General features: G+C 33.8%; 1 protein-coding gene and 1 long non-coding RNA gene across 2 annotated transcripts; one reads left to right on the top strand and one right to left on the bottom strand.

The window, feature by feature from the left end:
* The first annotated feature begins 19,221 nt into the window (after nt 1-19,221).
* LOC134727924 (uncharacterized) lies at nt 19,222-32,377 on the top strand. The gene is made up of 4 exons (XM_063592320.1): nt 19,222-19,435; nt 22,628-22,857; nt 25,448-25,721; nt 30,570-32,377. The coding sequence occupies exons 1-4, from the start codon at nt 19,222-19,224 to the stop codon at nt 32,375-32,377; spliced, it is 2,526 nt and encodes an 841-aa protein (XP_063448390.1).
* A 17,485-nt stretch (nt 32,378-49,862) lies between these two features.
* On the bottom strand, nt 49,863-51,498 carry LOC134681331 (uncharacterized). The gene is made up of 3 exons (XR_010100609.1): nt 51,391-51,498; nt 50,582-50,668; nt 49,863-49,960 (listed from the first exon to the last, which is right to left on the bottom strand). It is a non-coding gene; the product is annotated as an uncharacterized LOC134681331 (long non-coding RNA).
* Nucleotides 51,499-62,995: the final 11,497 nt, after the last annotated feature.

Raw genomic sequence — 62,995 nt, 5'->3', positions numbered from 1 at the left:
ATTGGTATTTATAGTTTGAGTAAGAATAGTTGTTACTATTGAGTTAACCCTCTTTAGAGGAAAAATATTTATTTATACCATTATGTGATATTTCAAGAGTCGACAAGAATATATTTTTACAGATATGAGATGATTATAAATTATAATTTGTCAGTAAATGAGACCACTAAATTAAATTTGATCTCAAGCAAATGAAGCTAAGCTTGTTTACTTACATTACATACATTCTTTTATTTTATGTCATCATGTAGTTTGCAGCTACACAACCTTGAGCTAATGTCAAATATATTTTCTTAAAGATGGTTGCTCCTCTTGTTTTTTTAAATTTTTGCCAGATATTCAGACAAATGTCAAATATGTTTTCTTTACTTAAGGAATGACTATAATATTTTTTTCTGTCTATGAAGAAATAACATAAAAAATTTGGTGCACACTGAATAACGCATGTATTGGGTTTTTTAACAGTGTGCACCAAATTTGTATGCCCCACCTACGATAGTAGAGGGGCATTATGTTTTCTGGTCTGTGCCTCTGTTCGTTCTTTTGTCTGTGCGTCCGTTTGCGTCAGGTTAAAGTTTTTGGTCAAGGTAGTTTATGAAGAAGTTGAAGTCCAATCAACTTGAAACTTAGTACACATGTTCCCCATGATATGATCTTTCTGATTGTAATGCCCAATTATAGTTTCGACCCCAATTTCATGGTCCACTGAACATGAAAATGAAAGTGCGAAGTTCAGGTTAAAGTTTTTGGTCAAGATAGTTTTTGATGAATTAAGTTAAAGTTACATCAACTTGAAACTTAGTACACATGTTCCCTATGATATGATTTTTCTAATTTTAATTCCAAATTAAAGTTTTGACCCCAATTTTCACGATCCACTTAACAAAGAAAATGATAGTGGGAGTGGGGCATCCGTGTACTATGGACACATTCTTGTTAATGTTATTTCAAATAGACAGAAAATTTACAGTCATTTCTTAAAATTTAATTCTAAATGCCTTTTTAAACCGTAGAAAACCATAAAAAAACATTGATGACTTCATGGTCATGCACATGACTAAATTATGTCTATGGGCTCATAACAAAATAATGTCAGCTAATCAGAAGACGTTACATCCAAAATTAAATTATTTTCTGTTAATAAGATTAAAACAAAAAATAGCTGATGGGTCCAAGGTTTAAAAACTACAATTTTAAGTTTCTTTAACTTACATATAGGGTTATGTAAAAATCTTCGGATAATCAATCAACTGTAGTCCAACACATCTTGCCTCTATATTACAATATGTATTGTGTTTAACTTGCTGTTATTCCATTAGACCTGCTTTTGTAAGTATTAAAACATAAACCTGAAATTGGAATCTGGCTAAAAATGCATGTAGCGATAAGTAACATGGGTCCTTCGGTTTTATTTAAGGAAAACATACACACTTATTTACATATTTGGATTTGAACACCAGTTGAGGTCTTATGTTACAAGGGAACAATTGTCTGGACAACCAGATTATAAAACCTTTTGGTGTTTCGGTGTTTATAAACTGTACCCATTGTTTTTTCAAATTTAAAACATCTGTAAGGCTATCTGACATGTATTAATATATGTTTTTATATATGATTAATGAATGTTTGAAAACATTAATAGAAATTAATATTAATCCAGACTTCCCAGTTTTGTAAAAGGTAATTAAACACCCCAAAAAGTCATATTCACATCATTAGACTAAGTATCATTCAAGTATCATATTGCAAAGATTGATTGTTTTAATGAAATTTAAAAGGTTCTTGCCTGAATTCCTTTATTTTTAAATTGGATGTTTACAAAGTGTTCAAGACAGAAAGTGCAATAATGATAATAAAGTAAATTGAGTTTATGAAGCAATGTGGTTTTTAAATAGTTTAGCATGTCATCAGAGCAGCTAACATTTTGACCTTGTTATTTTTCTGTAAATTGATCTCTGCGTTGTTTTCACTATCAGGCTTTTGGAAACCACTGATACAGGATACTGCTAAATACACATTGTCAGGGGCAGATCCAGCCATTTTAAAAAGGGGGAGGTGTTCCTAACCTAGGACAAAGGGGGTGGTTACAACCAAAATGTCCCAATTCAAATGTTTTGATTGTCAAAAAAAAAGAGTGCATTCCAGACCGCAGACCCCCTCCATGGACCTATGCACTTTTTATCATGTTAGAGTAGATTGTTTTTGTTTTTAATTTCGACTCATGGTTTAATATACATCCTTGTATGCTGCCTATTTTTATATAGTTGCATATTATTATAACTGTGTGAGTCATTTTAAATTTACTCATTGCTAGAAATGGATTGCACAGGTTGAAATATGAATTAAGCAGTCAAACTGGCCAAATATTTCATATATTATATATTTTTGTTTTGTTTTTAATTACATAATCCTTACTGAAATGTACTGTTATGTAATCCATGCAAACTTGCAATCTATCAATGAGTGGTAGTTATTTTACTTGAAGTCAATATTCTTAAAAAGGAAAAATGTGTTAGTACAGACACAAGTATTATACATAATATAAAGGAACATAAATGCTAATGGACATTTAGGCATATTTTAACTTAATTTAAAGCACTTAATAAGGCAGATAATTTACTAAACTGATAAAATCCTAACATCATGCTCATTGTGATTAACAAATTCACCGCAAACATTGCATATGAGTCTTGCCAATTGGTAATTATGAGCTATACATTCACATGAACATTGATGGGGCTGCAAGTTAGAGAGTTTATCACCTATTTTATAAGTCATAATTTTAAATTTGAAAATTTGAAAATTTACAAAATAAACAACATAGAAAAAAAAAGCACATGCTTCACAAAAATAAAAATAAAAGTAAGATATTTAGAATAATATAACAAAAATGTTAACACGACTTTTTTGTTGACATACGACATCTATATTCTAGTCCAAAACTTCAATGGAAGTTGTGATAAATTATCAAAATGTCTACCACATGTGACATCATGAAAAGACACTAATATTGAAGTTTTTAGCAAAAAAACTGTTTTCTATCTAGTCATTGTTTTATCTATGATTCATTGCCATATTAATATATTCCTTTTGAAATTTAAGATGGAAAAATGGTTCCTAATAAGACATAATCAAACCTTTTCATTTTACATTTACAATTTCAGAACCCCCTTTCCCCCTTAAAAAGGATAAGACATGTAAGATACATGTTATAAACCTGATAATGATTAATTGTTCTATTCTTGAAATCACTTTAATCAATATTATCAATATGACATTGCAAATCTTGACCCCCTTTCTTTCTTTAAAACCACATTACTTCTTTTTTGCGAGTTTATAACACATATAATTTTAGTTGAATCTGTATCTATGAATTTGTTATTGATATTGATTTCAGTGATATTATATTTCAAGAGTTTATTGTCAAGGTCGGATCTTTAGCATACATTTCTTCCTTCAAATTTAAAGTCAATTTACAATTTAAGGGCATTACAAAAAATAGATAATTATATGATATCGAGACTAGTGTCATGTTGAATAACTTAGAATGTCTAGTATATTTTTATGTTTTGATTCATATCATCTTTTACAAACAAACATTCCGTAAGCTGGTAATGCTTTAAAATTATTCAATTTAAGTTTGCTGTACATATTTTAGTTCTTTTTTTTTTTAGGTCAGTTGTATTTCATTTTCTGTGATAACATTTTTTTAGAGGATATTTCATATTTATGAAAACTATTTATAAGTTTTTTATTTTTCTGTTGATGCTTGTAAAATTGTTTAAAATCAAGATGAAAGTGATTCATCTCATCATTTGAAAATAAACATTTTTTGAATATTGCTTTGCAATTATATTAATTACAAAAAAATACATACATGGTTTCACAATCACTATAAACAGCATTTCAAATATAATGTTCTGACCCCAGCAATAAGAATCAGTCATTACATTTAGATCAAAATACTATCTAAATTTGATAACTGTTTTATTACAACAAGGTACTCATGCTGTATAAAATTGAAAGAAAGCAAGGATATCGGATACGTATTAGCAAGGTTTACTCAAGACAATTGATCAAAATTGGTTCTGCAGTGTTTCATAAAAAAAAATTGGATCGACACAGTAGATACAAATATATTGTTTGAGAGAGGGGAACATCGTTATTTATAAACAAACATAATGATTTTGATTGAAAGTAAAAAAGCAAGACACAAGAATGCTGTTTCCTGCGTCGGCGGCGGCGACGGCGTCAACCATGTATTAGTTTGTGATTAGGTCTAGTTTACAAGTGGTAGGTAAATCATATTTGGTATGATTAAAGTTTCGTGCGAATGTGATGAATACCTAACAGCTTTTGTTAAAATGGAAAAAGAAATTTATAGAGACAGCATGCAGAGTAGGTGATGTATAATGACGATGACCATGACTGCGTCTACATCAGGGAGTAGAGTTGATAATGTTCATCACATTCACCTAGCTACAGGAAGTACTTGTACTAAATTAGGAATAAATCAGCAATCAGGTAATTTCACATACACAAATTAATTATTTGATTAGGATGATATTTTGGCAAAATAGAAATTAAGTCCATCATGGCTTAAATGAACATAAGAAGGTTTGGGCCCATTAAAACGTTTAATCCCGCTGCAAATGTTTGCACCTGCCCTAAGTCAGGAATCTGATGTACAGTAGTTGTCGTTTGTTTATGTAATATATACGTGTTTCTCGTTTCTCGTTTTGTTTATATAGATTAGACCGTTGGTTTTCCCGTTTGAATGGTTTTACACTAGTTATTTTGGGGCCCTTTATAGCTTGTTGTTCGGTGTGAGCCAAGGCTCCGTGTTGTATTTGTTTGGCTTTTTAACTATTTTGATCTGAGCGTCACTGATGAGTCTTATGAAGACGAAACGCGCGTCTGGCGTATAAAATTATAATCCTGGTACTTTTGATAACTATTGAAGGCCGTACTTTAACCTATAATGGTTTAATTTTTGAATTGTTGTTTGGATGGAGAGTTGTCTCATTGGCACTCACACCACATCTTCCTATATCTATTATATTGAAAATTAAACTTGAGGACTTCAGTGTATTTGATACCGAAGCTTCACAAAATTGCGGTACAAATAACGATTCATTGTCGGCTCATCTTCATGTCCTACAAAGCAATATATTGTTGAATAAAAAAAAAAAAAGAAATTGTCCATTAGATTACTTTCGTAACTGGTATCAAAACATTATTTGACAAGTTTGACCATTAAGTAGCTATACTGATCGAATATTTTACACAAGGAACCAAGAGTAACCAACATAAGGATTTTTATATGTTTGTATTGGGAATCCTTCATTATTCAGAGCACTCCTAAGAGCATAAACAATAACCTTCTTCTTTGAGCTTTGTTGTTACACTTGTATAATATAATATATTGACCAGTCGATGTTTTTCACGTGGCAAAACATAGATAGATTAGCTACAATTTAATTTGTTGACATTTATAACCTCAGCACTATTTCGTTTGTAATGATTGACAATGTAATTTTCATAAAACCATGTGGTCACAATGGGAATTTCAGAGGAAAGCAAGATTAGATGTAATCGAATTTCTACTAATGGCAAACTGAGCCCGGATCAAACGAAGCAAACGTCGATTAAAGAAAAACTGTATTAATTAATGGACTTCTGACTTTTGAAAATAGCAGTTGTTTACTTATAGTTCGTTTCTATGTGTGTTAAATTGTTGTTTTGTCTTTTGTTGCACTTTAGTCACGTAGTGGAATGAACCATTTGTGGATTCTTATAAATTCTATAGAACTTTTGGAAAATTTCAAATCTTGGTCTATTTCTGAAATTACTTCTTACATACTTTTGATTTTTTAACCCCTGTATGCTAACATTGCCCATGTGAAATTTTAAAATTGTTTGTATAAACATTAAACGACAAAAAAATGTGACGTTTACATTTTCTGACGTCAGACACGCGAAACAATTATTTCTTTTAAAATTGTAACACGATGATGACTGTTGCACACATATTTTGACTATGTTATTTATTATGTCAGTTTAGTTCATGCATAACTGTAAATATAATGGAATTTGATGAGACTGTCATACAAAGTGAGAGGTTTAGCGCCATAAACCAGGTTTAATCCACAATTTTCTACATTTAAAAATGCCTGTACCAAGTCAGGAATATGACAGTTGTTGTCTATTCGTTTTTGATGTGTTTTGTCATTTAACTTTTGCCATGATAAGGGACTTTCCGATTTGATTTTCCTCTGAGTTCAGTATTTTTGTGATTTTACTTTTTAGTGTTTCTGTTGTTTCGTTGTTTTCCTCTTTTCATGGATGTGTTCCCCTCGGTTTCAGTTTTCTACCCAGATTTGTTATCTCTCAATCGATTGATGACTTTCGAACAGCGGTATGTATTTATCAGTATGGACTTCTGATAAAAATAATCAATGCAACCTTCATTATCAATCGAGTAAGAATTAGAGCAATGATTTTATTCCACCCTTATTTCGAAATTCTCAATCTCGTTAGAACGTGTTTACGGGAAAGGACTCGGTTTTCACAAGCATAGATTGCATGCTCTTATTTTCCCTCAGCTGGTACATCATGCATGCCTACACAAGTGATACTGAAAATTTATACAAATTGTTAAAATTCACCACCTGGTATCACATGTATCAATCGTAACTGTTCAGTACAAAACAGTATAAAGGAAAGTGTAGCGATGGATCGTTATGCATGCACATTTTGTTTTTGACGGGGGATATCAATTTAATTTTCAAATAGGTATTTCGATAATAAAGAAACATGGCAAATTTCCCCTGAATTAGTTTCACTAACTTGGACAAAATTAGAAAGTTTAAAAACCTAGCTACTCGATGGAATTTGAAATATAAATCACATATATGCATGATACTTAAACGGTATTCAATTACATATTTCCTTATATTATACAATTAACGAAAACATTGCAAATAATGTTGCACAGAAAGAAGACTTAAACAAAAGACAATTTTCAAAACATTATGGCTCTGTATTGAAACACAAATTTTCTTGTCTAGGTTTCTAAAAAATGGTGGTAGTTAATTTGATATTGTAATGTACACTAGTGTGGTTCTTTTTTTATTAACAAAGGCAATTTTTGTAATTTGGAAGCTTTTCACCCTTTAAAATATCTAGTAATACGTCAATAAACCTGATGCTGCACTACATTTATATAATATAAAACAACATGTCGTCCACCAGTAAATACACTTCACGAAAAACAAAAACTTTAAGTGAGGAGTTGCCAAATTCGGAAATTTTCAACTTAGAACACTTTTTATCTTGACTAGATATTTCAGACAGCATAATGTAATAGGCATAAACCAAACAAAAAGAGTTTTAAGATTGAGCTTCAAGCATTAAATTATATAGAATGATGTACGTCATATAAAACGCAACGAACCCAATATTCGGGAAATATTGTTAATTCTTCACCACCAGACTTTATATTGAACAAATTGAAAATGAACAATTCAGATGATGAATCTTAATAAGGGTTCTAAATTTTTTATGCCACTTTTCTCTTTTCTTTAAATTTTAACACCTCAATATTTTCATTCTCTATCCTTTTTCATTTGGCCCATTTTCCAAATTCATCATTTATTGGCACTTCGTTCTCTATTATGTAAATCCCCATTCACACCCTCTTGAATCTTATAAGTGCACCGACGATATTTGACAATGTTTACTACAAGAAACGTGTTTCTTGGGCACCCAATTGTGGAAATCAAAATTTATTATGCATGCTTTTGAAAAAAAACATGTGTTTTACCGTTACAAAATAAAGGTTTATTACAATGAACAAGATACACGAAGGCTCAACTGTGAATTTAAAGTAAAATATTTGTATATTAATAGATACAATTAACGGATCTGTAGTAAAACAGTGAAAATTTTTAAATGGAAAGGATTAATTACGGAGGATCTCAACAAAAGGTTGCGGGTATAGTTGTGCAGCTGGGATTTAACCACCTTCATATATTGAATAATTATGAAATCCCTAACTATACATATATATAGACTGCTGTAACCATGTTCTGACAGTTTTACCTATTAAGTCTGTTTTGTTCACGCATCGTTGTTAATAATGGGATTTGATGCTACATTATACTGTCATAGAAGTGAGAAGGTAAGCGCTATAAAACCAGATTCAATCCATCAATTGCTACATAAGAAAATGCCTGTACCAACTCAGGAATATGACAGTCGTTTGGTGTGTTTTATCTATTGATTTTGCCATTTGATTAGAGACTTTCCGTTTTGGATTGTCCTCGGAGTTCAGTATTTTTGTGATTCTACTTTTTTTCACAGCCCATTTATGTATATATATAAATTGATCATTAGTAAGATGTATCAAATATTGTGGAACAGATTCATTTTGAAAGACTACGTTGAATGTCCCTGTGAACCTTTTTGTCGAGCCTTCGACTTTAGTCGAAAAAGCGAGACTAAGCGATCCTATATTCCGTCGGCGTCGTCCACAAATATTCACTCTGCGGTTAAAGTTTTTGAAATTTTAATAACTTTCTTAAACTATACTTGATTTCTACCAAACTTGGACAGAAGCTTGTTTATGATCATAAGATAGTATCCAGAAGTAAATTTTGTAAAAATAAAATTCCATTTTTTCCGTATTTTACTTATAAATGGACTTAGTTTTTTTCTGCAAGGAAACATAACATTCACTCTGTGGTTAAAGTTTTTAAAATTTTAATAACTTTTTTAACATATCCTCGGTTTGTACCAAACTTGAACAGAAGCTTGTTTATGTTCATAAGATAGTATCCAGAAGTAAATTTTGTAAAAAAATAAATCTATTTTTCTGTATTTTACTTTTAAATGGTCTAGATTTTCTGCCAGGAAACAATACATTCACCATGTGGTTAAACTTTTTTAAATTTTAATAACTTTTTTATACTATTTTGGATATGTACCAAACTTGGACAGAAGCCTGTTTATGATCAAAAGCTAGTATCTAGAAAGGAAATTATGTAAAAAAAAAAAATCTATTTTTTTTGTATTTTACTTTTAAATTGACTTAGATTTGCTGCGAAAGAACACATTCACTCGGTGGTTTAATTTAAAAAAAAATAATAACTGTCTCATTCTATTTTGGATTTGTACCAAATATGGAAAGAAGCTTGTTTATGATCAAAAGCTAGTATCTAGAAGGACATTTTGTTTTCTTCTAGTTAACATTACATTCAGTGTGCAGTTAAATTTTTTAAACATTTATTACATAAAATATCCTGCATTTTTACCAAACTTGGACAGAAGATTCTTATTATCAAAAGATAGTATCAACAGGAATATTTTATTGATTTATTTCCTCATTTTTGTTGAACTTGCAATTAACAGAAAGAGAAGGCAAGACACTGGGTTCCGCGGAACCCTTGCAAATTTTTTATAGTGCAAGCCTAACTCTTCAAACTATTCTAAGTACTTTGACTATGAAGAGGCCTTCATCATCACGACTAATAGACATGACCTGTTTCAGAACTTCCCCAAATATTCGTTGAGAATCCGGAGAAAGACGCTACCTTGCATATGTACTAGAATATCATCTACGGCAGCTATTATTAATTTTTTTCAGAAGTGTTCCTTCCATGACAACTCATATTTACTAAGAACGTTCACTAAGCAATTTACCGATATCACCTTTTTCAAATATTAAAACAATATCTGTTCCAGACTGTGAGCCGTCGCTGTTTTCTATTAGTTTGGCAAACCACATTCCATGGATAACACATTCTTGACTTTCTTTCTGTTTCTCGAATTCTGTCTAATTGCCTTGTTGGGCAGTGTTAACAAACATTTAGCATGCTATATTCTCATGAAATATTAATCTCCAACTGGCTAAAAGAACAATGGTTAGTAGTTCATGTGACACTCACGTTCTATACTGTCGATCATAATTGTCGATGTTTCATGATGATAGTCAGACACCTCATCACAAACAAAGAAAAAAATCCCTGCAATCATTGTTCTTGATGAATCATCACAACTGTGGCTGGTTATTTTGCTGGTATTTTCAATCTAAGACTTTTTCGTTTTTCCTGACAAAATATATTTTGATCTTAAAATTTGCTTTGACCGGACAAGTACCCTTTGCCTTGTGATTCTCCCATCACATTGCCTTCATCAACTTGGAACAGTTGTATGCTTACAAAAAACGACTGATTACCAGCTCAAATGTCTATGTCTGCTCTTTTTGTATTTGCTTGGCATTGTAACTCCTCACGTGTCCTGTCTTGGCGTTACGGAATTCTTTTCAGTCTATTTATTTATTAGTTTTTTCAGCTCCAATAATTTCAATACCTACGTATTTTTCCTTGTTAACATACAGTGGTCATAACGCATATTGTATATACGCCTTTTTTTGGTGGTAAAAAAGTAACTAAGCCCTACATGCTAAACTGCAATTAAAATAATTTACGTATTTCTTTAAATACATTTATTTGTTAACATATGCATGCCTTATATGAGCACTTTGTGAATATATCCTATATGAATAGCAACTTACAGTCATAAATAAATGATTAGCAAAACTAGTTGTAATAGCATATAAAAATTAGTATTCATTCAAATAACAATTTAGGATAGCGAATAATGATATATTGGAAATTTACGTTTCCAAAATGGCTACCATTCAAGATGGTCACTAAATATTTCAATAGTCCTCAGTTGATATTCTCATGTCATAAGAAGTACGAAAGTTTATTAAAATTGGTAAAGTAATATATTTTAAATTTTTTTTTGATAATTTATATTAATTTTTTGGGCAAGATTTTAAAATGGCCGCACAGAGCCGCCATTTTGATTTTCCGAATTTGGTCCATAGCTATAAATGTTAGTTATGATCTCAACTAACACTCTGCACAGTTTTATGCTTTTACCACAATCTGAACAATTGTTTCACAAATCGACTAAACTATCTGAGGACTGAAAAGTTCCAATTTTGTTAGATGCGTTGTATCATTTCTTCCTTTTTGATAACTCGAAGTTGTTCCTGGCGTTTACTGTACAATTTAGCGTGATCTGCAAGCTTGGAGATTGGTACAATACCTCTTTCAGACCGTGTTGCCGTCAATGTATTGAATTATTTTGGAAAGCACATCACCAAGGATAAAAGATTCCTGGCTTTCTTTCTGTGTCTTTTATTTTTTTGCCATGTTGTCAAGTTTTATCAATCATCAAGCCGGATACTAGTGATTTGACATCTTCAGCTCTGAATTTGGCTAAGAGAATATGTCTTGTAGTACAGGTGCACAGTGATGCCCTATTTTTGTCGATATGAAAATGTCGATGTATCATGGAGATCTTCAGATGCAGTCATTGTTTTTGTTGATTCATTTCCACTTTACAGTGTTTGGGTGTTTATTGTTTTCTTTCAATTTGCAACTTATCTTTAACATCATGAGTATGTTTTCCCTTTAACTGATGAAATATTTTGAGGTCTGAAAATTTGTTTGACAGGATTTGTGCCATTTTGCCTTGTTATTTCTGAGTGCGTCTGTAGTTCAATATCCCTCATTCAACTGTTTCAAATTGAGCGAAAGGAAAACCAATTCAAGACCCGACATCGTCGTATGCTTGCATTAAAAGAGTGATTTCCAGCCCAAATGTCTATGTCTGTTCTGTTTGTATCTACTTGGCATTGCAAACCCTCACATGTCCTCTCTTGCCATTTCACTCATTCCTTCCAGTCTAATCGCCCATTGTGTTCTTCTGATATCTAGCTCCAGTGTTTCTGTAATCTACAATTTTGATCTTTTCCAACAACAACTTTCGGTCATAATTTATATCATATATACGTAATTTCTGTTTTAAAAAGTTTCTTAGGCAAACGTGTAAGTAACAGAAATTCTGGTACTGATATCTTTATTTTGTAAACATGTGCATGTCTTAACTGACCACTTTGTGAATATCCAATATACATTAGTTAAAAAAAAAGTATGAATGCAAACTGTGATTTAATAAGATTAGCTAATAATGATTTGTTGAAAAATCATGTTTTCAAAATGGCCATTATTCAAGATGGGTTTCAAGAAATAAATATATATAAATTCCTTAGATGACAGTCCTTATCATCTGTGATAAATATAGCATATGACTATATAATAACTTCATGCAACAAGCGTTTAACTTGTGAGTCAAAGTGAACACGGTTACCATGGTTACTAAGGAAATGCAAATATGTAAAGGCAGTATTGAGTTGTACTACTCTATATAAATGTGGAGGACAATGGGATAGAACATGATAGACAGAGTGTGGTTTGACAAAACATGTACCTTTCATTTATTGTTAGATATTTTTAACGTCAATTGAGAACATTTGAGCAATTGATGTTTCCTATAACATTACTTGTATGACATGAAATTCATTATGTCTGCAATCAAGGTTTTTGAATGTTGTTTAATATGAACAATATCAACAAAAACGAATTGCCTTGTAATCAGCCAACTATCATAAATGACAGGTATAGAAATATTTTTTTGCTTTATTTGTTTATTAAAATTCTCCTGTTATTTTATGTTGATCGAGCGGTGGCCCGAATATTGCTTTTAGAGTAATGCTAGTAGTTCATTTTAAGATCCACTTCGTGGTCCGCGTTTTAACTTTCAATTGCTTTTGAACATAAGAGACAATGATTCAGATTTAAACAACTAAAGTTTCAAGTGTGGGTGTGAACTTTTGGATAATAACCAGATAATAACTGTTACAATAAATGTACATTGTCGGAAAATATAAAGTTATTTGTACCCGCTACGAAACAGAAGAATAAATCAGAGAGGGGGATAGGCTCGCTTTTTGTCCTGTTTATATAGCTCAAACAAATACATTTGTATATCTTCGACAATGCGTTTTGTTTTATTTTTATCGAATAATGACTACCTATTGTGGTTTAAAAACAAAATCACGATTTTTCAAGATGGCCGCCATTCAATATGGGTAATGTTTCCAAAAAGTTTGTTCAACAAGACAATTGGAATCAGCACTTTTATTTTATGAACCAGGATTCATGCCAATATCTTTTTTAATATCATTTTCATGGTTTTTTTTATCAATCTAAAGAGATCAAACGGCCGCCATTTTAAAATGGCCGCCTTTCCATCAATTTCGACTTTTAGAGTGGGTCCATAGCTTAAAATGTTGTCCATGACATAAACTACTACTATGCCAAATTTCATGCTCTTGTATTTGATGCGTTTCCCTCGGTTTTGGTTTGTTGCCCCGATTTTGTTTTTTGTCCATGGATTTATGAGTTTTGAACAGCGGTATACTACTGTTGCCTTTATTTACCACAATCTCAGCAATTTTGTCAAACATCTGCACAAATCGACTGGACTATAACAAACGTTTGTCAATAAGTTTCTGTAGATGTAGAAATTTAAAGGACATACATTGTAGAAGTTGGGAAATTCAGTGAAGATCGTTGCACATAAACAGAAAAATTATGACCCATTGATATCACAATTAGTCAATTACTACATATTCATATATTTCCTCGGTAAAATTGCACCCCAACGCTATATTTGACGTATTAAAAAAGGGACCCATTTCTGCGGCAGATATGTATATACCTTTATATAGAAATAAACCCCCTGTGGGATTAATCTGTGCACAATCACATACTCAAGAGTTGCATAATAACAATAATGATTAAAAACAAAATTAAAATATGAATAGTAATAACTTCATTTTGATTGATGAAAACTATTTTTCCTTTTTGATTAATTCAATTTTGTTTTTAATTTAGTTTTAAAGAAGAATAACTGAATAATATCCGATACTGTGAAAGTGGTCCCAGTTATTAGATAGTGATTTATGTCGTCTGCTTCGGTTGAATACGAAACTACGTTAAATTAACGTTGCTAACTTTTCCACTTACTCACTTATTACGATAAATTTTAATATCTGTGTTGTAATAGTCTCAGGCTCCTTCCTATCAGCTGTTCAAGAACATCAACACGTTATAGTTCCACAAATCACAAGAAAAGAACGCCCGTAAGTGCTATTAGTATTACTAAATAACTATCTATCTGAAGATAAGATCCTATAATTGATTTTGGCGTATTATTCATGATTCTCAAGAGTTTATATTAACTTACGCTTCGTTATTATTAAAACACTGTTTAATCATTGTTAATATCGTGAAACGATTTAGGTTCATTTAGTTTCGTTACTAAAAAATAAGTGAAATTGAAACTGTAATTTACAGTGGCTTGTATAGATTTATATAATATAAACACTTTTTTACACTTTCTGTTTTTTTATAATACAATTGGTTATAAATAATAAATTGCATCTTTATTAAAACACACGTTACACAACGTGTGAAAAGGTGTATGACCTGAAGTGTTATTTATAAATAGATTGTTTTGTTGCTCTGCAACGTGGCCGACAGACAATACTTACTAATCATGTTATTTATAGATTTGTTTATACATGATAAGATATGACAACCTTTTATGTGTTAAATGCTTTCTAGAAGGATATCAATCCGGTCAAATCATCAAGTAAATGTATTGATTTATTAAACTGTGGGGTTGGTCCATCCACATTTTTTTTTACCAAATTAATGTGGTAGACCAAGGTTGTACCAAACCAACATGTCTTCATAGTTTCATATATTAAATGAAGAGTAAGGGATTCAGATTTAAACATTATTTGGATGGTTCATAATTGTTACATCTGGATCTAAGCTTTTCAAGAGATTTGACCATGATTTAGGGTCCTAATATACCAAAATCAAAAGTTCTTGAATCAAAGTCATGTCCTATATCATGTATATAAAATGAAAGGTCTAAGACCAAGAATACCATATTGTACATTTTGTTTACCAAACTAAAATTATAGTTCCATCTGTATCCAGTCAAAAAGAGGATTTAGACCAGGTCAATATATTTTAGTTTTGTAAGTACATTGTTAGTATACCATGTATACTGTTCTGTACAATCAACGTTTTTAATCAATTCTTCTTAAGTAGATATTAGCACATAGTTAGTATCTTGATCAGTTGAGATCGTCTAGTCATATCTTAGTTATTTGTACATTATCAACATTTTGTAGATACTTATTTTTGTATAAGTTTGTTTTTTCAGTCATTATGTTTTATAATTTTAGTACATACTAGAACACACCCGTGACTGAATTTAAAGTATATAACTATGCGTAAGCCTTATTACCGATACCATAGCTATTTTTTATTCTTTAGTTTTCTATGGTGTGTCATGTGTACTATTGTTTGTCTGTTTGTCTTTTTCATTTTTAGCCATGGCGTTGTCAGTTTATTTTCGATTTATGAGTTTGACTGTCCCCTTGGTATCTTTTGTCTCTCTTTTATTATAGTATTGGTATTGTCATCTAATAAAATCATGCCAATTATAAGATGCACAGTTTTCACTGCTTTCAAAATCATTCTGTTTGAACCCGTCGACCTGGAACTTATCAATTATTGGTAATATTATTTTTTTGGAAAAACAAAAGGGCCTGGAATGGAGTATTTTTTAATCAACAGCATTGTACTATATTAGTTATAAATAAAGTTGAATTCTTTGATTCGCTGATTTTCGTCATGCCGGCTAACACGTTGAAAACTTTTACACCGTATGGTGGTGCGCCCGTCAGATGTGGAACGTACAGATAAGGTAATAGGTAACAGGTGAATACACTGTTGGTATCGGTATCGGATTCGACCCGGAACTTGTTAATTTTTGGCAATATTAATTATGTGGAAAACAAAAGGTCTGGAGTGGTGTAATTTTTAATCAACACCATTGTCCTATATTAGCTTTGTATAAAATCGAATTCTTTGATTTGTCGTTTTTACCCCATGACGGCTGACAAATTGGACCTCGTTATTTTAGTATTATAGATTAGTACATTGTGCAATTAGGATATTTTTTAGTCAATAAATCCAGTAGATTTCAGTACTTCATCATTCTTCATTAGAATTTTGAACAATCAATATATTTTAGTTTTGTTAGTACATTTTTATATACTGTACAATCAGTATTTTTAGTAAATTTATCTTAAAAAGATATTAGTACATACTATGGATGTCAACTCGGTGAATATTTACTAATCTATTACTCGTAAGATTTACCGAGCGATACTCGAGTTCTTGCTCTGTAAAACATTTGCAAAATAGAACACACAATTGTACCTTTATACATACATGTATGTATTGTACGTGTATGTCGTTGAATTATAATCGTAAAATCTCAGACTAAATTCGTCAAACCTTTAGACTGGATTGAACGCAGAACATGGTAAATGCACATCTTCTAATTATGATGGCAGTGACCTGCAACATTTGATGCACCGATGTGCATGTACTTAAATATGTATACGCATGTCCAGTTTCAACCTTATTGTTATTATAAAAACTGTACAAGTTCAGTATATCCTTCCTGACAAGCAACGTACAGAGGTGATGTTCCAGTATCTCTACACTTATCATTATTAACCTTATTGTTCATTAGCATCTGAACAATTGCATTATGTTTTTTTCTTACTGAACTCAGTGGAAAATTAAATTAAAACGGAAAGTCCATTATCAAATGGCAAAATCAAAAGCTAAATAACCTAAAACGAATGGATAACAACTTAATATTCCTGACTTGGTACAGGCATTTTCTCACGTAGAAAAAGGTGCATTGAACCTGGTTTTATAGCGCTAAACCTCTCACTTGTATGCTAGCTAGTCGCATCAAATTCCATTATATTTGCATCGATGCATGAACAAAAAGGACAGAAAATGTGAAAAAATTGTGAAAATAGGGGTACAGCAGTCATTACTGTTTCACAATCCCAAATAGAAATAAAAACAAATAAATATTTAACAAAGAAGCACAAAAAATAACCAATCAAATTTAACAAACACACTAATTGCTTACTTATATTTTTGATGTTTAAAACAGGAACGAAAGATACCAAAGGGACATAAACTCATAAACTAAAACAAACTGACAATGCCATGGCTAAAAATGAAAAAGACAAACAGACAAAACAAAAGTACACATGACACAACATAGAAAACCAAAGAATAAACAACACGAACCCCACCAAAAAACAAGGGGTGATCTCAGGTGCTCCGGAAGGGTAAGCAGATCCTGCTCCACATGTGCCACCCGTCGTGTTGCTTATGTGATATCAAATCCGGTAAATAGTCTAATTCGGTAGGTCACAGTCATGAAAGGGAAGGGGATTGTAGTTACGACGTAAGGAACATATTCGATATCATTTGCGAAACGGATATTCCATAACGGTTAACCAACTCGTGATGGCGTCCGTAAAATATATGAAGGGATGATTTCAACTTCACCATTTGAAACTCTTGGTGTAATAGCTTCCTTGTAAGCAGCAACCATCTATCAAGAAAATCATGATAGGAAATGCAAACACGGGAATATCGTATCAATTGGGAGATATATACCCCGTATGCAGGTGCTGCTGGAATGTTGCTATTTAGAAATGGAAAGTTCACAATTGGAAAGCTGAAATCATCTCTTTTTTCGTAAAGTTTGTTTTCAACCGACCCTCATTGTCATTTTCTAAATGTAAGTCAAAATATGAAGCCGACGTAACTGTATCTGTAGTATCCTTTATCTCTAGTTCAATGGGATAGTTGCGTTCCACATAGTCACCAAAGTTTAAATATTTAGTGAAAGAACATCATCTATATAGCGGAAAGTAGAGTTAAAGGATATTGATAACTTCTTATCTTTCTTCCTAAGAAGTTCCTGCATGAAGTTAGCCTCATAATAATAAATAAATAATATTTGATGTATTTTGAATCAACCCTTAAAGGATTAAATAGTGGAAGTCCTGTGACTGCATTCACATGAACTCTAGTGTAGCGCGTGTTTGACGTCAAAATGTAAACGTCACACAGGAAGAAATATAAAATAATTTCGTTATTCAAAGAATTTTCAAAATCATAATTTTACATGGAGAATGGTGGTATACATGGTTGAAAAATCAAAAGTATCGTTAATACTAATTTTCAGAAAATTACCATGGTTTAAAATTATCCATCATTTCTATATGATTTTTAAGTATCCACAAATGTTTAATACCACCACTACGCGAGGAAAATAATCTTGTCGTTCAAAGTATTTAAAAAAATATAATAAAAAATAGCATAATGGCGGGATCTTTAAAAGTACAGGGCCACTTCATATGTACCAAAGAAACACAAAAAGTCACACGTTATTAACCATGACACAATCATATTTATTGAATACGATCGATACAATTCTGCTATGTTTATAAAGGTTAATATAGAGTTGATTGATTTGATTTAACTGATTAACCGTGGAGCGATTGTATCGATTGAATACGATCGGTACTACAGTGTTTGGTGTATGATATAAATAAAGAGTTGACTTAATTGATTATGGTGATCATTTGTGGCACACTTTTATTGATTGTATACGATGGATACGATCGTGCAAGGTTTTAGATATATATTGAACAACCGTGACACAATTGTATGGATAAAATAGGATCGATACGATGGCGATCCGACTATAATATTAATATATAGTTCACAGAATGATTATGAAAGTAACCCAGTTGACTGACACGAAGGAAGTATGTTAATTGGGTACAAAAATTGATCGTTGTTATTCCATTTGTTTGATGCGTTTAATCTTTTGGTTTTTGCTATTATTTTCGTTTTGAATTTTCCTAAGTATTTTTGTGATTTTACTTTTTTTTATCGACAAAATGATACCATTGAATATTGTTGACAAGATTATTATACTTTAGAAAAAAAATTCAATCGATTGTCGAATACTGTTACATGAACATAATGTGATTGATTGATTGTTGGTTGCTTAACGTCCAGTGGCAAATATTTCATGCATATTCAGGACGATATGAACATAATATATGGTTACAGAAAGATGAGAATCCATGTCATTTGGACTCTGCTCTTGCAGTCAGATAGATTCAAAGGCACAGAGTTACATTAACCTATTAAATCTAAAAATAATTACCCAACAGAAGGGAAAACCGTCTTATCAATATTCTAAATAAGGAAGTGTAGCTTATTGCTCTGCCGATGCTTAAATTTTTTATTTTTTTTTCAGGACCGCATGGACCATTAAGTAAGAATGTTATAGGCTTCAATTGTAAACAGAAAAATATTTAAAATGATGGCACCACTCTTGGAAGAAGAAGAAAATTATGTACGGTTAACATTGTTATTGAAAGGAGTGTCACCTAGAGCAGTCCGTACTTATTTTGACAGAGAATTTCCGCCTACTCATCTACCGTCAACGCTGAATAAAGGTTACAACACTCTTTATGATTTGAAATTAAAGAGAGTTTTGAACCAGGCTCAGTGGAATCTTTTGTTTCCGAGAAATGGTATGTTTATATGGTTGCACCAATCCAAAACATTTTTACCCCAGTTTAAACAGAAAATAATTATTTAGTGGTCTGAAAGTACTGAAAATAAAAAAAAATGTGTTTAAAACTATATATGACTATCTTTATTAAAGCACAACTTACATCCATAAGAGGACCAAAGGCATGCTAATTACATTAAACACAATTATAATGATGACATTTACATTAATATGAATAATAATAATAATAAAAAAATAAACAAATGACCTCAAGTTCCCCCTGTCTGCAGTTCCATAGACTGCTTAATAAAGGAGCCTTAAGATTTCACTGGCTGACTAGTGGTGGGATTTAGTATATAGATATAGGAAGATGTGGTGTGAGTACCAATGAGACTACTCTCCATCGAAATAAAAAAGTAAAAAGTAAACCATTATAGGTTAAAGTACGGCCTTCAACACGGAGCCTTGGCTCACACCGAACAACAAGCTATAAAGGGCCCCACAATTACTAGTGTAAAACCATTTAAACGGGAAAACCAACGGTATAATCTATATAAACAAAACGAGAAACGAGAAACACGTATATATTACATAAACAAACGACAACTACTGTACATCAGATTCCTGACTTAGGACAGGTGCAAACATTTGATCATTTTATTATCAGAAAAATCTTTTTGTTGAGTTTTTATACGACCGCAAAATTTGAAAAAAATTTCGTCGTACATTGCTATCACGTTGGCGTCGTCGTCGTCGTTTTAGTTTTCGCACTCTAACTTTAGTAAAAGTGAATAGAAATCTATGAAATTATAACACAAGGTTTATGACCACAAAAGGAAGGCTTGGATTGGTTTTGGGAGTTTTGGTCCCAATATTTTAGGAATAAGGGGCCAAAAAGGGCCCAAATAAGCATTTTCTTGGTTTTCGCACTATAACTTTAGTTAAAGTAAATAGAAATCTATGAAATTTTACACAAGGTTTATGACCACAAAAGGAAGGTTGTGATTGATTTTGGGAGTTTTTGTTCTAACTGTTTAGGAAAAAGGGGCCAAAAAAGGGCCCAAATAAGCATTATTCTTGTTTTTTGCACAATTTCTTTAGTATAAGTGAATAGAAATCAATGAAATTTAAACACAAGGTTTATGAAAACAAAAGGAAGGTTGGGATTGATTTGGGGAGTTTTGGTCCTAACAGTTTGGGAATAAGGGGCCAAAAGGGTCCAAAACTAAACTTTGTTTGATTTCATCAAAAATTGAATAATTGGGGTTCTTTGATATGATGAATCTAACTGTGTATGTAGATTTTTAATTTTTGGTTCCGTTTTCAAATTGGTTTACATTAAGGTCAAAACGGTCCAGAATTAAACTAAGTTTGATTTTAACAAAAATGAATTCTCGGGGTTCTTTGATATGCTGAATCTAAAAATGTGCTTAGATTTTTTATTATTGGCCCAGTTTTCAAGTTGGTCCAAATCGGGGTCCAAAATTAAACTTTGTTTGATTTCAACATGTATGGGGTTCTTCAATATGCTAATTCTAACCATGTATTTAGATTTTTAATATTTGGGCCCGGTTATCAAATTGGTCCACATTGAGGTCTAAAGGGTCTAAAATTGAACATTATTTAATTTAATCAGAAATTTAATTCTCGGGGTTCTATGATATGCTGAATCTAACCTTCATTTAGATTTTAGATATTAGACCAGAACAGGTGAATATCCAATTTAAAATTTTAAAGTTTTCAGGTTTAAGTTCTTTGACCACATTCATTCTGTGTCAGAAACCTATGTTGTGTCAACTATTCAATCACAATCCAAATTCAGAGCTGTATCAAGCTTAAATGATATGTCCATACTTTCCTTAACTGTTCATGGTTCGACCTCTGTGGTCGTATAAAGCTGCGCCCTGCGGAGCATCTGGTTATGTTGTTATGTTACACTACTGTCTGAGGTAAGGGTGAATGTTGGCGCCTGTTAAATCCTTTAAACCATCTGCACAGTTATGCACCTGTCCTAAGTCAGGAATCTGCTGTTCATTGGGTTTGTTTGTTGAAGTGGTACATTTTGAATTATTTTTACACTAACAATTTTAGAGCTTTTTATAGCTTGCTGTCCGGTGTGAGTCAAGGTTCTGTGTTAAATGCTGTTTTTTACCAGTCATTGTTTAATTGTTTGATACATTATGACTTGGATGGAAAGTTGTCTCATTGAAAATCATACCATATCTTCTTATTTATACTGAGTCTATAACTTTTGATGCTATAGCCATACCAGACTCTTATACATTTTATGTTACAAATGTACCTAAATTCAATACTTTTAATGTTACAAGTGTACCTTACTCTAACACTTTTGATGTTAAAGTGTAGCTAACTAATAATTTGTTGTTACATTTGTACCTGATGTCTTTGCTTTCGGTATTTATGTTTTTATTTTAGTTTCTTATGTACAATTTGGAAATAAGTATGGCGTTCATTATCACTGAACTAGTATATATTTGTTTAGGGGCCAGCTGAAGGACGCCTCTGGGTGCGGGAATTTCTCGCAATATTGAAGACCTGTTGGTGACCTTCTGCTGTTGTTTTTTTTATTTGGTCGGGTTGTTTTCTCTTTGACACATTCCCCATTTCCATTCTCAATTTTATTTCCTGATTCTGATAGTAGCACTTGTGATTTAACAAGTGTGTCTGATTCTCATACTTTTGATAATACAGGTGTCCTGATTGTAATATTAATTTTAAGGTGTACCCGGCCCTTTGATAACTATTTTCACCACTGGGTCTATGCCACTGCTGGTGGACGTTTCGTCCCCGAGGGTACCACCAGCCAAGTAGTCAACAATTTGGTGTTGACATGAATATCAATAATGTGGTAATTTTTATAAATTTCCTGTTTACAAAACTTTGAATTTTACGAAAAAATAAGGATTTTCTTATCCCTGGCACAGATAACCTTCATGACCTTAAATGTATTTGGCACAACATTTTGGAATTTTGGATCCTCAATGCTTTTCAACTTTGTACTTGTTTGGCTTGATAGATATTTTCATATGAGTGTCACTGATGAGTCTTATGTAGACGAAATGCGCGTCTGGCGTACTAAATTATAATCCTGGTACCTTTGATAACTATCTAATACTTTTAAAAATATTACAGTTGTATCAGATTCTAATACAGTTGATGTTACTTAATTATGATACTTTTGATATTACAGGTGTACCCGTTTCCTCAGCTTTTGATGTGACATTGATGATTTGCTTGATCAGAAACTTGACACCTGTTACTCAGCCAATCAATGGATTTGACAGACTACCTCCATTAGTGGAAAAAACTGCAGGAGCTGATCTAGCAAGGATTAAATGGTACAGGAATATTTTAGCTCATCATGATAGTAACTCAATGGCCACTGGTGATTTCAATACAGCATGGAGTAATATATCTGATGTAAGTGTTACATAAATATCAGTGATTAATACATAGCACTGACAGGTTATGAGGGACCCAGGGGATCTGCCCAATTTAAAAATATGAATGTGTGCCTTCTTGTAAAATCCTTGATCCAACATGTATTTGTTTTTCCTCACAATTTTCAATGAGCAAGATATAGGAAGAAATTCAGTGAATGCGATTTCCCTATCTCATGCTTAAGTGATTTCAAATGTTAATGTTTCTAATATTATATAAAGGTGGGTGTAAAATTCATTTAGGAAAAAGTCTGTTTGCATTAATTTTGAATGATATGTTGGTTTGATAGAATACTTTTTTTATGCCCCTGCCGTAGCGGAGGGGGCATTAAGTTTAATCCTTGTCTGTCTATCTGTACGTCCGTCCGTCCGTCCGTACGTCCAAAAGTTGGTTTCCGTTCTCTTACTTTAGTTTGCCTCAACTAAATGTTATTAAAAAGTAAAAACACAAAAATACCGAACTCCGAGGAAAATTCAAAAGGAAAATCCAAAATCAAAAGACAAAATCAAAAGTCCAAACACATCGAACGAATGGATAACAACTGTCATATTCCTGACTTGGTACAGGCATTTTCTAATGTAGAAAATGGTGGATTGAACCTGGTTTTATAGCTAGCTAAACCTCTCACTTGTATGACAGTCACATCAAATTCCATTACATTGTCAACGATGTATGAACAAAACAAACATACTCAAAGAGTAAAAATGTCAAAAATAGGGGTACAGCAGTCATAATTGTGTTATCATCTTAATATCACTATAAAAACAACAAATGTTACGAAGAATCACAAAAAGGCATACATCAAAATTAACATACTCATTTTGCTTTTCTTGTACCACTTAATTTATGTATATAAAGTCTACCCGTCAAGGAAAGAAGGTTTTCATTGCTGGTGTAAAAATGCGCGTTTGAAATTCGTACAGGTAGACATAAAAATAATTTTGTCGTTAAAAGTATGAACAAAACAAACATACTTGCATCACTATAAAAACAACAAATGTAACGAAGAATCACAAAAAGGCATACATTAAATTTATGCACAATGCTTATTACTGTTAGATACAGACCAAGTTTGAATTTTGGTGCTGTCACTTTTACTGTTGTAGAGATATGCTCTTTACAAAATGAAAAATTGCTTAACTTTTCATTTTTTTTCTAAAAGTATCAATCGTCGTCGTCAGCGTCGTCCGAAGACGGATTGTTTCCGGATAAAAACTTTTGAATAAGTTAAAAGAAATTATTAAAATTTTAGCACAATTTTTATAACCACAAAAGGAAGCTTGGGATTGATTTTGGGGGTTATGGTGCAAAAGGTTTAGGAATTAGGGGCCCAAAGGGCCCAAAAACAGCATTCATCTAGTTTCAAGACAAAAAGTTGTGTATTAGTATTTCAATTGTTCTGAAATTGTACCACAATGTTTAATACCATAAGTAGAAGGTTGTGATCTATTTAAAGGGGTTATTAGGCAAACTGTTGAGGAATTAAGGGCCAAAAAGGGACCAAAACAAGCATTTTTCTAGTTTACAGACAATAATTTGTGTTTTAAGCGTATGGATCTCTATAATTTTTTACAAGACAGTTCAATGCCACTTAAGAAAGATTGGGATTGATTTTGGGGGTTACAGTGTCAATAGTTTAGGAAATAGGACAATTTAGACAATTTAAAAGCAGTGTAAGGGAGGTAATTCTAAAACATTGAACATACAATGTTTCGTATGTTCGGATTCACCTCCCTTACACAACTTTCGTTGAAATGTCAGGTTTTGGACTTTTTGCTAAAAAAGTGGGGGTGGTAATGGTTTTCAACTTTTTTTCTTCAAATTTCTCGAATTCCAAATTTTTGAAAAGTTAAAAGAAGAAATCTTTAATTGCGCAATATTTTGCAATAGATTTGTAAGATTTTGACATTTGTTTTGTGTCATAAACTCAAAAAATGTGTATTGATTCCTACACTCAAATGCTTTATTTAAATGGATGGAATTCAATTTCTTTTTAGCAATTTAAGTGGAGGTTTAACCAATAGCCCTAAGCCAATAGCTTGTTTAAAAATTAGTTAAGAATTGTAAAAGCATTTTTTTAGGTAAAGATTGCATGCAATGCAATCAAAACCTTATGGGACTGACTTGATATCTAAATGTTCAAAGGCTTATCACTACCTTCTTTGATACACAAAATATAGTGCATTGATAATAACATTCTGTACATCCTATCCATAAACATTTCAAAAAAATTTATCAATGTAATATATGCTCAGATATTCAATGCACAAAATTATGTTAGACTTGTCAAGAAAATTACATAACTTTTGCAAGGTGCAGGAATCTTATATCTAATCTAAAAATATAAAATACGTCATTGTTAAATTGGAGTAATCTTCCTTTGTTTAGAATATCTGTTAAATTAACTACAACCAATGCCATATTTAATATTACTTCCCACTGATAAATTAAAGCAATCTTTACTGTTCAGTGCTTTCAAGCACTTTGATTTAATAATGTTTTATGCAAGCGGGGGCATCTTTTGTGTTCACGGGGACACATTTTCCATTTTTTCCAAATATTTTTCTAGGCAGTAAGTAGACTGGGTGGTCAGCCAATGAATCAAGAGTGCCAAGAGTTAAAGGTTAAAATATTAGATCAGTCAAATCAGGAAATTATGTTGGAAATCAAACAATCACAGGAAAAGATCAAAGAATTAGGACAAACAGTGGATATTTTGGGGTTGGAGCACTCAGAAGTGAAGGACAATCTGAGGAAGTTACAAGTTTCCCACGTTACTTTACAGACTGAACACACGGAAGTCACAGAACTTTTGAAAGACCCAATACCGTGGAATATCAGAGGTACATTATAATCATTCAGACAAAGGTTGTAGAGTTATACATGTTATATAGCTAAGGATGTGCAACAAGGGAATTTACCTTCAATATTTACTATATTTCTTGTATTTTTGGCTTTTTATCTCACCTTACCTTAAGCATCAAAGGAGCTATTGGTGTCACTTGATGTCAGTTGTTATTGTCTGTTATCAGGTAAAGTTTAAAACATTCTACTCTAAAATTAACATCTGGGCAAGTTGTCATAGATGTGTCTAATGATCCTTTCTACAAACCAACATGGCTGACATTAGAAAAAGTAGAACATAGGTGTAAAATGTAATTTTTGTTTTATCTTAAAGTCTGTCGTCTCTAAACTTCTCTGGAAAAATCTTCTTCTGTTAAACTGTTCAATTGTTTGAAACCAAAGTTTGTCTGTTCATGTATCATGTGTAAAGGATGTCAACTATATAGTTTGAAATTTTCCTCCAGTGTGAGCAATCAACATGGCCACTATGGCTAAAAACATATAACATAGGGGAAACATTACAGTTTTGATTAGTATCTGGAAAACTAGAGCCAGTTGTGAAAAACTGAAAAGGGAAATATGGTTAGCATGACAAACTCTATCTACCCTGAATATTTTAGAAAAATCTGTCCTATTTATAATGTACTTCCCCAGTCCTAAATTGATGAGTTTTGTCGAGCCCACGACTTCTGTCGCAGAAAGCTGGACATATGGATAGTGATCCAGTTGCAGCAAGGGTGTTAGCTAACGTCTTAAAAGCTTATAATATTTCAGAAGGAAGAAGATTTGGACACTTCCTACTTTGTATATAGATGCCTTATGAAAGTTTCCGTCTGTCATATGTCCATTGTCCTTGACCTCATTTTCATGGTTCAGTGACTACTTGAACAAAATTAGGATTTTTAGTATTTTTAATTTCTCTCCTAATATGAGTAATAGGATAACTATATGTTCGTACCTTGCAAGGTCCTCATACCCGTCAGACAGTTTTCACTTGACCTGGACCTCATTTCAAGGATCAGGGAACAAGGTTAAGGTTTCGTGGTCAAGTCCATTTCTCAGATACTATAAGCAATAGGTCTAATATATTTGGTGTATGGAATGATTGTCAGGTGTACATGTCAAACTGGTAGGCGTAATCTGACCGTGACCTAATGTTCATGGTTCAGTGGTTATAGTTAAGCTTTTGTGTTATGTACTGTTTTTCTAATATTGTACGCAATAGGTCTACTATATTTGGTGTATGGAATGCTTGTCAGGTGTACATGTCCAACTGGCAGGTGTCGTCTGACCGTGACCTCATTTTCATGGTTTAGTGGTTAAAGTTAGGTTTTTGTGTTTCGGTTTGTTTTTCAAACACCACATGCAACAGGTCAACTATATTTGGTGTATGGAAATATTTTATGATGTGCATGTCAGTCTGCCAGGTTTTATTTGACCTTCATCTCATTTTCGTGGTTCAATGCTCAGTGTTAAGTTTTTATATGACTGCAAAAATTATGTGGTCGTATATTGGTATGATGTTGGCGTCGTTGGCGTCGTCGTCGTCCTCGTCATCATCCGAAGACACATTGGTTTTCGCACTAAAACCTTAGTTAAAGTGATTGTATCTCTATGAAATTTAAACACAAGGTTTATGATCACAAAAAAAAGGTTGGGATTGAGTTTGGGAGTTTTGGTCTCAACAATTTAGGAATGAGGGGCCAAGAAAAAAAGGGCCCAAAGAAGCATTTTATTTGGTTTTCGCAAAATTACTTTAGTATAAGTAAAAAGAAATCTATGAAATTTTAACACAAGGTTTATGACCGCAAAAAGAAGGTTGGGATTGATTTTGGGAGTTTTGGTCCGAACAGTTTAGGAATTAGGGCCAAAAAAGGGCGCAAATAAGCATTTTTCTTGGTTATTGCAAAACAACTTTAGTATAGGAAAACAGAAATCTATGAAATTTAAATACATGGTTTATAACCGCAAAAGGAAGTTTGGGATTGATTTTGGGAATTTTGGTCCCAACAGTTTAGGAATAAGGGGCCAAAAGGGTCAAAAATATATAAAAAAATGAATTACTAGGGTTCTTTGATATGCCAAATCTAACCGTGTATTTAGAATCTTTATTTTTGATCCCGTTTTCAAATTGGTCTTCATTAAGGTCCAAAGGGTCCATATTTAACATTTGTTTGATTTTAACAAAAATTGAACACTTTTGGGTTCTTTGATATGCTGAATCTAAACATGAACTCAGATTTTAATTATGGGCCCAGTTTTCTAGTTGATTCAATTCAAGGTCCAAAATTAAACTTTGTTTGATTTTCAACAAAAATTGAATTTATGGGGTTCTGCGATATGCTGAATCTAAATAGATATAGGAAGATGTGGTGTGAGTGCCAATGAGACAACTCTCCATCCAAATAACAATTTAAAAAGTAAATCATTATAGGTTAAAGTACGGCCTTCAACACGGAGCCTTGGCTCACACCGAACAACAAGTTATAAAGGGACCCAAAATTACTAGTGTAAAACTTTCAAACGGGAAAACCAACGGTCTAATCTATATAAACAAAACGAGAAACGAGAAACACGTATATACTGTGGATTCATTTATTTTCGTGGGTACCAATTTTCGTGGATAGAGGAAAAATTATACGTTCGTTGAAATTTAATTTCGTGGTTTTGGCAAAGTCTGCATACAAACCTATAAAAAATATGTTATTCGTTGAACATTTAATTTCGTGGTTCACCTGTACCCACGAAATCCACGAAAATTGGTATCCAACGAATAATAATGAATCCACAGTATTACATAAACAAACGACAACTACTGTACTGTTCTGCGATATGCTGAATCTAAACCATGAATTTAGATTTTTGATATTTTAGCCTGATTATCAAATTGTTCTACATTGAGTTCAAAAGGGTCCAAAATTAAACTTTGTTTGATTTCATTAAAAATTAATTCTTGGGATTCTTTGATATGCTGAATCTAACCATGCATTTCGATTTTTGATATTGGACCATACTAGGTAAATTTCATATGTATAAGTTTTTACACCACATTCATTCTGTGACAAAAAACTATGCTGTGTCAAATATTTAATCACAATCCAAATTCAGAGCTGTATCAAGCTTGAATGTTGTGTCCATACTTGCCCCAACTGTTCAGGGTTTGACCTCTGTGGTCGTAACAAGCTGCAACCAGCGGAGCATTTTATTGTGATTTGGTCTGTTTTTCTTAAACCATAAGCAATAAATATAGGTTAACTATATTTGTTGTATGGAAGAATTGAAACCTGTACATGTCTGCCTGGCATGGTTCATCTGACCTTGACATTATTTTTATGGTTCATTAGTCAATGTTTAGTTTACTTGGTTATGTCTGTTTCTTAAAAACTATAAGCAATAGGGCAACTATACCTCACCGTGTATCATCAGTACAGCGGATATAGGTACTAACCAAGCGGGCGTGAGCGATTTTGACCTTACACGGTAACGAAAATCTGTATTTTGTTAACATTATAACAATGTGTACTTCAATCTTAACATAATTGTTGTTTTAATAAATAATTTGGTCATATGTTGATGATAAGAGATGTCTCATTATTTTCCCAAAACAAGAATGATTACTAAAAATATGTGCAAATACTTTTTCTGATAGTAGGCCACTGTGTGTGTAATAAGTATAGCTGTTTCCAATAATTGGCATTGAAATCGTTCATACATATGTTATTTTTCGATATTTTTTTCCGAAAAAGAAGCGGTGTTTTTGGCGTTAAGGTGACCACATAAATCCTTCTATACGGTACATAGTTAAGTTGCTTTACACCGTACATAAAAACGTTATTTTCATACTCGTTTCTTACCCAAAAAGTTTCAGGAAATAAGTATTCACATGTAGGTTTATGATTGGTAACTATTAATTTTGCCCTGTAATAGCTTTTTTTCAGATAAAACATGTAAATGTCTGGACAACTGTATCGACATTGAAAGTTAGTGTTGACATTCACAACTATTTGCGTATGTACAAGTTAATTGTTCTAATTAGAATATCAAAGTTGTCTTATAAATAGGATAAAATCGATGCGAAATTATTTGGGTGCAGGAATTTCAGATGTTGTGGAATGTACACTGAATGTTGATAAAACAAAAAAAAAGATTTTCGTTACCGTATCAGTTCAAAATAGATCAAGTCCGCTTGGTTAGTACCTATATCCGCTGTACTTTGTGTATTGAATGATTGTAATGTGTACATGCAATTTTTGTCTGGTTAATATGACCTTGACTTCATTTTATTGGATCAAATTAAGGTCATGTGATAGTTGTAGTAAAGCTTTATATTTAGGACTATCAACATAATAATAATGATTAGAAAAGAAGGCAAGACATTGCAGCGTGTGCACTCTTGTCATGACAAGTTACAGTTCAAATTTGAATGTTGTTCCGGTCTGATGATTTTGTTCAGAGTAATGGTCCTTGGACTGAATTATTCAGTTTTCCGCACGTTCATTTGTCATTCTTGAAGAGATTGACTTGATATTTGTAATATGGTTTACACCATGACAAGTTATAGATCAAGTTAGAATTTTGTTTCAATACAATAAATTTCTAACCGGTAGGGGACTATATCTTGCCATGCAATACTCACAGAATGCTTGTTCTATAAAAAGATATTGTTTGGATCAAAAACACATTATATCTTTTATTAAGGAAAAACTTTGATCATGTAAGCTCAGGTCCTAAAGTTTGATTAATTTTTCAAGGTAGATGAGTACATGCATATCAGTATGGCAAAATAACAGAAGTCAGTCTCAAAATAATTGTAAATTCTAAAGAAATATCAAATTCTTTCTTTTTAGGTCAAATTAAAGAAGAATTAGAAACTTGGACAGAAGATGACAAAATGTTTATAGAAACAAATGGAGCAAAGAGTGTATTAAAATGTATCAAAGAAAATGGTTGTGTTGTTGTCACCGGAAGTTCGGGAACAGGAAAATCATCATTGATGCGTCATGTTGCTCTACGAATGCAGGAAGAAGGCTATGTCATTTTACCGGTAACAAACCCTGAAAAAATTATCAAGTGGTACAATCCAAGTAAGAAAATCCTGTTTGTTGTCGATGACTTTTGTGGAACATATACCATAAATCCTATGAAGTTAGAAAGCTGGAAAAATCTGATGGAAAAAATCAAAACATTAATAGAAAAAAAACCAGTCAAATTAATCATGTCTTGTAGACTTCAGGTTTTTAAGGATGAAAAAATGAAATCTTTATCTTTTAATCAGTCCTGTGAATGTAATCTTTTGTCAGAAGATAAACACTTATCAGAAACAGAAAAACAATCTATCGCTGAACTTTACTTGAAATCAAACGCGTCTAAGATCAAGAAATTTTATGACATGTTTGACTGTTTTCCTCTTTTATGTCACTTGTACAGCCAAAACAAAAATCTTATAATAGAAGATTTCTTTAAGAATCCATTTACAGTTTACAAAGAAGAGATAGATAATTTACAGACGGAAGGAGCACATGTTAAATACTGTGCACTTGCTTTATGTGTTATTTTTAACAATTGTTTTAAAGAAGAATGGCTCACAGAAGATGTCGATAAAGATATCAAAACCATTATAAAGAACACGTATGAAGCTTGTAAAGTGGTGAAAGGAACATCTCGATTGGTAATTCGTGATGAGCTGGATTCACTTACTCATACATTTATCAGAAAGGATGGTGAAGTATACAGAACAATACATGACAAGCTGTTTGACTTTCTTGCTTTTTACTTTGGCAGTGTTATGATTTATTGTTTAATTAATAATGCTTCAAGTAATTTTATTCGTGAAAGGTTTGTTTTTGAAAAAAAAGACAAAACAGATGAATTTTTAATAGATGTATCAGAAAGATATCAGCAAATGTATATAAATAGATTGATAGATGACTGGTTTAGAGGAAAGATAGTAGATGTCTTCTGTAACATCAATATGAATGATCAAATCTTCAGACAAAGAATCCTTGTACATTTAAAAGGTTTAGAAATATCAAAACAGAAACAATTGGCTAGTCTATATGACACACAATATCAAAACACTCCATTAATACAGAGTTGTTATATAGGAGATATTGATCTGGTTACATGGTGTTTATATCATTGTACCAATAATGTAAACCATTGTAGACATACTGGAGCATCACCTATGTTCTTTGCTTGTCAGAATGGACATACTGAAGTAGTACAGATGTTAATAAACAATAAGGCAGACATTAATAAGTGTAAAGATTCTGGAGCATCACCTCTGTACATTGCTTGTCAGGAAGGACATACTGAAGTAGTACAGATGTTAATAAACAATAAGGCTGACATTAATAAATGTGGTAATGATGGAGCATCACCTCTGTTCCTTGCTTGTCAGAATGGACATACTGAAGTAGTACAGATGTTAATAAACAATAAGGCTGACATTAATAAGTGTATAGATGAAAGAGTATCACCTCTGTCCCCCATATGTATAGCTTGTTATAGAGGTCATATAGAGATTGTTGAACTGTTGTTAAAACATGAAGCAGATTGTAACATTAAATGGAGAGGACTAACACCACTAGATATTGCAAGCAGAGAAAATCATACCAATATTGTACATTTGTTACAAAAAATAGAAATAATATAATTAGAAGTTCGGCGAACATGATAAAATAAATCAATAGAACTATTCTGCTTATTATATAATTAAACAAAATAAACCTGCGATCATTAAATATAATTGTTAGCTAGAAGAGAAAATCATACAAATGTTGTTTGTTAAAGAGACTTAATAGATAAAAACTGTGATGTGTATATTAAACATATATCATTTGTGTATATTAAACATATATCATTTCACAGCACATTTAACTTATTGACCATAAACATTGCTAAATGGAAAATAACTCTCAAAATACTTTTGTTATGCATTGTTAAAAATCATTCTATGTAATAAAACCATGTTGTTTAGATTTAAATTTTGATATAAAATTCTGTCTAATAGCTCATTAGACAGTTAGACTTGCATTTTGGTGTAAGTTATTTTTGGTCAGTATGGATATTTCTAATTGAATTTACCAAAGCATGCATAGATTCTTTTGTCTTGCAACAAATGTCATTGGTGTAAACTTTTTTTTTATGAAATTTAATATTTCAAAAGGTGAGAATAATCCATAACCTGGACTGGCAATTGATTATTTGCACCCATTATTTCCTGAATATAACAAGTGTAGTTGAAATGTATTTGTATGTTCCCCGTAGGGGAGGGGCATTAAGTTTTACCATTGTCCGTCAGTACATCCCAAAGTTGGTTTCTGTTCTCTAATGTTAGTTTGCCTCAACCAAATGTTATGAAACTTACAAACAATGCTAACTACCACAAAACACAGATCAAGTTTGAATTTTGGTGGCGTCACTTCAACCGTTCTAGAGTTATTATACTTTATGCCCCTTTACAAATGGAAAAATTGCGGAATTTTTCGTTTTCGTTCTTTAATTTTAGTTTGCCTTAACCAGATGTTATAAAACTTGTACACAAGACTTATTACTACAAAATGCAGATCACTAACAAATTTGGGTAGTGTCACTTTTACCGTTCTTCAGTTATGTCCCTTTATAACTTTATATGATATGCAAACGGGGGCATCATCTGTGTCCCATGGACACATTCCCCATTTATTGTCGAGCCTGTGACTTTTGTCGGAAAAGCTATACAAAGCAATTCTACATTCCGTCGGTGGTGGCAGCTTCCACAAATATTCACCCTGTAGTTAAAGTTTTTGTATGTCCTTGAAATTTTAATAAGTTTGATTTGTCCAAACTTGGACAGAAGCTTATTTATGATCATAAAAAAGTATCAAGAAGAAAAATTTGTAAAAAATAAAAAAAATCTTGTTTATCCGTATTTTACTTATAAATGAACTAAGTCTACCACACTTGGACAGAAGCTTGTTTATGATCATATTAAGATAGTATCCAGAAATAAGAATTTTGTAAAAAAAAAATTCTGTTTATCCGTATTTTACTTTTAAATGCACTTAGATTTTCTGCCAGTTAACATTTCATTCACTCTGGTTAAAGTCTTGAAAATTTTAATAATACCTTTCTTAAATCAGAGACATATATACACATATATGTCTCTGCTTAAATGAAGCTTGCTTATGATGAAAAGCTAGTATCTAGAAGGAAATTTTGTAAAAATTTATTTCCTGTTTTCCCGTCTTTACTTACAAATGGACTTAGTTTTTTATACGTCCGTTTTAACGACTCAGGGCCGTAACCAGCCTCTTCTAACAGTGAGGCAAATGTTTCCCGAAATTTTTTTTGGCGAGGGGTCTGGGGGCCTCTCAAGACCCCCAAAAGCTCTGAGAAAAAATAACGCAAAATCGTGCATTCAGAGCGTTTCCCGGACTATGACATTGAAACGCAATTAATTCAGTTTAGCTATTTTTCCGACAATAATCTGGTCTCAAAGCAAAAATATAGATTCATTGTAATTTAAGACTTACAGGTTTATGGACAACATTAAAAGACCGATATAAAATTGAGAATGGAAATGGGGAATGTGTCAAAGAGACAACAACCCGACCATAGAACAGACAACAGCAGAAGGTCACGAACATGTCTTCAAAGCAGCGAGAAATTCCCGCACCCGTAGGCGTTCTTCAGCTGACCCCTAAACAAATATTTATACTAGTTCAGTGATAATGAACGCCATACTCAACTCCAAATTGTACACACGAAACTAAAATTAAAAATAAAACAAGACTTAAACAAAGGCTAGAGGCTCCGGACTTGGGATAGGCGCAAAAATGCGGCGGGGTTAAACATGTTTATGAGATCACAACCCTCCCCTTATACCTTTAGTCAATGTAGAAAAGTAGGATAAAGTAAAAATCGTAATTCTCATAATCATTTATTCCGGATCTGTCTGTCTGTTCTTGTCTTATATTGCCAATGTGCTTAGAATTTGGTGATTTTTTCATGACTAGATTTAAATATAGTGACAATGCAGTATTATATTTTAAGTACTAGTATACTGCTTAAGTCAACACTAGGGACCATATTGACCCTGGTTTACGGTATTAATGATTCTTTTATTGTTGAAGACCCTCCAGCAACTTTGACCATTGACCTTTAGTATTTCTATGCATTGACTTTGTGTGCGATTAGGTATCGTCCACACTTACTCCATATTCCTTTATTTTCTGAAAGGATCTGAACATGACTTAATGCAAGTTTAACCCTTCAATGTAAAAGGTCATATGGCAATACATTATTGTTTTTTTTTTCTGATACCAGGAAATTGGTGACCTTACTTTAATTTAAACCATGTCAGCTATCTAGTTTTATCTACAAAAAAAGAGCCAGTTTTGTATTCTTCGATATCAAGTTCAATCAGTCTCCTTGCAGAAACGACCATTTGATTCTGTGTCTTGTAGCATCGTCTATTCTTAAAATATTTTCTCGCACAATATCTGGACATCGGGTGGGCATGCAACATTGCAAAACCACACGTTTACAAATGAAACTCAACACTCAGACTATAGTCATGAAATAGGACAATAAATGATCAAAAGACAAACCCGGGACACAGAAGTACAAACAATAGACCATCAACTCTGGAAACTAAAAGTAAAATAGAAACATGGACCACGCGAAAAACATACAGGGACGACACCAGAGAGCGAAGAGAACTTGCTTCCTGCTAGACACTTTCCGTGAAAACAATTTGATATAAAGAAATTCTTTTGTTTCATTTTTTTCTTTTCTTTAAATTTCTAACATGAGGCATTTGTCTCATTTGCCTCAATGTAGTTACGGCCCTGCACGTATTATGGTAAACAGTTGTCCCTCCATCCGTTTGTCTGTACGTCTGTCATCAATATGTCAGATATTAACTTAAAAACGCTTTAACCAATTTGTATGAAACTTTGGTGAAATGTTTATATCTATTGACGTTTTTTTATAAATTTTAGATTTTACGTTTCTGAGTTTTGGGGTTTTATTCATTACAAAAAGGGGATTTTCCAGTTTTCGGACAATATCCTTAAAGTGCTTTGAGCAATTTTCATTAAACTTTATTCCTCGTAAACGTGACGGGCAAATCATGTGCTCATGGCGCAGCTGTTTATTCTTCCAGTGAACATTACATACAGTCTGCAGTTTAAAGTTTTTAAAACATTTATTAGATTCATATACCATCCTTGATTTTTAGCTCACCGTCGTCGTCAGTCGTCGTCCGTCTGATGTAAACTATTTCAAACAACTCCTTCTCTGAAACTACTAAACCAATTCCTACCAAACTTGAGCTAAATGATCCTTAGAGTATCTTGAATAAAGTTTGTGTTTTATTTTCTGTTTCGCCAAAAATCATAGCCGCCATGGCTAAAAATAGAACATAGGGGTAAATGCAGTTTTTGGCAGTTTTATTATACGACCTCTAAAAAATTCGGAGGTCGTATATTGGTATCCCATCGTCGTCGTCCGAAGACGGATGGTTTCCGGATAATAACTTTAGTATAAGTAAACAGAAATCAATAACAATTTTACACAATGTTTATAACCACCAAAGGAAGCTTGTTATTGATTTTGGGAATTAGGGACCCAAAGGGCCCAAAAACAGCATTTATCTAGTGTCAGAACAATAAGTTGTGTATAAGTATTTCAATTGTTCTGAAATTGTACTACCATGTTAAATACCATAAGTAAAAGGTTGAGATATATATTAAGGGTTATGGGACAAACAGTCTTGGAATAAAGGGCAAAAAAGGGACCAAAACAAGCATTTTTGTAATTTCAAGCCAATACATTGGAGTAAACTTTCTTTTTCCAGAATGGTTGTTGAATCACCTTAAACCACTGCTTTTAATAATCTTCTTTGAAAATTGGAGTTATCCCTCTTTGTCCAGAATAGAAGTTGAATCAACTTAAATCAATGCTATATACAATATACAATGCAATATTCACTTTACTACCAACTGATAAATTAAAGCAATCTTTACCATTCAGTGATAACAAGCTCTTTAATAACCAATCTTGGGTTATGCCCCTTTACAAGTGGAAAAATTGAAGATTTTTTTAGTTTCTGTTCTCTTAACTAAAGTTTGTCTTAAGAAAGTGCTTATAACCTCTAAACTAAGCTCAAGTTCAATTTTTGACAGCTTCAATTTTACAGTTCTTGAGTTATGTCCCTTTATAACATTATATGCTAGCGGGGGCATCATCTGTGTCCTTTTGGACACATTCCCCATTTATTTTTTTAGAAGATACTATTAATCAATATTAATTTTAACCATGACTGTATGACATTTTATGTTTCAATATTTTATGATGTATTTAAATGAGTAGTTATTGTTGCAAACTCCATTAGAAATTTGAATTGAGATCATTTTTGGAATAAGGGAAAAGGGGAAGAGAAAAAAAATTGGGGTGGAGGTCAAATTTTTTTTCTCATTTCAGATTTCAGAATTTAAAAAGAAAATTTGTTCATATATTTTTCTTTTAGAGGATTGATATTCAACATCATAGTAAATTGCTCAAAAGCAAAATAAAAATTGTAAGTTCATTAGACCACATTCATTCTGTGTCAGAAACCTATAATGTGTCAACTATTTAATCACAATCCAAATTCAGAGCTGTATCCAGCTTGAATATTGTGTCCATACTTGCCCCAACCGTTCAGGGTTCGACCTGTGCGGTCGTATAACACTGCGCCCTGCGGAGCATCTGGTTTTATCTGGAACACTAAAGCATTTAGAGCAAATCTAATGTGAGGTGAAAGTGTTCATTAGGTCAAGTTCTATCAGCCATGAAATTTTCAGATGAATCTAACAACCCATTGTTAGGTTGCTGCCACTCAATTGGTAATTTTAAGGAAATTTTTAAGTTTTTGGTTATTATGAATATTATTAATGATAAAGATAAACTGTAAACATCAAAAATGTTCAGCAAAGTAAGATCTACAAATAAGTTTGTATGACCAAAATTGTCAATTGACCCCTTAAGCAGTCATTGCCCTTTAAAGACATTTTTTTTCACAATTTGTTCATCTAGTTTTCTTACTTTAAAAAATCTTCTCCTTTGAAACTGCTGAATCATTTTCACCCAAACTTGGGCTGAATGAGTTTCAGAGTATCTCAGTAGTATAAATTTTGTATTTTATTTCCTTGTACTTCAAGGAACAAAGCCACTATGGCTAAATTGCATTTTTTGCTTTTGAAAAAAATATGACAGATACAAAGAACATTTAAATGGAATTTTTAAGCCACTCATTAATATATATTGAAAATCGAAAATAATCCTTGATGAAAGATTTAAGCAAAAAATTACAGGTGAGCGATTAAGGCTTTTGAGAGCCTCTTGTTACCAAACTTGGACAGAAGCTTTTTAAAATCATAAGATAGTATCTAGAGGAAATGTTTTACTAATTTTTCCCCATTTTTGATGAGCCTGCAACTAACAGCAAAAGTAGGCGAGACTATGGGTTCCTCTGAACCCTAATGATTTTTTTTAACAAATAATGCACTTTTCAATAATTATTGTATAATCAGAATCAAGATATGTTGTATATTTGCCATTAAGACAATTATCCACCAGACACCAAAGGATGATAATGAAAACAATAGGTAAAATTCAGAACGCTCAATGAAAAACAACATTACAACATATGTTTTTGTAGCTTTGTAATGCATTAGTATGTTTGTAGATTGCAAAAAAGTTTAAGTGGTGTTTTTGTTTGTCCACAGTGTAACGCCTTGTATGGGATAAGGAAATACCAGGTGTGCGTCCATCCGTCCATCGGTCTGGTCTAATAAGCACTCTCACGAGTACAACTCTTGCCAGATTTTTATGCCCCCACCGTAGCGTAGGGCATTAACTTTTTACCCTTATCCGCCTGTACGTTCCAAAATTGGTTTCCGTTCTCTTACTTTAGTTTGCCTGAACTAAATGTTATAAAACTTATACACAATGCTTAATACCACTAAACCCAGACCAAGTTTGAATTTGGGTGATGTCTCTTTTACCGTTCTAGAGTTATGCTCCTTTACAAATGGAAAAATTGCTTATTTTTTCGTTTCTGTTCTCTAACATTAGTTTGCCTTAACCAAATTTAATGAAACTTATACACAATCCTTATTACCACTACACACAGATCAAGCTTAAATGTTGGTGGCGTCATTTTTAACATTCTAGAGTTATGCCCCTTTACAAATGAAAGAAATGCTGAATTTTTCGTTTTCGTTTATTCCCACCTAAATAGTTATGAAACTTATAAACAATGCTAATTACCACAAAACACATATTTGGGTTGCACTAATGACAAACGATTGCCCGGATAGTGAGAGGACAGTTGACCGCCTAAAACAAGTTCGTTGAAGCTACGAGTATGAGCATACTCCGTATTACAGTAATGTGATTTTGACAATATTTTAAAAAAAAAAACTTTTAAGATATCTATTGACAGAAAATTAGGTGAAAAATTTCCGGATCCTGTACTTGACATGTATATTAACCAACACCAGAGGGTAAGTCATAATGTTTGTACAACTTCCAAGGTGAAAGTTCGAGGTAAAAAAACTTTGCTTTCAGGTGCGTCCGTCCGTCTTTAACAAATTGTGTCCGCTCTATGTTTACAGCACGTTATAATCTCATACTTTATACTTCACATGTATATAAACCAACATCAGATGGTGTGTTATATTGTTTGTACAGCTTCCTAGGTCAAAGGTCAAGGTCAAAAACTTGGTTTCAGTGGACAACCCCATATCTGTCCGTCCGTAAAACATTGAGTCCGCTCTATATCTAGAGAACCGTTATAATTTCATACTTTATACTTGACATGTATATAAACCAATACCAGAGGGTGTGGCATAATGTTTGAACAACTGCCTAGGTCAAAGGTCAAGGTCATACATTTTGTTCAGTAGACAACCCCTTGTCTGTCCGTCCTTAAGAAAATGTATCCTCTATATCAAGATAACCGTTATACTATCATACTTGATACTTGACGTGTATGTTAACCAACACAAGAGGGTGTGTTATATTGTTTTTACAGCTTCCTAGGTCAAAGGTCAAGGTCGAAAACTTGGCTTCAGTTGACAACCGCATGTCAGTCCGTCCGTCCGTAAGAAATTGTTTCCGCTCTATGTCTAGAGAACCGTTTTAATTTCATACTTTATACTTGACATGCATATTTACCAACACCAGAGGTCGTGTCATAAATTTTTTACATCTTCCTAGTTCAAAGTTCAAGGTAGAAACACTTTGGTTTCAGGTCTGCCAGTCCGTCAGTAACAAATTGTGTCCGCTCTATATCTACAGAACCGTTAATATTTTATACTTTATACTTAACATGTATATTAACCAACACCAAAAGATGTGTCATTATGTTGGTACAATTTCGTAAGTCGAAGTCCAACTTTAAAAACTTTCTTTTCAGATATGTCCGTTCGTCGGTAACAAATTGTGGCCACTCTATATCTAGAGAACCGTTATAATTTCATACTTTACTCTTGACATGTATATCAACCAACATCAAAGGGTGTGCTATATTGTTTGTACAGCTTTCTAGGTCAAAGGTCAAGGTCAAAAACTTTGGTTTCCGTTAACAGCGACATGCCGTACTTTATACTTGACATGTATATTAACCAACACCATCGGTTATGTCGTAATGTTTGTACAACTTCCTAGGTCAAAGTTGAAGGAAGAAAAACTTTGCTTTCAGGTCTGTCTGTTACAAATTGTGTCCGCTCTATATCTACAATACCGTTATAATTTCATACTTAATACTTGACATGTATATTAACCAACATCAGAGGGTGTATCATAATGTTTGTACAACTTCCTAGGTCATAGTTCAAGATCAAAAACTTTCGTTTCAGGTCTCTCTGTCCGTTCGTAACAAATTGTGTCCGCTCTATATCTACAATTACGTTATAATTTCATACTTTATACTTGACATGTATATTAACCAACATCAGAGGGTGTGTCATAATGTTTGTACAACATCCTAGGTCAAAGTTCAAGGTAGAAAAACTTTTCTTTCAGGTCTGTCCGTAAGAAATTGTGTCCGCTCTATATCTACACTATCGTTATAATTTCATACTTTATACTTGACGTGTATATTAACCAACATCAGAGGGTGTGCTATATTGTGTTAACAGATTCCTAGGTCAAAGTTCAAGGTCAAAAACTGGTTTCAGTTGCCAACCCCATGTCTGTCCGTACGTCAGAAATTGTGTCCGCTCTATGTCTAGAGAACTGTTTAAATTTCATACTTTATACTTAACAATTATATTAACCAACACAAGAGGTTGTGTAATAACGTTTGTGCAACTTCCACGGTCACAGTGCAAGATCAAAACTTTGGTTTTAGGTCTGTCTGTCCGTTCGCAACAAATTGTGTCCGCTATTTATCTAGAGAACTATTAAAATTTCATACTTTATACTTGACATGTATATTAACCAATACGAAAAGGTGTGGTATAATGTTTGTACAACTTCCTAGGTCAAACTTCAAGGTCAAAAACTGTTGTTTCAGTTGGAAACACCTTGTCTAATCGTAAAGATCGTGTTCGCTGTATATTTTGAGAACCGTTACGATTTCAAAAATAATACTTGATATATATATTAACCAACACCAGAGAGTGTTTCATAATGTATGAACAACTTCCTAGGTCAAAGGTTATGGTAAAAAAAAACGTTGGTTTCAATTGACAACTCCATGTCCCTCCGTCTGTAAGAAATTGTGTCTTCTATATGAAGAGAACCGTTTATAATTCCATACTTTATACTTGACGTGTATATTAACCAACATCAGATGGTGTGTTATATTGTTTGAACAGCTTCCTAGGTGGCAGGTCAAGGTCAAAAACTTTGGTTTCAGTTGACAGCCACATGCCCGTCCCCGTCCGTCCGTAAAACATTGTGTCTGCTTTATATATAGAGAACTATTATAGTTTCATACTTTATACTTGACATGTATATTAACCAACACCATCGGGTGTATCATAATGTTTGTACAAGTTCCTAGGTCAAAGTTCAAGGTAGAAAAACTTTGGTTTCAAATTCGGTCCGTCCGTCTGTAACAAATTGTGTCCGATTATATCTAGAGAACAGTTATAACTTCATACTTTATACTTGACATTTATATTGACCAAACCATTGGGTGTGTCATATTGTTTGTACAAAAACCTAGGTCAAAGTTCAAGGTAGAAAAACTTTGCTTTCAGGTCTGTCCGTAACAAATTGTGTCCGCTCTATATCTACAATACCGTTATAATTTCATACTTTATACTTGACATGTATATTAACCAACATCAGAGGGTGTGTTATTATGTTTGTACAACTTCCTAGGTCAAAGTTCAAGGAAGAAAAACTTTGGTTTCAGGTGACAACCCCATGACTGTCCGTCCGTAAGAAATTGTGTCCGCTATATCTACACTACCGTTATATTTTCATACTTTATACTTGACATGTATATTAACCAACATCAGTAGGTATGTTATAGTGTCCGTAGAGTTTCCTAGGTCAAAGTTCTAAGTAGAAAAACTTTGCTTTCAAGTCTGTCCGTCGGTAACAAATTGTTCCGCTCTATATCTACAGTACCGTTATAATTTCATACTTTATTCTTGACATGTATATTAACCAACACCAGAGGTCAAGGTCAAACACTTTAAATTTCAGTTGACAACCCCATGTACGTCCTTCCGAAAGAAATTGTGTCAGCTCTTTATCCAGAGAACCGTTATAATTTCATACTTTATTCTTGACATAAAATTGAGAATGGAAATGGGGAATGTGTCAAAGAGACAACAACCCTACCATAGAAAAAACAACAGCAGAAGGTCACCAACAGGTCTTCAATGTAGCGAGAAATTCCCGCACCCGGAGGCGTCCTTCAGCTGGCCCCTAAATTAACCAACACGAACGAATGTGTCATAATGTTTGTACAACTTCCTAGGTCACAGTTCAAGGTAGAAAAAACTTTGCTTTCAGGTCTGTCAGTCTGTCCACCGGTAACAAATTGTGTCCGCTCTATATCTAGAGAACCGTTATAATTTCATACCTTATTCTTTACATGTATATTAACCAAGACCAGAGTGTGTGTTATAATGTTTGTACAACTTCCTAGTTGACAGAATAAGGACAGAATCTACCGTTTCAGATCTGTCCTTGCGTTCGTAACAAATTGTGTAAGCTTTATATCTAGAGAACTATTATAATTTCATACTTTATACTTGACATGTGTATTAAACAACACGAGAGGGGTTGCATAATGTTTGTACAACTTCCTAGGTAAAAGTTCAAGGTCAAACACTTGTTTTAGTTGGCAACCCCTTGTCCCTTGGTAAAGATCGTGTCCGCTCTATATCTTGAGAACCATTATGATTTCAAAGTTTATACGTGATATGTATATTAACCAACACAAGAGAGCGTTTCATAATGAATGTACAACTTCCTAGGTCAAAGGTCAAGGTCAAAAACTTTGGTTTCAGTTGATAGCCACGTGCCCGTCCGTCCGTAAGATATTGTGTCCGATCTATATCTAGAGAACCATTATTATTTCATACTTTATACTTGACATGTATATTAACCAACACCAACGGGTGTGTCATAATATTTGTACAACTTCCTAGGTCAAAGTTCAAGGTAGAAATCTTTGCTTTCAGGTCTGTCAATCTGTCAGTATTAACAAATTGTTTCTGCTCTATATCTACAATACCGTTATAATTTCATACTTTATACTTGACATGTACAGCTTCCTAGGTCAAAAGTCAAGGTAAAAAACTTTGGTTTCAGTTGACAACCCCATGTCCGTCCGTCCGTAAGAAATTGTGTCCGCTCTATGTCTAAAAATAGTGTAGAAAACTGATTTGCTGGACTGACTGACTGACTGACAGACAGATGAACAGACAGACAGACAGACGGACAGACGGACGGAGTGCAAACCTGAAGTCGGTAGGGAACTAAAAAGAAATGACAAAATAAGTGAATACACATGTTAAACAGTACGAATTGCACTGCACCAGATGTTCAATTTAATCATTAATGTCTTCATTATTGTTCAAGTGCAAAACATTTGAAAACCAAACCCACTTAAAACGTTGAAAAATTAATAAATGAACGAAAAGAAGATAATTCAATCGTTTTGTTTCAATTTGGAAAATATATTAAAAAGAAGATGTGGCATGATTGTCAGAGACAAATCTCCATCAGAGACCAAATGACTCAGAAATTACCAACTATATGTCACTGCATGGTCTTCAACAGTACGATAATACTCCCCTGGGAGGCCTGTACTATAAAGGAAGAAGAAGAAGAACAATGAGCAAAGCCCATACACGCATAGTCAGCTATACAATATGATAGTTGCTCTGTCGATACGTTATATATTCTTTACCTGAACAATCAGATGATCTTCATAGGATTGATGCACCTTTAATTGTACTAATACTCTTCGTGTACAGATCAATAGAATTCAATAGCCTTTTACTAATGGTGGGTAAAGATTAGTCTAAATGAATCATACAAGTCAAACCAAAATGCATGATGTCTTATTGTGTGTATAGATTTGGGATGTTTTATTGAGTGTATAGATTTGGGATGTTTTATTGTGTGTATAGATTTGGGATGTTTTATTGTGTGTATAGATTTGAGGATCTGGATGCAGTTTACCGCATAGAGAAAAATGAGCAAGAAACATATTGAACATTAGAGAAGTCATTTAAAATAAGGAATACAGGATTATGGGATTCTAATGTCACTTCAATCACATGGCCATCACTACCAATAGAGTTTAGCCATAGAAAAAAAGTATGTAGAATTATTAGAAGGGGAAGATACCCTGAAGAAAACACCACCATTAGACTAGGATTCTATATGAATTGGGAAAAGTAAGTTGATACATTATCGAGTGTCAATACCAGCTGAAGGCCCAAAACAACAGCCCACATGACTAAGTGGCTGTCATAACGTACGAAGTGTTTGTCTATCATATCTTAATAATTTTTCTTTTCTTTTACACACCTTTTAATTATTTCATACAAATAAGATATTCATTCTATACACATTTTGATTGAAAAGAAATTTCAAATGCCTCTAGCAAAGAAGATGACTCTTCAATGTCTATTGATATTATTCTGTTATCATGTATTAATCTTTGGCTATCTAAACTTTTGGTTTTTAGAGTTCTGAAGAATGTTCATCCTGGAAAATTGGTAATAAGGTCTTTCCACTTTTCTGTTAAAAGACCTATTGTATTTGTTCTGATTATTATTCTTTCTTTTTTTTTCTTCCGCCAAACTTTGTTCTTGCGATAAATGTTGCTTAAATATTTTGTATATGATATCGAACAGTTATTGCGCTTTTAAGACTGACCCTGTTTAAGCGAACACTTTTTATTGTAAGAGGTATCTCCCTAAACACTGTTTTTCACGTGAGTGCATCTCCTTCGCAACTGTAAAAGATTACAACAAAATTATTTTACAAATGTGCTTGTTATATCCTCAGAATTTGAAATATAATTTGACTGAAGACATTCGGAGACTCCACATGAGAGTTACTTCCCCTTATGCATTAGATATATGGGATATGCACTTGTAACTGGTAAACCATAAGTGATAGACCTAGGATCTTTTGATTTGAAGTCAATGGTCCAAAAAATTAAAACTAAGGTCAAGGTCAAAGGTCAAAGGTCAAGGTCATGTTCTTAATTTTGATTTTGGCTTATCTTCACTTTTTACAACAACCGTATAAGATATCGACAAATAATTTTAACAAAATTTTTAAATTTGGTTGAAAGGGTGCGTAGACATTAAGTGGAAGTTTTAGCCCCTCATATATGTATAATTTCTCACGTTTCGTAGTATAGGGAGAAATTATTGTATATACGGTACTAGCGTAGTAATTTTATAAGTTTAAGTCACTAGGTATAAGACACGTGACTAATTTTATAGCGGGAAATTTTTTTCCCTGATATTATCACTTTCTAGCCCGCCGCAGACAGGGCAACATTCAAGTTCCAGTAAAATTATGTATATAATTTGATACATGCATTTATATATTTTTCAAAACAATATATTCGTCTGAGTATGTCTCGTGAGATGACTTGTCGCATGAGGTGGGACCCAGGTTTCCAGTTTCCAGTTTTTCATTAACCATATATAATAAAGACCTTTGGTCTTTTGATTTGATGTCCTTGGTTAATGACCTTGAAATTTAGTTCAAAGTCAAATGTAACATTGACATTCTAGATTTTAACATTTGCTGTAGATTCAAATTTATACATGATACAAGCCTTGGGATCTTTTGCATTAGGTAAGTAGACATATAACCTTGAAAATGTCAACCAGATGTGTTGTTTCAAACCGGAAGTAGCAATTTATCTTCCTCATTTAAAGAAAAGTACATAGAAACTATATATGTTGGGAATCAGAGTTGAGTAAGCTATAATTTGACACCGGAAGTAAATTTCATTTAACCGGAAGTGGCTTATTATCATTCTTAATTGATGGAAAAAGTTCTTCAAACATTGTATCTTCAAAATCAGTACTTAATAAGTTATCATTTTAACCCTGGACATATTGTTTTTTATCAAAATTGTCTTATCTTTAGTTAATTTGAGTGGAAAGACCTTCAATTGATCTCTGAACAATTGGTTTTTAATTTCATTTTGATACTAGTTGCTGAGAGACAGCTTTCATTCTTTGAACTTGATTATGACTACTTGTTAAAGGGGAAATAAGTTCCTCAAAGCTCGATGGATGCAATCATGTACCTCTGTAAACTTTGTCAGGAAGTCAGTTTGTATTACATTGCATCCCCACATGCCAAAATATTAAACAACGAACTGTTGACACAGAGATATGTCTTGCCTATCGGCATAAATTTCAGAAAAAAACCCCCAATCTGATAAACAGCAACATTGCATGTATTGTTAATCAGGGCCTGATAATGGTCAACAAACTGATAGTAATAAAACTTTATACAAAATATCTTTGATCTATCATAATTTGATTCTACCAAACTTACTTAGGCAGAATTCTAACATTTAAAATTGCTTATTAATTTAGTCACTGGCCCATGTCCTGTGGGACAAGGTCTTAAAATAGTCTTCAACTGATATGTACTGATAGCAACTTTATATCATATATCAACAATCTATTACAAGTAGTTCCTATCAAACTAACTTAATGGTACAACTCTCCATCCAAGCCATAATTTGTAAAAAAAAACAATAAGTACGGACTTCAACACAGGGCCTTGGCTCACACCGAACAGCAAGCTATAAAGTGCCCCTAAAATGACTAGTGTAAAACCATTCAAACAGGAAAATCAACACTCAAATCTTTATATTGAACGTGAAACACTTATGAACCATATTAACAAATGTCAACCACTGAATCAAAGAGCTGAATAGCTCTGAGGGGTAAGACGGCCCTTGTTTCTATTTAATTTTTTTTTTTTGGGGGGGGGGGTATCTTTTGATAGTCTTCATATAAAGAATTATAAAAAGAACAGCTAGAACATGTGGAAAGTTTGACAATATTGAAATCAATTATTGTTTAATGTAATTTCATTTCCTTAGTTTAGGATTCAATTTGGACCAATGGAAGAGATCTGCATCTTCTAAATCTAATCATTCGATTAAAGTTGATGGTTAATCATCTAAAATTCAACTGAATTCTGTCATTTAACAACAACTACAATATTTTTGGAAATCTTAATTGTGTACCTCTGAACTGCAGGCTAGGGCCATTTTCCATTTTTTGTGACAGTACATGTACTTGAAGATTTTTCTTTTTTTTCTTAAGAAAGTTTGGACTGAAAAATCTATTCAGTTTTTAATTTACATTGATAAAGTTCCCAGTTACAACTCTCATCACAAGGATACAGGTACTAATAAAAAACAATATGATTGATGTAAACTGTGTGAAGCTTGTTTCCAAATCCTACATTTAAATTATTTGTAAATTTCATGAATTAATAGGTTTAAACTACAAAATGCATTTTTTTTACCATTACGATGATTATGCTGGTACACAAAGATTTAATTTAAATGGAAGACTTCTAATCATATAACAAATGAAATGTCACATTTTAAGTGTGCAGGTACATTAATTTTTATTTAAGTGGATAATTACTCATCAATTGAGGTGCTCCTAGATTGGAGGAAGATTCTCAAAACATAATTTAACAGAAAAAATGAAAAAAATCGTTTCTCTCCCCTATCTCATGTATCCCCACGATCTTTGTTTACTTTGGAAGTTGTTGACCTACAAATTAAAGTATTGCATGTTGATGTTTGAATCATCTACAGCAAACATTATTATGTTTAAATTTAACAAATACCAATTTTTAATTAGTGCACGATCTCTGAGAATGATTTAAATAACCAGTGAAGGCTATCCCTGCTTCTGCGTAGTGTGGCATTCCAACAATGACGTCACTATACAATACAATGTAGGTTGGATATATTTAGAATATCTTGTCATACTGACTTTTCCGGATTGTAAAAGAAACGTAAATAGTGTAAAGGAGAGCTCAAGATACGATAATTTGGAGAGAAACAGAAGGGAAATGTGTAAAAAAAGTGTTTAAAGTCAAACTATTCATTTGTGTGTCTCCCTCTCATCAATCTCAGTAAATTTGTTGGGGGGTTTTCCACACTGTAAAAACAAAATGAATGATGTGAGGGAATGCCACTCTGGTCAACCCCATAGGGGATTGACGGCTTAAAGCCGTCTTTCCCCAAAAACAGGTTTCTGACTTAGGACAGATGCAAACAAAAATATGTTGACTTTTATGATTTTTATTGAATGATGTCACGAAAAAATAATGTCTATAATAGCAACTACATACCATCTTAAATTTATAGTATAACATGATTTATCTGGTGTATAGTATAATTCACCGACATTCTCATCAATTTCTATGCTCTTATTTTTACAATTGCGCCTTGTGCTCAAAGTCCAACATAAAGTACAGATTTTACAGATCATCAAAATTTCTAATTTCTCAACCTTCGTCTACTTTTAATAATTTAATCATATTCATCATATTAAGATTTTTAAGTTATTCTTTTAACATGTATTAATTCTTAACCATTTTAGAAAGTAGAACAATTCAAAATCCTTCCTGATATTAAAATGGATGGATGAGATCTCGGAATAGTTTCATGCCTTATTGCTCGGATCTGTATATTGTGTGACATAGACATTACTACTTGTCATATACAGCCACATAATCTTAAGGTGAAATAGTGGACCACATTTATTGCTGTCTATCTATTAAAACAAAATCTAACAGAAATTGGTTTTCTTCATCACAATCTATGGTACTTAAGTCACAAAAGTATGCTGTTAAACACCCCCCCTCCCCCCAAAAAAAAAAATAAATAAAAAAAAAATACCCACTGCATTTTACCATCAGCACCTTTAAACAACATGAGTATACAGCATTTCATAAAGCATAAATATTAATTACTTAAAATATATTATACTTCTTTACAGTGTTTGTCTAAATGATGTCTACATAGCTGAAGAGATGTTTTTGTCTATTTATTGTTGCCAATTTTAATCAGCTGACAAAAATTGATGATTTATTATTCAGATTTCATATAAAGCTCTACAAATGATGCTATTAAAATTTTAAATGCAAATATTTATTTTGGCGAAACATGTCTATTTGCAATTTGAACAATAAAAACATAGCACAACATTTCTTAATTACAGTACTTTTAAGGTTTTCTAACATTATTTATAAAAGCACAAATTGTGTGCAATAGTAGAAATTGGCCCCAAAATGTGAAATAAATACATTATCAGACAAGATTAATTTTTTGAAATCATAACATATTTTCTAATTGCTTTATCTGTATCACACAGGTAATTTCAAACTAGTTAGCTGCTCTAGTAAATTTTTGCAAAAATACATTTTTCTTAATTCAAGAGTAATCTGCAAGAATGTTTTTAGCTAATATAATGGTCACTATCATGCTGAATACTTGATCAATACATTTTATCATATATGGATATCTACATTGTACATTTAAAACTGACATCCTTCTGTCCAGGAATAACTTAATAGTTATATAAGAGCAGCCTAAAGCAGGACATATATTTCATGACGCCTGTAACTTCTCAATTTCTTCTATCAATCGCCTGCTTTGTTCTGTCCAGTCTACAGGTGTAGCGTTAACACATATTGTCTTTAGTCTGCTTTCATCCTGCAAGTAAGATATATCTATTGAAGCAAAAAAAATTTGACACACAATCTTATACTGTGGTTTTATTTATTTTTGTGGATTGAGGAAAATTTGTATTTTCAAGGATACTTGATTTCGTGGTTTTGCCAAAGTCTGCATTCAATCGTATAGAAAAGTTGTAATTGTTCAACATTTAAATTCTTGGTTAACCTGTATCCAAGAAATCCATGAAAATTGGTATCTTTTAAGAATAATAATGATTCCACAGTACTAAATTAAGTATTTTCTTTCATCTCTTTATCTGTGTATTGGAAAACATTTTATTACTGCTACTAACAGGTACAAATATGGACAATTAGATTTTCTTCCTACATTTGATTTGATAACCCCTATACAATTTGCAGAATAATTTCTTTCAAACATGGTTTATTAATCTATAGTTGAAATTGGGCAATATTGAAATGAATTTTTTTCCCACAGATTCCCATTTTTTATATGAAAGACATGTGTTAAGATATATATGGGACACTGCTTCATTAATTTTATCTAAAGGATTCAACTTTAAAAAAAAAAAAAACGTAAATTTTAAAGGTGTAAAAGCATTTTCATAAGAATATAAAATATCTATATTTAAACACTTACATTATATGTTTCAATCTTTGCTCGCAATCGGAAGATATACGATTTGAACATTGCATCTTGAAATGCCTGGTCATATGCAGCCTCATTCTGAAAAAATAAGCTCAATTAGTCCCAATAATAAAGTGATCATCATTAATTCCTACTATTCTAATGATAATACTGGACTGACAAAATGAATAAGAGTTTATTCTGTTAAACATAACACATCCCTGCAAGCAAACAGTCAACTTACATATTTGTCTGTTTGAAATTCAACTACAAAACATATACCCTCAAGACTGGTAATTTGTTTGTCCATTTAGGTATTATTTTCCTTAGAATAAATTTAAAGAAACTGGCTTACAGAACAAACTAACATAACAGCCAGAATATCTTTTCACAAAAATTCACACAATGAAGATTGTTTGGAAGTTATACTGAATTGTGTATGACTTGTCAGTATTTTTATAAATATAAAGTTTTATAGATTGTTTGTGAAACGCTGCAGCATCATAGCTGAAAATATGTTGTTTTATAACTTGATATTTCAGTAGGTTTCCATCTTCCATGGGTAATTAGTAATTAAATGTAGTTTAACACTCTCTTGTACATTTTTCTAGATGTTGTTTTTTTTTTAGAATATTGTTGAATAGTTGTCTCATTGGCAATCATACCACATCTCCTTATTTTTACATTGATACCATTGCAGTGTAAATCTTCTACAGAATAAAGATACAGAGCAAACAGATTGTAACAGTTTTTTTAAGTTAACTTGAATTTTTCTCTGAATCATATATTTTCGTCCTTTGTTTTATAAATTGCAGACATACTGTATCTTTGAGATCCCCTAACTCATCAGCTGATTTTCCTAGTATAAGTTCTGCTGATTCCTGGAAACAAGTCACCCATTGGTTGTCAGAGAAGTCTGCCAGATTTGCCTACAATATTTAAGAAAATATGCACCAGATAAGACAAAAAGTATGAGAAAATTTCACTTTAGAATAAATGTTTTATATAATGGTGAAAATCAAAACTGATATAAATGTATATACCACTTGTTCCTTCAAACCATGGTTAATTTTGCTATGTAGTAAAACAATCTACTTCATATTACTTCTTTTGGAAGTTATGTCATGTTGTTGCTGGTTGGCATTATATCTATTTTTGGTCTATCTGCTCAGAAGGTAAATAAACAGCTGCGCAATGAGCGCATGATATGCCCGACGTCTTGTGTGGAAGTTTTATGCAATAATCATAAATAGTTTCTGAGAAAGTATTAAGCAAATACCATATATTGTTTTTGAGACACGGCGGGACATGTGAAACCCCACACCCTGTTTTTTTTTACAAAAAACTAAATGTCACTATAATAAAATTTTGAATCAAAACCAAAAAGTATACAGATCTTTAGATTAATATAACAAAGAAGTGTGTAAAGTTTTAAGCACTAATCATAAATTATTTTTGAGATACGGCGCGACATGTAAAAAAAAACCTTCCCTGTTTTACAAAATACTCAATAACTCAAAAATAAAATTTTGAATCATCACTAAAAAGTATACAGATCTTGAGATTAATATAACAAAAAAGTATGTCAAGTTTTAAGCAATAATCATAAATTGTTTTTGAGATACGGCACGACATGTAAAAAAAAACTACCCTTTATAAAAAGAAACTACTCAATAACTCAAAAATAAAATTTTGGGTCATCACCAAAAAGTATACAGATCTTTAGATTAATGTAACAAAGAAGTGTGTAAAGTTTTAAGCAATAGTCATAAATCGTTTTTGAGATACAGCACGACATGTAAAAAAAAAAAACTCCCCCTTTTTTACAAAATACTCAAGAACCCAAAAGTGAAATTTTGAATCATCACCAAAAAGTATACAGATATTAATATTAATATTACTAAGAAGTGTGTAAAATGTTAAGCAATAATCATAAATCGTTTTTGAGATATGGCGCGACATGTAAAAAAAACCTCCCCCTTTTTTACAAAATACTCAATAACTCAAAAATGAAATTTTGAATCATCACCAAAAAGTATACAGATATTAAGATTAATATAACTAAGAAGTGTTTAAAGTTTTAAGCCACAATCAAGAATCGTTTTTGAGATACGGTGCGACATGTGAAAAAAACACACCCCTGTTTTAGTTACAAAGTGCCGTAACTCAAAAAGTTTAAATCTTATTTTCACCAAAAAGTATACAGATCATTTGACCATCATAAGAAACAACTATGTTAAGTTTCATGAAATTTGGATAAGTCTTCCTCAAGTTACGGTGCGACATGTTTATGCCGGACAGACAGACGGACATTTGTATACCATAATACGTCCCGTCAAAATTTTGACGGGCGTAAAAAAAAAACATGAAATGATTTCTTCACATTTTATTATGTATGTGAAGTTAGCAGCCGGTTCGTTATTCGTTATTCGATATTCAATATCCAATCGGCTGCTAGCAGCCGGTTTGATATTCAAAATTTAGTGAAAAAAATTATAAGAAAATTAAATACTTGATAACATAAAAAGCATGATTTTCATATTTAAAAAGACTGTTAAAATACGTAGGAAATCGTTAAATGACCTTTTCAAGCTGTCGTAATTTCTCGTCGTAATTTCTCGTTGTCCTCGAATATAAACCCTTTTTCATGTTACATATTTGTCTATATGTAATATAGAGTTTTGTCAATAAAACGACTTCAAAGATGTACTTTTGTGTATTATATTTCTTAAGACAAAAAGAAAAACCCATAACTCTAGAAATATTTATAACTATAAATAGAAATATATATGGAAAGCCAAAAAAAACCAAAAACAAATCATTCGAAAAATGTCAAAATTTTAGGACAAAGGGCACAGGGTAATGGTGAGAGCCCCCTGATCTCTCAATCTTTCTAATATTTGACAGACATTTAGTCAATAGGTAGATACAAACGTGACTAAAAGGAATGTGGGTACACTTCCTGTCTTCTATGTTTACGGAGCGCCCAAAGTGCCAGTTGGATATTCAAAATATATAGCGAAAACCTACCCGAGACCGCTTAAATGAGGTTGAGACCCCCCGGGTCTTACAATGTCCATAAAATTCAACCAAATCATTGACTCTGTATATATAAAGGTTGTATTAGATGGATTAACCAGAATAACGTCATCTTCCATATCTACGGAGGGCTAAGATTGTCACTTTTCAGTCGAAAAATGTCAAAATTTTAGGACAAAGGGCACAGGGTAATGGTGAGAGCCCCCTGATCTCTCAATCTTTCTAATATTTGACAGACATTTAGTCAATAGGTAGATACAAACGTGACTAAAAGGAATGTGGGTACACTTCCTGTCTTCTATGTTTACGGAGCGCCCAAAGTGCCAGTTGGATATTCAAAATATATAGCGAAAACCTACCCGAGACCGCTTAAATGAGGTTGAGACCCCCCGGGTCTTACAATGTCCATAAAATTCAACCAAATCATTGACTCTGTATATATAAAGGTTGTATTAGATGGATTAACCAGAATAACGTCATCTTCCATATCTACGGAGGGCTAAGATTGTCACTTTTCAGTCGAAAAATGTCAAAATTTTAGGACAAAGGGCACAGGGTAATGGTGAGAGCCCCCTGATCTCTCAATCTTTCTAATATTTGACAGACATTTAGTCAATAGGTAGATACAAACGTGACTAAAAGGAATGTGGGTACACTTCCTGTCTTCTATGTTTACGGAGCGCCCAAAGTGCCAGTTGGATATTCAAAATATATAGCGAAAACCTACCCGAGACCGCTTAAATGAGGTTGAGACCCCCCGGGTCTTACAATGTCCATAAAATTCAACCAAATCATTGACTCTGTATATATAAAGGTTGTATTAGATGGATTAACCAGAATAACGTCATCTTCCATATCTACGGAGGGCTAAGATTGTCACTTTTCAGTCGAAAAATGTCAAAATTTTAGGACAAAGGGCACAGGGTAATGGTGAGAGCCCCCTGATCTCTCAATCTTTCTAATATTTGACAGACATTTAGTCAATAGGTAGATACAAACGTGACTAAAAGGAATGTGGGTACACTTCCTGTCTTCTATGTTTACGGAGCGCCCAAAGTGCCAGTTGGATATTCAAAATATATAGCGAAAACCTACCCGAGACCGCTTAAATGAGGTTGAGACCCCCCGGGTCTTACAATGTCCATAAAATTCAACCAAATCATTGACTCTGTATATATAAAGGTTGTATTAGATGGATTAACCAGAATAACGTCATCTTCCATATCTACGGAGGGCTAAGATTGTCACTTTTCAGTCGAAAAATGTCAAAATTTTAGGACAAAGGGCACAGGGTAATGGTGAGAGCCCCCTGATCTCTCAATCTTTCTAATATTTGACAGACATTTAGTCAATAGGTAGATACAAACGTGACTAAAAGGAATGTGGGTACACTTCCTGTCTTCTATGTTTACGGAGCGCCCAAAGTGCCAGTTGGATATTCAAAATATATAGCGAAAACCTACCCGAGACCGCTTAAATGAGGTTGAGACCCCCCGGGTCTTACAATGTCCATAAAATTCAACCAAATCATTGACTCTGTATATATAAAGGTTGTATTAGATGGATTAACCAGAATAACGTCATCTTCCATATCTACGGAGGGCTAAGATTGTCACTTTTCAGTCGAAAAATGTCAAAATTTTAGGACAAAGGGCACAGGGTAATGGTGAGAGCCCCCTGATCTCTCAATCTTTCTAATATTTGACAGACATTTAGTCAATAGGTAGATACAAACGTGACTAAAAGGAATGTGGGTACACTTCCTGTCTTCTATGTTTACGGAGCGCCCAAAGTGCCAGTTGGATATTCAAAATATATAGCGAAAACCTACCCGAGACCGCTTAAATGAGGTTGAGACCCCCCGGGTCTTACAATGTCCATAAAATTCAACCAAATCATTGACTCTGTATATATAAAGGTTGTATTAGATGGATTAACCAGAATAACGTCATCTTCCATATCTACGGAGGGCTAAGATTGTCACTTTTCAGTCGAAAAATGTCAAAATTTTAGGACAAAGGGCACAGGGTAATGGTGAGAGCCCCCTGATCTCTCAATCTTTCTAATATTTGACAGACATTTAGTCAATAGGTAGATACAAACGTGACTAAAAGGAATGTGGGTACACTTCCTGTCTTCTATGTTTACGGAGCGCCCAAAGTGCCAGTTGGATATTCAAAATATATAGCGAAAACCTACCCGAGACCGCTTAAATGAGGTTGAGACCCCCCGGGTCTTACAATGTCCATAAAATTCAACCAAATCATTGACTCTGTATATATAAAGGTTGTATTAGATGGATTAACCAGAATAACGTCATCTTCCATATCTACGGAGGGCTAAGATTGTCACTTTTCAGTCGAAAAATGTCAAAATTTTAGGACAAAGGGCACAGGGTAATGGTGAGAGCCCCCTGATCTCTCAATCTTTCTAATATTTGACAGACATTTAGTCAATAGGTAGATACAAACGTGACTAAAAGGAATGTGGGTACACTTCCTGTCTTCTATGTTTACGGAGCGCCCAAAGTGCCAGTTGGATATTCAAAATATATAGCGAAAACCTACCCGAGACCGCTTAAATGAGGTTGAGACCCCCCGGGTCTTACAATGTCCATAAAATTCAACCAAATCATTGACTCTGTATATATAAAGGTTGTATTAGATGGATTAACCAGAATAACGTCATCTTCCATATCTACGGAGGGCTAAGATTGTCACTTTTCAGTCGAAAAATGTCAAAATTTTAGGACAAAGGGCACAGGGTAATGGTGAGAGCCCCCTGATCTCTCAATCTTTCTAATATTTGACAGACATTTAGTCAATAGGTAGATACAAACGTGACTAAAAGGAATGTGGGTACACTTCCTGTCTTCTATGTTTACGGAGCGCCCAAAGTGCCAGTTGGATATTCAAAATATATAGCGAAAACCTACCCGAGACCGCTTAAATGAGGTTGAGACCCCCCGGGTCTTACAATGTCCATAAAATTCAACCAAATCATTGACTCTGTATATATAAAGGTTGTATTAGATGGATTAACCAGAATAACGTCATCTTCCATATCTACGGAGGGCTAAGATTGTCACTTTTCAGTCGAAAAATGTCAAAATTTTAGGACAAAGGGCACAGGGTAATGGTGAGAGCCCCCTGATCTCTCAATCTTTCTAATATTTGACAGACATTTAGTCAATAGGTAGATACAAACGTGACTAAAAGGAATGTGGGTACACTTCCTGTCTTCTATGTTTACGGAGCGCCCAAAGTGCCAGTTGGATATTCAAAATATATAGCGAAAACCTACCCGAGACCGCTTAAATGAGGTTGAGACCCCCCGGGTCTTACAATGTCCATAAAATTCAACCAAATCATTGACTCTGTATATATAAAGGTTGTATTAGATGGATTAACCAGAATAACGTCATCTTCCATATCTACGGAGGGCTAAGATTGTCACTTTTCAGTCGAAAAATGTCAAAATTTTAGGACAAAGGGCACAGGGTAATGGTGAGAGCCCCCTGATCTCTCAATCTTTCTAATATTTGACAGACATTTAGTCAATAGGTAGATACAAACGTGACTAAAAGGAATGTGGGTACACTTCCTGTCTTCTATGTTTACGGAGCGCCCAAAGTGCCAGTTGGATATTCAAAATATATAGCGAAAACCTACCCGAGACCGCTTAAATGAGGTTGAGACCCCCCGGGTCTTACAATGTCCATAAAATTCAACCAAATCATTGACTCTGTATATATAAAGGTTGTATTAGATGGATTAACCAGAATAACGTCATCTTCCATATCTACGGAGGGCTAAGATTGTCACTTTTCAGTCGAAAAATGTCAAAATTTTAGGACAAAGGGCACAGGGTAATGGTGAGAGCCCCCTGATCTCTCAATCTTTCTAATATTTGACAGACATTTAGTCAATAGGTAGATACAAACGTGACTAAAAGGAATGTGGGTACACTTCCTGTCTTCTATGTTTACGGAGCGCCCAAAGTGCCAGTTGGATATTCAAAATATATAGCGAAAACCTACCCGAGACCGCTTAAATGAGGTTGAGACCCCCCGGGTCTTACAATGTCCATAAAATTCAACCAAATCATTGACTCTGTATATATAAAGGTTGTATTAAAAGGGGGATGTTCTTGAACGGACTGTTTGAACCAGATCAGATCAAACCAGAACCCTAGTAGAATCGAGTTGTTTCAAGTACAAACCGTCACCATAGGTTGAAGTTAGCTTGGCGGGGGAAGATATACAGACCTATACCACGCAACTTTACACAGCTTACACAACCACCCCATTTGATGTAAAATCCAGGTCCAAATGCGTTATTGACGGCTATATTTCACACAGGCAACTTATAAGGGCTCCAACACTTCATGCTGGCAGAATTGTGTTCGCCAACATAGGAAGGGCTCGCATAGCCATTCCCGCTAACTTGGGTAGGAATCCCCTTTCTTTTTGAATGTTTTTCTTCAATTGGGTAGTGCTTATTATCGGAGTCATACCACTAGAACCTTTTCTAGGAGCTCTTTCAATCTGTCGCAGGGTAAGCAACATTTTGTGTGCACCTTGCAGGTTTGTGTGGGATAAACGAATGGTGACCGGGCAACCTTTTTTTGGCTGCTTTCTGTAATTTATTAGCTTGACCTTTTATCAAGTTCAAACCGTATTTTGATAGACTATTTATGCATACCTCGCGAAAATGGAAGCGGATGGTGAGATGTTCACTGCGGAGATTGATAGGATTGCCGTTTTGAACGGTGAGGTATGTCTGCATGCGATTGATGGTTCTCAAGGTCACGGGTAAGTACACCATGCTTTTTGACTTTTGAATGATCTTGATCCCGGGATCGATTGCGGGGAAAAAGCTGTAGATAGTGGACTGTTGGGTGACGTGTACGTAGCTTCCATTGATGATGCTACTGTTCACCAGAATGCTGTTGATGCTTCTGATGCTAACAATGTATTCACCCTCTTTGTAACCGTTTGTTGCCCGATCAAATGTGTAGAGATGTCGCTTAAATCCCAATATGGTGTTCGATTCCTTAAATTGTAGTTAGGTAAGGGGGTCAAACCAGGTAAGAATGCGACTATCGTTTCCAGAGACAAGAATGGAAAACCCTTGTTTTGGGTCTGTGTTGTTAACGATTTGTTGCAACAGTATGGTGTCCATTTATTTATTAAAACACGACGTTCAACTTCTGACCGTTCGATTCGAACTGAAGGACATTGCAAGTGCAAATACTTCGGTGTTGGCGGGAACATAACGCTCGAATTCCGCTCGAATCTGGATGTCCACTCGGACTGATGACTTACATCAATGACAAACAGCGGCTATAAGTCAATGAAACCAGAGGGTGTCAATGTTGTAGAATTTCTTTCTGAAGTCTACAGCCTTCTTGAACACTATGGCAACCTTGTTTTGTGAGAAACCGGCATTAAAGTGGACGACTGAGCAGTTATCGAACACGGAAGCATTATGGATTTTGTCATTATCTCTGTCGGTTTTGAAGGCAATGGTGATATATATCTAGGCTTTTCGCGACCACTATTGGCAGCTAGGCAGCACTTAAACTCTGAGGCTTGGGGAACGGCTATGAAATCGCAATGTCTCATGCAAAATCCACAGTGGATCTTGGATTTATTCTGGATGGTTTTGTACAGTTGCATCTTGTTTTCGTCTGCAGGAGTGACGTGAGGGAGGAACCAAGAGATTTAAATCAGGATTATTTTTGCCACGTTATTTACGGCGGCTGCCCTAAGAATGACATTTGCATCTGAATTGCGAACGAGTGGGAGTTTGTGCCTGTACAATATTTTGTTGGAATCATCCCAAAATATGTTTCAGGAGGATGGCAAACGAGTATGATCCTTTGTTGGTGGTCTTGGTGATAATGAATCCATGGCAGGCTGCAAATCCAGTGTTCTCAGCCTCGGCATCGGTGGAAGAATCCTAATGCCACAGTTGGGACCCTGCGATTTTGAGAAGTCGTCGGGGTAGGTTAACATTCCCAGCATAGTGGTGGCGATTCCGGGGTCGTTAATGTGTTCAATTTGCTGGCCGGAGAGTCGATAACAGATAGTTTTGAAGAGATACATGATACGATTGTGAATGAGATCAACGTCTGCATATGGAGTGCCGTCGTGCTTTTAAAGTCGCCCTCCTACCAAGAGATAACGCTCGGTTTGGTGGAGGAACAGGTCCTGCGTTTCGATGTTGATTCGGGTCTCCGCTCCAGAGATGGTTAGTTGGGCGCCGGCTCAAGGTTAGAATACGTGAACTTGGTATTTATATTTTTGACTTTCATCGAAGGTCAACACTTCTGTGATTGTAAGGATGTCAGACATTATGTATTTATTTATAGCGTTGGAGGAAGTTGTGGATGATAGCGATGCCACAACCAGAGATGAGATTGCTTTACTGGGTTTGGTTGTGGGGCTTACTGCGTTTAACAATTAGCTGTTGATAGGGTTTGCTGCGTTGGACACTGGGTTTTCGAGGGCGGGTCACTTTGTCAACGACATGGTCGACGACTTTGGCTACCACCTTTTTAACTCCTATCATTGCTGCATTGGTGGCAGCGCTCATAGCCTTACTTTCCAAGGTCTTGGCAGCAAAGGAGGTGAACATGCGACCAGCGATAGATAACGCAGATAGTGTCAAACAAACTTCTACCACCCTATGCATACTTTCGAGCAAAACCTTTCTTAACTCATGATATTACGATGGAGTTGCTTATATTCCTTGATACTGATGTGTTCACCTTTCTTCATGGCATCGAGGATCGCTACAATTGCGTTGCGCACACCATTGTTTCCAGCACTGTAGGCAGCGTTGCACAGATCCAAACGATAGAGGAGCTGGTCAAAGTCGGAGGGTAGAAATAAGGTTTGAAGTCCGCTACATTGCTCATCCTGCTTTAGATGTGCGACACAATCTTCTTTATTGCCTTTGGGTTCTCGAGAGGTTTAACTGCCTTGATACATGGCACCGGAACTGTTCAGGATTTCTGCATAGTCGACAAGGTCTTAAAAACTTCGGGCCCGAACGATTCTGGTTTCTTGTTCACCATGAGTTCCCAGAGGTCAAGGGTACCTTTGTACCTTACACCATCCACGAAAATATCATCGCCGTCAGAATTAACTGCATGCTGGTTAGCTTCCGATGAAGATACCATCGGTTTCAGGTGTGGTCGGCGGAAGGATTGTTACTGATCTGCAAATACTGGTGTGCTCGAGGTCCGAGGATGATGTCTGTAGGAGGTGCTATGGGTAGTGGGTAGTCAAACTTGGGTGGTGTAGGATTGATGGCTGTCACTGCTGCAGGAAGGTATACGATCGTTTTGGTGAGCGGTGAAGCTGTCTCTCGCAGAGCCTCAACCACATGCTTAACACCTTGGAAAGGTCCCGGTTGAGTTCAATCTTCTCGAGGCGATGCTGCATGTTACTGGCTTAAATCTTTCGCTTGATCTCTTGCAACTCCCTGGCCAGCGCCTCACACTGTTTAGGGTCTGTAATCTGTATAAACGTTATTTATTTACAGCGTTGACGTGAACTCCCCTAGGCGATGGTTTGGACACCTCTAAGCGTTTGTTTTAACGTCCCTAAGCGTTGGTTTGAACAGTGATACCTTTTCTGAAACCATAGGCAAAAATCTATCGAAAGGTAAAAAAAAAAAAAAATACATGCATTTCTTCTCATTTTTCCATAAAAATGAATTGAAAAGATCGAGCGATAATTCTTTGTTGATAAACACTACAATAATTTATGGACCTATGGGTGGTAGGAATAGGAAAATACGGACTGTCAAACTGGTAAATGCCATATAAAACATGCTAAAAACAATCTAAATGTTCATATAACCCCACTATGAAGGCTATATTATTCTTCAATTATCTAAAAATCTATTTTATTGTACAAAAACTTTCATATTAAAAAAATTCACCATGTCCATAATGCGTAACTAAACATCTAACTGTGTATTGCTACCTGATCGTTTTGGTTTCAACCTTATCGGTAAATTAAATCACTCAAAGTCCGCATACACCACGAAAGAGACTCTCATCGAATGGGTGGTGTTGACAAAGGTCAGCTGGTATTTCCCTTTTTAGGCAGCTCGATCTTGACTGCTTTACGGTTGACGCAACACTCTTTGTTGGTCTCCAGGACTTGCTTGCTATAAAAGGGTTTCGAGCACCTGTAGCCTTCGATCAACAATAAGTTGAATTCTCTCTCCCGCTGTTTACCAACGTTTGAAATGTGCAGCGGGTATACTTCACTATCATCTATTCTAGATACAGTAACCGCCAGGGTGGAATTTGCCTTCTCAAATTCATTAATATCCTTAAGGCTAACAAGATTGAGCTCTGTGTAACCTTGTCCGTTTGTTTTGGGTCTACCTTTTTTTCTGCCTATTTTTCACATTGATTACAGTCTTCTTGGCTTTGATCCACACCGGCTAATCAATGTACTTGGACTCACCCAGCGGTCGGTGTTTGTTAATATTGACTTGAAGTTTTACAATTGCCTTCGATGTCCAGCCCTTTTTTCAGAGGTCCACTGTGCAATCTTTTCTCCGATCTTTTCATCCATCTCCCTAAGTCCGTGGTTAAGGTCCCCAATTCAATGGGTTTTCAAAAAGTATAAAACTCGTGGTAATCATAGCCGGTGCGCCTGGTTTTTTTATTCCAAAGCTCACAATTTGCAGAGCTCAATTGGTCTCTCTCTTTGCCAAGACGGTGGTCAGCTGCTTGTTTAATCTCTCACAATCCCAATTGGGGACAGTTGCTACCTTCCAACATAAGGTTATAATTTTTGCCTACCTATTAACTATATGTCTGTTTAATATTAGGCAGATTGAGAGATAAGGGGCTATCGCAATAGCTCTGTGCCCTTTGTCCTAAAATTTTGAGAATTTTTAGCTGAAAAGTGACAACATAAGCCCTCCATAGATTTCGAATATGACAATATTCTGGGAAATCCTTCTAATACAACCTTTGTATATACATATTCTATGATTTTATTCAATTTTATGGACATTGACAGACCACGAGAGTCTCATCCGCATTTAAGCGGTCTATGGTCGGTTTTCACTATATATTTTGAATATCAAACTGGCACTTTGGGCGCTCCGCAAACATAAAAGACAGGAAGTATACACAAATTCCTTTTAGTCACGTTTGTATCTACCTGTTGACTAAATGTCTGCTTAATATTAGGCAGATTGGGAGATCAGGGATTTATTGCCATAGCTCTGTGCCCTTTGTCCTAGAATTTTGATAATTTTTAGCTGAAAAGTGACAATATAAGCCCTCCATAGATATCGAATATGACAAAATTCTGGGATATCCTTCTCAAACAATCTTTATATATACAGA

The sequence above is a fragment of the Mytilus trossulus genome, chromosome 8 (genome assembly GCF_036588685.1).
Source record: "Mytilus trossulus isolate FHL-02 chromosome 8, PNRI_Mtr1.1.1.hap1, whole genome shotgun sequence".
Lineage (NCBI taxonomy): Eukaryota > Metazoa > Mollusca > Bivalvia > Mytilida > Mytilidae > Mytilus > Mytilus trossulus.
This window is presented reverse-complemented; position numbering and strand designations above follow the sequence as displayed.

What these genes read in the sequence shown, in the direction of transcription:
- LOC134727924 (XM_063592320.1), top strand. Translation starts at nt 19,222, where the DNA reads ATGGCACCACTCTTGGAAGAAGAAGAAAATTATGTACGGTTAACATTG. An exon ending in TCTTTTGTTTCCGAGAAATG is followed by an intron (nt 19,436 to 22,627) that starts GTATGTTTATAT and finishes TTGATATTACAG; the next exon opens with GTGTACCCGTTTCCTCAGCT. An exon ending in CATGGAGTAATATATCTGAT is followed by an intron (nt 22,858 to 25,447) that starts GTAAGTGTTACA and finishes ATATTTTTCTAG; the next exon opens with GCAGTAAGTAGACTGGGTGG.